General features: G+C 41.7%; 1 protein-coding gene, 1 long non-coding RNA gene and 1 other non-coding gene across 6 annotated transcripts; all 3 read right to left on the reverse strand.

Annotated features, from left to right (window-relative positions):
• Nucleotides 1-15,898: 15,898 nt before the first annotated feature.
• On the reverse strand, nucleotides 15,899-16,036 carry LOC114806925. Its single transcript, XR_003754978.1, has one exon. It is a non-coding gene; the product is annotated as a small nucleolar RNA SNORA7 (small nucleolar RNA).
• Nucleotides 16,037-34,930: 18,894 nt separating this feature from the next.
• KBTBD8 (kelch repeat and BTB domain containing 8) lies at nucleotides 34,931-48,070 on the reverse strand. Of its 4 annotated transcripts, none has more exons than XM_029049814.2 (4): nucleotides 46,566-48,070; nucleotides 45,356-45,566; nucleotides 40,991-42,105; nucleotides 34,931-38,397 (listed from the first exon to the last, which is right to left on the reverse strand). In XM_029049814.2, the coding sequence occupies exons 1-4, from the start codon at nucleotides 46,879-46,881 to the stop codon at nucleotides 37,934-37,936; spliced, it is 2,106 nt and encodes a 701-aa protein (XP_028905647.1). In that variant the 5' UTR covers nucleotides 46,882-48,070; the 3' UTR covers nucleotides 34,931-37,933. The 4 variants fall into 4 exon arrangements, with proteins under 4 accessions (XP_028905647.1, XP_028905648.1, XP_001510783.2 ...); XM_029049815.2 differs by having other exon boundaries at nucleotides 46,591-46,650; XM_001510733.5 differs by lacking the exon at nucleotides 46,566-48,070 and adding an exon at nucleotides 46,369-46,488.
• A 2,247-nt stretch (nucleotides 48,071-50,317) lies between these two features.
• Nucleotides 50,318-51,557, reverse strand: LOC114806327. Its single transcript, XR_003754353.1, has 2 exons — nucleotides 51,519-51,557; nucleotides 50,318-50,891 (listed from the first exon to the last, which is right to left on the reverse strand). It is a non-coding gene; the product is annotated as an uncharacterized LOC114806327 (long non-coding RNA).
• Nucleotides 51,558-72,089: the final 20,532 nt, after the last annotated feature.

A 72,089-nucleotide genomic window follows, 5' to 3' on the forward strand; every position in this document is an offset into this window, starting at 1 on the left:
TGGAATTGTGCCCTTTAATCACCCTTCCTTCAGCCCCACAGCACTTACGTACATCCCGTAATTTATTTTAAAGTCTCTCTGCTCCTCTAGCCTGTATGTTCCTTGTAGTTGGGGAACGTGTCTACCAAGTTCGTTGTGTTATACTCTCCCAAGTTCTTAGTACACTGCTCTGCAAATTGTAAGTTCTCAGGAAATGTGGTTGATTGATTGATTGACTGGTGTTGACAATCTCCCAGACTGCTGCTTGCTCCCAAAACTCGTCTGACTTAGGACAAGGTAGTATCATAGGATATCCTCCATTTTGGTGTAACTCTGCTTCTCAGCCGAAATCCCAATCCAAACCAGTGCTTTCTTTGAGGGCAGTGGCACAAGACAGCCTCCAACTCTAGCCCAGTCATTCAGAAGCCACTTGAGCTGATATTTGGATCTGTGAAGCCATTCCAGACCCTGCAGCAAATCCTGACTGGCCCTGTTTAATTCTCCCCAGTCCCCATCTGACTGCTGCCAAGAATTTGGATCCCCTGTGTGTGAAATGAAAAATATTGATGAAGATAGTCCAAACCTTGATTTCAGTAGCCAGGAAGAAGAAATAGGAAGAAACCAATCAATCAACAATATGTATTGAGCTTCTTATTTGGGAGAGTACAATCGAGTTAGTGTACATGATGGTTGCCCTCATGGAGTTTGCAATTTAGAAACTAATATATTAGAAGCTTCAGCAGCATTTATTGAGCAGCTACTCTGTACTGATCACTGTACTGTGAGCTCAACTCCAGCGCTCAGCTCAGTGCGTGACATATAGTGATTAGCAAATACAACATTATGGTTATTATTATTATATAACAGTCTAATGGGGAAACAAACCAACATGATTTATCAAATATACTATAGGTAAAAGATTAAGATTAAGAGAATCAATAAGAAGGATACAAACCAAAAGTAATCAATTTGCAGTTAGAAGCTACCTTGAGAAATATGTAAGCTAGGGAGAAGAGCACATAGGAAAGTCAGTCCAGTGTATTTATTGAGCAATTAATATGTGCAGAGCACTGTACTAAGTGCTTGAGAAACTACACTATAATGATATAACAGACACTTTCCCTGCCCACAATGAGTTTACAGACTGGAGGACAAGCTTACAGTCTAGAGGAAGAGAGCTGAAGGAGAAGCTTGTCTCCAGTGGTAAATGGGGAATTTGGTTCCTGTTGGTGTCAGAGTACACATTCAGAACCTGGACCTGGGAAGCAGGGAATCTAACCTAGTATTTACAATAATGGATTTACATTTTGCCTTTCTCAACTTTGTGGTTTTTGGAGAGGATCCAAAGTGGCAAGGTTTACTTTATTAACCACAGTAAACAGATTAAAAAAGCTTGTAGTGCTACACAGATGGACACAGATTATTTTTTTAATAGTGTTAAGTGCTTACTATGTGCCAGGCACTGAACTAAATTCTGAGGTAAGTACACAATAATCATATTGGACATAGGGCTTCCACACAGAGTTCACAGTGTTAATCCCCATTTTATAGGTGAGGCAACTGAGGTACAGAGAAGTTAAGTGACTTGTCCAAGATCACACAACAGACAAGTGGCAGAGCTGGGATTAGAGTCCAGGTCATCTGACTCCTAGGCCCATGCTCTTTCCACTAGGGCACTCCGCTTCTCACTACTACATAGATATAGTAGTGTAGCCAATGAGAGTTTGCTAGAATCAATCCAGAGCATAGCTTTAGCAAAAGGAAGTTGTGGGCTCCCTCTCTGGCTCTTACATCTGACTTTCTTCATGCTAAGAATTGGTAATTTTTACTATTTTCCACTTAGATATTTCAGTCAGAGAGTCAAAGTGTATGTACTGAATGTTCAGAGTGCCTTCTCTAGAACTGCAAAGGTCTAGGAGATTGGGAATCACCTTTTGGGTGTACCATTCCTTGCTTGAAATGCTCCATAAATTCCACTGCTCAGTTTCTTTTGGAGGGGAGGTTGCTCTAAAACAACAAAAACAACAACAACAACAACAAAACCCTTGGGGTTAGAGTGTGGGGAAACTTTTTTAAAAATTATTATTATTATTTTAAAATTCAGAAACTATGAAATTTGGACAAAACCCCTTCTTAGAATGCTCAACTGGCTTGCTGAAGGCCTGGACTTGATTCCCCAGTCAGTGGAGCCCTTTTTAAATGGAGAAACTCTTCCAAAAAAAGAAATAATGAAGGGTAGATGAGGAATACTTCAGGAATGGAGAAGAGAAAAATACTCACTAAAAGCAAGCAATCAAACTGGATCTATATTTGAATGGGACATCAAACGGAGAAGAAAGAAAGCTGAGGCAAAGCATGCATTGGATTGTTAGTTTCCTGTGAGGCAGGAAATGTATCTTGCACTTCTGTTTTACTTAGTACAGTGCATTGCACTTAGCGGATATTCAGTAAATTCATTCAATAGTATTTATTGAGCACTTACTATGTGCAGAGCACTGTACTAGCACATACAACTACTACTTCTACTTACTTTGATTAGAATGGTTGCTTGTTAGAATGGGGACTTTCAAGTGTAAAATTCCCAGAGAGCACTTGCAGTTTTAAAGACATAATTGTGGGTGGGTGCTAGTCTCTTTTAGAAGCAGCTTATTCCCTGCAGATCTGGCTCAAAACACTGTAAGTGAAATTGGACAAAATAAAGAAAATGAAAGCACTCAAGATGTGATAAAGATTATGTAATAAAGAGAGGGGAAAATGCCCAAGAAGATGGGAGAAGTTAAGGGTTAAAGTTGCTTACTTGAACTAAATCCATTTATTAGGAGCAGCATTGCCTAATGGAAAGAGCACAGTACTGGGAGTCAGAAGACCTGGGTCTTAATTTCAACTTCATCACTCACCTGCTGTGTGACCTTGGACAAGGCATTTAATTTCTTTGTGCCTCAGTTTCCTCATAGGTAAAATGGGGTTAAAATTATCTGCTCGCCCTCCTATTTAAACTGTTAGTCTCATGTGAGACAAGGACTGTGTCCAACCTGATTATCTTGTATCTACCTTAGTGCTTAGTACAGTGCTTGGCATATACTAGACACTTAAGAAATACCATGAGTATTATCATTATTATTATTGTTTTATTATTGTTGCCACTATTATTATTATTAACAGAAATGGAACTGGGAAGGATTGAATGGAAAAGGGAAGACTTGGCATTAGTACATATGAGTTGGTTCAATGGAAATTTTGAAAGCCAAGTGAAATTTTTGTAGATACTGAATAATGGTTTTTGAAATGGTCTAATATTGATATGTGGGTAGGTTGGGAAAGTTTTTCCATCTGGTGTTTTCTTTACTTGCCTTTCGGCAGGCAAGAAGCAAGGTGGGAGGGTAGAAATAAATGACAGAGAAAATAAGAAGCTGCTGACAACTTTTAAAGAGGCTAAAGATGCTCTTAAATCCACATTTTGATTTGTATTGCACAAAGCAGCTTCTGAACATAGGGTAAGAGAAACTAAATATCTATTTCATTGTACTAAAAGTTACCTAAAGCTCTATATTATGAGGTAGCATCTATTTGTAGTTATAAAAGTTCAAGATCAACATTTGGAAACAACCTAGATTGAGTCATATGAATATGTGAACTTCAGAATAAAACATAAATATTCTTAGAATATAGATCCAGGAAAATTTCAATTGAAGAATGCCATAATTAATCATAATAATTAGGTTGTTCCTTGTATCAGCAATGTACTAAATTATTTCCTAGGGGCCTGAAAAAGTTAGTAGTCTTATCCAAACCTCTAATTTACTACATGGGTGTTGGGGGGAGGGGGTGTTAATCTTAGGACCTGGGGAAATCAGGTTCACTATATTTTGACTGATCAATCAATCAATACCATTTGATTGATTGAATCTGAGCACCTGTGTTCAGAACACTATACTAAGCACTTGTACAATTAAAGTAGAAGATATGACCCTAAGCTCCCTGAAGGAGCTTACATTCATTCAGTCATATTTATTGAGTGCTTACTGTGTGCAGTGCACTGTGTTAAATGCTTGGGAGAGTACACTATAACAATAAACAGACACATTCCCTGCCCACAAAAAGCTACAGTGAGGGACCTTACAGTTTAGTGGAGGATCATAGTGTAGAGCTAATGAGGTACCTGAAGTCGCTACAATCATGGCTGGGGACTGTGAGGTTAAGAATTCATTGGACCCAAACAGAGCCCATTGTGGGCAGGGATTGTCTCTCTTTATTGCTGTATTGTACTTTCCAAGTGCTTAGTACAGTGCTCTGCGCACAGTAAGCGCTCAATAAATATGATTGAATGAATGAAGTGAACCAAGTACAAAGGAAATAATTGTGTCATAAAACATCAGAGCACTGTGTAACAGTGAGAACAACAGTCATCAAATAAGGAAAGGTGTAGACACCGCAACCCTGAGAGAAACACAATGTATGAAGAGAAACTCACTAAACAATGTGCTGAATATACCTATTGCTTTCGTAAAAGGGCTGACAGGTATGGGCTTTGCAATCAGGTAGTGATTGCTTTGATCCTGTTCATTGTGGGCAGGAAATGTATCTACCAACTCTGTTATATTGTACTCTCCCAGTTGTTTAGTACAGTGCTCTCTGCACACAGTGAGTGCTTCATAAACATGATTGAATGATTGACTGATTGATTGCCAAGCCTGTCCAGAAGCATTTCTGTGCGTCTAATGACCCCAAGACAGATCTGCCACTGCAGGTGTAGGCAGTGATGCTGAAATCTGGAGAAAAGTAATTGGGCAACAGGTGACAGGAAGCTAAATAGTAAAGGATCTATTCCTGTTCACTCCTGCCACCCTGGCCAAAACATGATTTCAGGGGTTATCATGGCCACTTTGGGGGTGATATGAGAGTGACTGAAATTCAGGAGGGCCTCATGAAATGCTGCAGCAGGACATTCTTGATGATACCCACCTGAATTTCCCCAATCTAAGTAGGATTAAGGAGTAAGGACCTCATCTTCTCCCAAGGTGGAGTGCCTAAACATCACTGGCCTCTCTGAAGTAGAGTCTGACCCAGCTAAGAACCAGCAGGAGGTAACTTTCTAACCAACCTTCTGACTCTCACCACAATGATAAATGGTGTAGTTCAAAACTCACCCTTATTCCCCTACTTCTGTGAAACAGAGTGAACCTTGCTGCCAAAAGAGATTGAATGCACCCACTAGTTTTCCAATCTGTCCCCTGCTTTCAGGGGGAAAAGCACCTGTCTCTTTAGTACTGTAAAGGAAAGCAATAAGGTTCTGCTCCCTGATCTCTCTTTTAGGACATAAAGTGAAGAGGTGAGTGCACTTTTGTGAGCCTCCTGAATCTTCTCTGGCAGAGGAAAATGGGGATAGGGAAGGAGAGAAATAAAAAAGGAAAATGAACTTGCAATCTGGGCATGCTCAATGGACATTTCAATGTTTAGATGTGCTAGACACCTTTGGAGATAATCTATTTAAGGTGAATACATTTTATATTAATGACAATCTGAAATTTAGTCCCAAAAGACTTCTTGATTATTTCAATCAGTTCATTTCCTTACCTACAAAGTATTTGTTTGCTTACTTAGATAATGAAAATAACTCTATTACCTAGAAATTCAAAAACTTAAAATATACAAGTTACAGTAAGATGGGAAGGCAAGTATGATTTAGACAATTTGCCTCAAACCATTATAGAGCTATGGGTACAGCTGCAGAGCAAGAGTAAAGATGCTTTGACCACGATGCTGCCTTTCACAGCAATGTTAAAGCCTGTTTTGTGTGTGGCTGGAGAAAAGGAGGAAGTCATTTATTTTTCAATCTTTATAACGTTTCTAGAATGGATTGCGCCTTGAACCTTCCAAGTCGTGAAACTACAAAAAGGTCAAAAAGAAATATTTGCTTTTACAAAAAGTTCACATTAATCTTTGTTTTTGTCTATCAAAATGCCATTATTCTAGTTTAATGACTTTGCAGGCTGCAGTGAAGGACAAAATGATAAAGCTTTGTGACTAAGTCCTAGTACATGAGAATATTTCACTTGAATCTGTGGAGCTATTATTTCTGTTAATTGAGAGACACTATGAAAAATAAAAAGCCCACCTGTGGTGACCTTGAATAGCATGTAACTACTTAAAGTAATACTAAAGCAATTTGAAATTCCTCAAACTCCAGACAAATTTTAGCTTTCGTCTATGTACACTCAAAGGCTGTCCCTTGCTCTGCTCTCATGTTTGTGGTTTGTGGTTCCTGGCACTTTTCTCATCTTTTGCCTCCTTGTTTCATGAGGCTGTGCTCCTTTACGGATGGTAGTGCACGAAGCTGGTGCAGCTGCAGTAAATGACACCCAGCTTTCAGCAGAGATTTTTTTTTACTATATCCTAACTTTCTTTCCTCCGGCCACCTTGCTTCTGGTTTCCCAATTTCAATTCACCTCACAGGAGCCGTGTGAGTATTCCATTGCTGTCCATTCTCCTCATGTAGTTCCTCTTAGCAATACTGTGTTGTAGTGTGCATAGCTTTAATGCTAGGAAACTGACCTTATTCTAGGGACTTTGTTGCTTATTATCTTGTCTTTCAATAGTATTTATTGAGCGCTTACTATGTGCAGAGCACTGTACTAAGCACTTGGAATGAACAAGTCGGCAACAGATAGAGACAGTCCCTGCCGTTTGACGGGCTTACAGTCTAATCAGGGGAGACAGACAGACAAGAACAATGGCAATAAATAGAGTCAAGGGGAAGAACATCTCATAAAAACAATGGCAACTAAATAGAATCAAGGCGATGTACATTTCATTAACAAAATAAATAGGGTAATGAAAATATATACAGTTGCCTTCCCATATAATTTTGAGTACAGCCTATAAGTGGTGCTGATGAAACTAATTATTTATTTATTTTGTGATTTCTGTTAAGCACTTATTATATGCCAGAAATAATAATAATAATAATGTTGGTATTTGTTAAGTGCTTACTATGTGCAGAGCACTGTTCTAAGCACTGGGGGAGATACAGGGTAATCAGGTTATCCCACGTGAGGCTCACAGTTAATCCCCATTTTACAGATGAGGGAACTGAGGCACAGAGAAGTGAAGTGACTTGTCCACAGTCACACAGCTGACAAGTGGCAGAGCCGGGATTCAAACCCATGACCTCTGGCTCCCAACCCCAGGCTCTTTCCACTGAGCCACACTGCTTCTCTAGTACTAAGCTCTCGGGTAGATACAAGCTTATCAGGTCGGACACAGTCCATGACCCATATGGGGCTCACAGTGTTAATCCCCATTTTACAGATGAGGTAACTGAGGAACAGAGAAGTGAAGTGACTCACCCAAGGTCACACAGCAGACAAATGATGGAGCCTGGATCAGAACCCATGTCCTTCTAACTCCCAGGCTCATGCTCTTTCCACTAGGCCAAACTGCTGAAGATGTGGCATCTGTGGGGGTCCTGGTCTCACAGCCGTGAAGAAGGTAGGACTGCTCCATAGCTGCTCTGGAGACCAAACTAAATAGTTTGGTCTGGAGCCTCATACCACATTGCTGTGACACTCCTACAGTCTCCCAAAGCTACCATCGTCACCGTCACCACCACCATCATCAGTTGTCTTTATCAAGAGCCTACTGTGTGCACAGCACTGTACTAGGCATTTGGGACAGTACCATTGGTTGATTGATCATAATAGAGTTAGTAGGCATAATCCCTGCCTTCAAGGAATTTGCAATCCAGCGGAGACAGACATTAAAATAATTTACAAGTAAGAGGGAAAGGGAATAAAGGATGTGTATATAAATTGTTTAGGTAATAGGTATTTAAGATATGTGCTAAAGCAAGTGTTGAGAACACAAGTGCTTAGATGATGCTGCAGTGGTGACTGGGGAAATAGAACCTGGAGAGATTCAAAATTAATCAGGAATGGCCTCCTAGAGGAGATATGATTTCAGAAGGTCTGTGAAGATGGGAAGAGCTGTAATCTGTCAAGTCTGAAGGGGAAGGGAGTTTGAAGGCAAGAGAAGAGCCACTGAAGCCAGCCATCAAGCATGACCCCTTCTGCATCACCTTTGCACTTGTCTGTACCATCTAAAGTCTTAGGTTTTTGCTCCTCTCCCCTTCCCCCTGCCCTCCCCCCACGGCCCCAGCCCCCCAAAAGCAGTTGGCTACCTATCCTTATACTCAGGAGGGAGAAAGGTGAGGAGGCTGATGCAGAATATGGCAATAGACCAGCATGGTGTCTGTTTGGATGGAGAGGAAGGGGCACATCTTTAAATGCTATGGTGAAAAACATGACAGGATTTGGCAACAGAGGGAATATGGGAGTTGAAAGAGAAGGAATTCATTCAATCGTATTTTTTGAGCACTTACTGTGTGCAGAGCACTGTACTAAGTGCTTAAGGAATTGAGGATAATGCCACCACTGTGGGTGCCAGAGATGGGGAGGATGTTGGTTTTGTCATCTGTGATGGAAAAGTTGGTAGAGGAGAAAATTTTGGAGGGAAGATCAATCAATCAGTGGAATCTATTGAGTGGCATGTACAAAGCACTGTACTAAGCACTTGAGATGAGTACAGTTTTGGACATAGTGAGCTTGAGATGCCAGCAAGGCATCCAGGTAGAGAGGTGCTGAAAGCTGGAAGAAATGAGAGATTTCAGAGGAGGTGAGAGTGGAGCTGTGGGAGTGGATGAGTTCCCTCAGAAAATGAATAAGCATAAATTGAGAATGGAAGGAGATGAAGAACAGAGTCTTGTGGGACACCCACAGTTATGGCGTGGGAGGCAGAAGAAGAACCAGCACCACATTTTCGTGGAAGTTATGACACTTGGATGATAGAATTTACTTGGCTTCTATCACAACTCAAGTGCAGTTGTTTTCTATATTCCAAATGCATAGTCCCCTTTTGTCTTGATGAGGCCACATTACTCAAACATTCCCTAAGGATATTTGTAATAACGTTGTGTCATTTGAAAGAATTTTAAAAGGTTATTCACTTATACTTCTATTCCCCAACCTTCAGATAGGGTGATACCAATCCCTTCTCAGACTCATAATCGAGATTGTACACCTCAAAATAACTGGCAAGGAACATCCCAGCAGCTTTGTGTTTAGCAGTCCTTATTATTGTTCTTTATATGTAGCATTTATTACTCTTTCTGCCATTCAAGCCTTAACAGTCCAAGGACCTGGGTTTTAATTCTGACTGCGACTTACCTGCTGTTTGACCTTGGGCAAGCCACCTAAATTCTCTGTGCCTCAGTTACCTCATCTGTAAACTGGGTATTAAGACTATGAGCCCCATATGGGGCATGAACTGTACCCAACCTGATTATGTTGTATTTACCCCAGCCTTTAGTACACTGCCTGGCACACAGTAAGCACTTAAAAAATACCACAATTATTATTACTGCTTGGCACATAAGCTCTTAACAAATACTGCAATTGGGAAGGACATTATAAAGAAATGAACAGTGCTCTGTTCACAGTAACACTGGAATCCTTCACTGTTTCCAGTTTGGGGATCAGCCATATTTCTAGCCTCGGTGCTGTTAAAGTAAATTTTTATGCTTTTTAAACTGGATAGGAAGTTCCTTGCAACTTGGGCATGTGAAGGAATGTTATACTAAAAGAGGCTCTTTATAAGAGCCTCTGCACAAGTGCTGTAGTGTTCTCCAAAATATTTAGGATGTGACTGAAAAGTTAGATTCATTATTTATATTAAAATTCCAAATCTCTTTATTTCACATCGATTAAATTATTGGATACATTTAGCAAATGCAAAAAATGATTATTTTTTCTGAGGTAAATTTACATTAAAACTAAACATATATGTACTAGAGTATCTATACTAGAGTTAATAACTAAATATCGATAAACTTATTCTAAGTGCAAGGCAGTAACAGAGTTGGACCTTTTTCATTGTAGACCCAGAGAAATAATCCTGAATATACCTGTAGGAAAAAAAAAAGAATCTTTTAAAACTGTTCAGTCAGTAATGAATAATTTTGAATTATCAATTGAGGAATGCTACAGCTGGTGTCTTGCAGTATATGATTGAAGCACATCAAAATAATCATTCCATTTTGGTAATAATTATAGATTTCATTTCCTCATAATACTCTCATGTAGAATTTTTAGACATTTGATGCCATAATTAGAAACTAAAAACTGCTTTCCACTGTAGCTAGGCTGACTCTGTCAACTAATGTACTGTACTCACGCTTAGTTTCCTTTCACATGTTAAAATCTGCATCTTACATGTTCAGTTTTTGAGACTGACCTTGCTATCATCTCTCAAGAGGTTACCAGTCCCTTTGCATTAAAATCTTTTTTTCTACGTTAGTGTTTCAGAAGAAAGTTGGGTATATTCTATTTTGAAAATTCCAACATTTAAAAATGATAATACAATTAGCCATCTCAAAGAAAGCAACTTATAAATGTACAAACTCACATTATTAGAGAATTTTGAATCTGGTTTCCATCATAGCCCAGGTTATTTCCTGAATCATCAGTGAGTAATAATAGCAATAATAATACCATTTATAACAATAATAATACCATTTATTAAGAACTTGCAATGTTCAGAACACTGTACTAAATTCTGGGAAGAAAAACTTGACATTGATTAGGACATATTCCCTGATGCATTAAGGGGTTTACAATCTTAGATGGTGAAGGGCAGTCATAGAGTGGGGATGCACAGGGAAACAGGAGGGCCTTTAGGTGATGTTCTAATATAAATCTTATCTCAATTCTGCTGAGTTCTACCCCTATTTAATCTCCATATATTACCAAGGACAAAGGAATGGAATATATTGTCGGAAAACAGTGGGAGGCCTTGTTTCAAAAATTTTAAATTGATAAAAAATGAAATATTTTTTCTGGTATTTGTTTAGCACTAACTATGTGCCAAGCATCATGCTAAGCACTGGGGTAGATACAAGCTAATCAGATTGGGCACAGTCCATGTCCCACATGGGGCTCACAGTCTTAATCCCCATTTTACAAATGAGGTAACTGAGGCATAGAGAAGTAAAGTGATTTGCCCAAGGTCACAGAACACACAAGTGGCAGAGCTGGGATTAGAACCCAGGTCTTTCTGACTCCCAGACCCGTGGTCTAGCCACTAGAGAAGCAGCATGGCTTAGTGGAAAGAGCACGGGTTTGGGGGTGAGGGGACATGGGTTCTAATCCCGGTCTACCACTTGTTTGCTGTGTTACCTTGGGCAAGCCACTTCATCTGTTACTTCATCTGTAAAATGGGGATTAAGACTGTGAGCCCCACGTAAGACAATCTGATTACCTTGTATCTACCCCAGCACTTAGAACAGTGCTTGGCACATTGTAAGTGCTTAACACATACTATAATTATTAATTATTATTATTAAGCCACACTTCTGTAACTACATAGATTGCAACAAACCTTCATTCTAGGTATTAAAAAGATACAGTTTGATGTTACATATGGAAAATATGCCCAGGCTCATCCTGACAAAAAAAAACAAAAACCACTGTGAGTAGCTCTGCTCATTGTTCCAAGGGTGACTGTAAAGAAACACTGTAAATGGATGGTAATGTATATTATATTGTTCATGAATGAAATGATGTTTAAGTAATTAATTATATATGCCAGTAGTTACTCTATGAATTTCTAAGACTTTAGAAGGGATAAAGTGGACTCTTTCACCATCAGACCTAAAATTTGTATTAACTTAATTGTGTAAAGCTCCCATGAATAAAATGCTTAAGCTAGTTCAACCAAGAAAAAAAAAGAATTAAAAAAATACCCCTATGCCTTTTGCACCATTTCCAAAAGGGCAAACCAAAATCTTTCCATAATCATAGTGGATTTGTCATTGGTAACCAATTAATTCATCAAAAATATGATACAAAAAATGACCATCAATTTTCAATAAGCCATTAATGGAGCTCGATGTTGTTTTCACTTGCAGATTATGTACTGAGTGAGGGTTCCTTTAGGAGACAGGCTTTTTGTTCTCAGTAATTCCTTGGAAGAATTCTAATCTTTGAAGCATTTCCTTCAGAGTTGCCGCTTTACTTTCATACCCTCTCAAGATGTGGGGTAGCAAGTTCTGAGCTGGTTGAAGTGCAGCAGCTGATGTAAATTACCACATTCAATTTTAATACTTCAACCTTTCCATGGACATTTAAAACTATAAAAATGAAAAAAAATTTTTAAAATTAAAATTAAGATCAGATATCAAAGGAAGAGTGTCCTTTCAAAATTGTGTCTAAATTGCAGCTTAATAAAATATAGAAGAGGTAGTAGAAAATTTATCTCATTATTTAAATGAGTAAAGAATGACTGCCATCTAATTTAAGTAATGAGGTCTTGAAACATGTCTCTGTAATGAAGTTCACAGAGGAAATGAGAAACAGCATGCTGATGATGACTAAAAATAAATGCTATTTTCAATGAGAATATCAATGTTCACATATTTTATTGAATGTTTCCCTAATGTTGCCTACCATCATAGCAATCTAGCTTTACCATACTTTTTTCTACAGAAAAAAGCTTCAAAAAGAGAATGTTTAATATTCTCACTTTGAAAATATACCCTTAGGCACATTCTCATTGTCAAATACCCTCTGTCCTCTTTGTTTCAAATATAAGAACAACAAAGAAGACCATTTTGCTTGAAATCACCTTGGCTGAAAGGACTACTTTGTGAAGAATCATTTGTCAAGGCCTTCTTCACCAGAGGCACTCTCTACCTTTCCAGCACTGGGGAAATTTTCCTCTTCTCAGAGTTTCCGGTCTCAGACCACGGGAGAGCCCTCAGCTCAGATGAAAAAGCAAGGAGAGGACAGAAGAGTCATTTGGAGAGAGGTAAAAGAAAGTTCACTCCCTTAGCTAACCATCTGTTTTCCCCAAAGAGAGGATTTTTTGCCCAGAGTCAACTCTTAAAGATCATTGGTGCTGTTCCAGGCTCTTTTTATAAATTGATGACTGGTCTGGTAAGATTGAAAAAAAAATTACTGATTGTAGTAATTTGTGTGCAAATGATATTTTTGATATTAATTGATTTCTTACTATAGATATAATTTATGATATGCAGTTGGCCATTAGATGAATCTGTTCAAGGTTTGGTAAACTTCTGCAGATCCCTTGCCACTAGGGAATATGAAACCAAATCAGTTTCATCATTCAAAATCAGGACAGAAACCAAATGAATAAATCCCCAAGTAATGTGAAGAAAAGAAAATAATGGTCCCAGTTTAGAATGATGAAATTTCAAGGCTGTGTTACACGTTAGGCTGCTTTACACGTTATTTAAAGGAGGAAGTGGATGCATCAAAGTTATAATTATTCACTACACTATTCCTTCTGTAGTCTATTCCATATTGTCATGTCTATAGTTTAGATAAAAAACACAGAAGGGTATAAGAGGTCGTTAAATGGGAATGTACATTTCCCTCAGCTACATTTGCTATACTTTAATGTTTAGAGTCATTCTTAGTTATCTTTCAATTAATTTAGAAAATCAGTAAGAACAAATCAAGGAAGTCATGGTAAACAATAAACTATGTGAATTAAAGATCAACTACAAGTATAACTACTGGATCTGTTGTCTGTTGCTTACAATTCCATCATTTTTAACCCACTGAAATACACCTTTGACAGGCTACATAGCTACTGATAATGACAACAATATCCACTACCATAGAAAAATGAAGCTGCTTATGCTTCTAACTCAGTGGGATCCTACTGTTGTGCCCCCTAAAATTTTCAAAATTCATTATTTCTGAACACAACCCCAAATTTGATCTAGTACTCTCCCAAACAGAACATCAAGGCATGTCATACAGAATTAAGAAAATTAAAACATGTTACTGCCAAATATATCTTCCAAATGTCATTTGCTCCCCTTTTCTTGTTTTCACATCATGCTCCCATGACAGGAATAGCTCCAGTACACCATGCCCTTTCATTTCCCTAGGAATCTTGTTTGTCTCCATTTTAATAGCATTTTGGCTTTGGGAGCTCTTTACTCATTAGTGCCACTTTGAACTAACACAGATCATCAACTAACTAGTCACGACATGTTACTGGCTAGATCTTTCCTAAAGCAGGCAGCTGAACATTTAAACCTGTCATTTTGGGTGTTCTTATGCCAACCCTCTATGCTTCCCATGAATGCTGGAAAGTAAATGGAGGCAGATCACAAAGGAGGTACCAATCTCTGACAATGGCTGAGAATGGGAGAGATTCATAGGGAAGGAGGAGAAACAGTATGGCCCAGTGGAAAGAGCATGGGCCCAAGAGACAGATAAACCTGTGTTTTAATTCCAGATCTGCCACTTCTCTGTTGAGTGATCTTGGGCAAGTCACTTCACTTTGCTTCTCTGTTTTTCAGATACCTCATACAGTGAGCCCTACGTGGGTCATGGACTGTGTCCAACCTGATTATCTGGTATCTACCCCCAGCGCTTAGTACAGTGCTTGGCACATAGTAAGTGCTTAACAAATACCATAAATAAAGGAGGAGGCCTTGTGGCTAAATTTCATGCTCTCTATTTAATCCTCCTTTAGCTCTAAGCTGGTTTTGATGCATTTAGGTACCTTCTCTCGAAACTCTGTCTGACTTTGGTTGTATGGTCCCTGTATATCTTGCTTCTGATCCACCTGGACCTCTCTGACTACTTCTCAGTTTCCTTTTTGTCTTTTTCTGTTTTTTTCAATGGCATTTAAGTGCTATGTGCCAGGTACTGTACTAAGTGCTGGGTTGGACACAGTCCCTGTCCCACATGGGGCTCACAGTCTTAATTCTCATTTTGCAGATGAGGTAACTGAGGCACAGGGAAGTTCAGTGACCTGCCCAAGGAGACACAACAGGCAAGTGTAAGAGCCAGTAGTAGAACCCAAGTTGTTCTGACTCCCATCCTGTGTTCTAGCCACTAGGCCATGCTGCCTCTTGTAATGCTGAATTGGATTATTAAGATTCCCTAAGGTCCTTGATGAATAATTGTTTCTCTGAACTAGAATCAATGTATTGCTCCTCACCTGCATCATTTGTTTCTAAATTTAAGGGTCCTTCCCAATTCAACTTTGCTTTTCTTCTAAGAGATCAGTCAGTCAATCATATTTATTGAGCACTTACTGTGTGCACAGCACTGTACTAAGTGCTTGGGAGAGTAAAATATAACAACATACAGGCACATTCCTTGCCCACAGTCTAGAGCTTACAGTCTAGAAGGGGAGAAAGACATTAATATAAATAAATGAATAAATTGCAGATGTGTACATAAGTGCTATGGAGCTAAGAATGGGGGTGAGTAAAGGGAGCAAGTCAGGGTGATGCAGAAGGGAGTGAGAAAAGAGGAAAGGAGGGCTTAGTCAGGGAAGGTCTCTTGGAGGAGATGTGCCTTCAATAATAAGGTTTTGAAGTAGGGTAGAGTAGTCTCTTCAGTACTCTGAAAATTTAATATGATCTGTGGGCAGACCTTCCTACAAAATCCATTCAATTTTGATCACTTCACCTCAGCTCAGAGATTACACTAGCAGAGAGAATACTCCTTATCCAGTTGAATCTTCTCAAGCCATAACAAGAAGTACATCTTTCACTTCTGCCACTTCATTTCAGTTCTGCCTATTGTTTCCATAATAAAGTTACCAACAACCCAAAGAAGTTAATATTTGAATGCAATGAGACAAATACTCTCATTATCTCTTGTCTTACGCTGTCGAGTCATCTCCAACTCATAGCGACGCCATGGACACATCTCTCCCAGAATGCCCCACCTCCACCTGCAATTGTCTGGGAGTGTATCTGTAGAGTTTTTTTGGTAAAAATGCAGAAGTGGTTTACCATTGTCTCCTGTGTAGTAAACTTGAGTCTCCACCCTCGACTCTTTCCCATGTTGCTGCTGCACAGCACAGGTGAGTTTTGACTTGTAGCAGATTGCCTTCCACTCGCTAGCCACTGCCCAAGCTAGGAATGGAATGGATATGCCTCTGCTTGACTCTCTCTCCCATAGTTGAGACTGGTAGAGTACTGGAAACTCTCCAGGTGTGACCCTGAGAGGGGCATTTTCTCTTACCCTTATCCTTTACCTTTAGCCTTAAAGAAGATAAGACTATTGATTTAACTAACAGGGCTGGATTTATCACAAACAAGAGCAAACCAAGAAAAAAACAAGTTCATCATGAGGAAATACACAAAATATTTTATATCTGGCCTTATCACATGGCTGAAAAGTTTGCACCAAATTCATTTCTGAATTAGGCTTTCCCGAATGAAAGGGTTCAATAGTACAATTTCTTCCCCCTCTCCTTAACCTTTAATAAGGAGTTCCTCAGAGATGAGTTTTGGGGCTTCTGCTCTCCATATTTTAAAGTCATTCTTTTGAGGAACTCATCAGCCCATAAGGTTTAATTACCATATTATTATTATTATTATCATATTTGTTACATGCCTGTTATGGATCAAGCATGTTTTAAGCCCTGGAGTAGATACAGGTTCATCAGGTCAGATACAGTGCCTGATAACTCATAGCCTAAATAGGAGATGGGAAGGGGTGGGGGAAAGAGGGTTTGTCTACAGTGATGGGAAATTTGGTGGGCGGAGATGACTTGGGTGGAAAGATGAGGAGCTCTGTTTTGGACATGTTAAGTTTGAAAGCAAGACATCCAAGTAGAGATGTCCTGAAGGCAGGACTCCTCCCACTCATTCAGGGCTTTAGATAAAATCAAGGAAAAGAAGCTTCTGCTGCCTGAGTCTGCTTTACCCACTTATCAATCAATGACACTGAGCACTTACTGTGTGCAGAGCACTGTACTAAGTGCTAAGAACAATACTATAAAGTAGATGCAATCTCTGCTGATCTCAAGGAGCTTACAATTTAGTGGGGGAGACAGACTTTATATGCAGGGGACTCCCAAATCTATATCTCCAATCTTGGCATCCTCTGATTTTCAATCTCATATTTACTCTTGCCATTAGGATATCACCTTCCCAATTAGGGGATGAAGAAAGCAAGTGACCAAGCAGGATCACTATTTCATTCTGGTGCTTGAATCATTTTTCTACAAAACCATTCAGTTCACATTTCCCCACTCCTCTGGTCTGTCCACCTTCATATCAAACAGACACTCATTACCATTGGCTTTGAAGCAATCACCTCACCCCCTCTTATCTTGTCTTATCTCACTTTTTTCTCTAATGCCAAACTACTCACTGTACCTCAATCTCGTCTATCTCGCCACTGATCCCTCACCCATGTCTAGCCTCTGGCCTGGGACTCCCTCCCCCTTCATATGATATAATAATAATGGTATTTGTTAAGCACCTACTATATGCTAAGCACTGTGTTAGATACAAGGTAAGCAGGTAAGCAAGTCCCTGTCCCACATGGAGCTCACACCCTTAATCCCCATTTTACAGATGAGTTAACTGAGGCCCAGAGAAATTAAGTGACTTTCCAAAGGTCACACAGTAGAAAGTGGCAGATCTGGGATTAGAACTCAGGTCCTTCTGCCTCTCAGGCCTGTGCTCTACCCACTAATCTATGCTGCTTCTTACCATGCTGCTTCATATCCAACAATGACTCTTCCCATCTTCAAAGCCTTATTGAAAGCACATGTACTCCAAGAGGCCTTCCTGACTAAGCCCTCATTTCCTCTTCTCCCACTCCCTTCTGTGTCACCCTGGCACTTGGATTTGCACCCTTTATTCACCCCAGCCTCAGCCCCACAGCACCTATGTTCCCTGTAGATTGTAAGCTCGTCATGGGCAGAGAACCTATCTTCTAATTCTGTTGTACTCTCCCAAGTGCTTAGTACAGTGCTCTGCACATAGTATGTGCTCAATAAATATCACTGATTGGCCACTGATTATGTACATATCCACAATGTGTGTATTTATATTAATATCTGTCTTCCCCTCTAGACTGTAAACTCCTAGTGGGCTGGTAATATGCTATCTATTATATTGTACTCTCTGTAGAGTGTTAGTACAGTGCTCTGTACCCAGTAAGTGCTCAATAAATATTGATTGAATTTTCTGTATTAGTAACAATTATGTTTACCACATATAGTATGAAAGACCTGTTCTTTTTCTCATTTTGGCCCAAAATTGCAACCTAGAATATTAAAGCATGTTTTCCTAACAATAAGCAGAATATAAGAAAAGGAGACTGGAACAATCTGATGGGGATTAAAAATGTGTTTGCTGTAGATTTCTGGTTTAAGGGTATTTTCCTTGATATGAGACAATAACTCTCTTACCTCCTGGATGCAATAATAACTTTCTAAACATACATCTTATAATTCACCCTAAATGGGGCTGGGAAGAGTATTAAATATGTTCTAGAAGGAAACAATTATTTTAAATCTATTCTTTCAATGTCTTTATCCATTTGTTATCAGAGAAGCACAATAACTAGTCACACCTTTTGTACATTTAAAAAAATAAGATGAGGGCAGAATGTATTTTTCTTAGTGAATGACACACAAAACTACCATATTATTCAAAGAAATTGTTCATAAACTGTTATTGAAGGAAATTTTTCACATTATTTTTCTAACTGGTGTTGGAAGGTAATTAATAATTTTACTGTTTCAAACTCATTCCTTGGCTCTTAACTGTAATGTAATTGAATGGAGCCTAAAATCAATGAATAGCCTGATGACTATTTTGCAAGTCAGGAAAATGTTGTTTTTGAAGATAAGCGCTGGGCACAGTAAGTTATACTAAGTCTTACAGACACCCAAATCAACGTATGCATATATGTGTGTGTATATGTGCATACCTAGGTATGTGTAGATGTACTATATATATATATATTTATATATGATTATTTATGGCTTTTTGTTGGTTTCCCCTTAGGAATTTGATCCTACTTAACATTGTTGTTTAAAAAGATGAAATTTGGCCTTTTCCTTTCACTATTTAGAGCAAATGCTTTATCACAATTTTAGTGATTTTTGTTACATCTTTATATAGCCCTTGTGAGCATAATCTGCTTTTGTTTCAGTAGAACAGAGTCAACTAAAAGAATACATAGGTAATTTCACTAAAACAAGAGCAAAATATTATTACGGCACTTAAAAACCTTTAAGTGTCCTTTAAATATGCTTTCAGTGTTTGAGGATTTTTCTCCCATCTATGATTCCAGTATATCATTCATTTTAAGTTCAAGCCATTAACCCCATTCTGCAATTGTTATGTTATCTTTATAGAGTGGTAAACTTACAAGACAGGTTTTCTATTTCATTTAAACTTTCCATGCATTATTAGTAACACTGACATTTTCCAAAACATGCAAACCTAAGTGCACTCTCTCTTTCCACCACAAACTAATAATTATCTCCTTTCTATGGTTAGTAGTTCAAACTGCCACCCCATGTTTACAGATGACATGAGAAAACCTGTAACCTTGGCATTATCCTCAACTTATCTCCCTCATTCAATCCACATAGTCAATCTGTCACCAAATCCTGTCAGTTCAACTTTCACAACATCACTAAAATCTGCCCTTTTCTCTCCATCCAAACTAATACCATGTTAATCCATGCACTTATCCTATCTAGCCATGATTATTACATCAGCCTCCTTGCTGATTTCCCTAACTCCTATCTCTCCCCACTCCAGTCCATAATTCACTCTGCTGCCTGGATCATTTTTCTACAAAACTGTTAGGTTCATGTCCCCCCACCCCATCCTAAAGAATCTACAGTGGTTGCCATACTCCTCCACATCAAACAGAAACTCCTTACCTTGAGTGCTTAATGTATATATCCCTAATTAATTTATTTATATTACTGTCTGTATTCCCTTTAGACTGTAAACTCATTGTAGGTAGACAGCATCTACCAACTCTGTTATACTGTACTCTCCCAAGTGTTTAGTACGGTGCTCTGCACACAATAGGTGCTCAGTAAATATGATTGGTTAATAATAATAATAATGTTGGTATTTGTTAAGCGCTTATTATGTGCCGAGCACTGTTCTAAGCGCTGGGGTAGACATAGGGGAATCAGGTTGTCCCACGTGGGGCTCACAGTCTTAATCCCCATTTTACAGATGAGGGAACTGAGGCACAGAGAAGTTAAGTGACTTGCCCACAGTCACACAGCCGATTGACTGGTTGATTGATTGAAAACAAAATCCAGAATAAAGACGAAACATACTACAGACGAAAATTAGTAGTCTATCCCAAATTCATTGAGCATTGGCTTAAAGATTTAGGGTTCCATTTAACTTTGTAACTTTCACATTATTTTAATACATGTCTTAAAGCAAAGTTCAGCAAAATGTAATCTATTTAAACATTTTCCCCAAAGAACCAAGCCATTAAGCATAAGAATGGAGAATACTGTGAGCTCTTCAGGCTTCACAAGATAATTTTTAAATGCACATTTTTTAAGGTGAAATGTGTGCTTGATAATAGCAACAATATTATCTGATTGGATGAAAATGTCTTTTGAGAAATAACAATAACCATTTCTATCTCTTTTAGAAACCTAGAGTTGGAAGGGGACTCAAGGGATGACCTGGTCCGAGCCCCTGTTTCCAGGCCAGTGAATGCCTAAACAACCTGTGACCTTAGGCCAATCATTTAACTTCCCTGTGCTTCAGTTTCCTCATCTGTAAAAGGGGGATTAAATACCTACTCACCCCACTACTTAGACTGTGATCCCATTTGGGATGAGGACTGTGTCTGACCTGATTATCTCACATCTACCCCAGCACTCTGGACAGTGCTTAATAATGATGGTATTTGTTAAGCACTTACTATGTGTCAGGAACTGTTCTAAGTGTTGGGGTAGATACAAGATTGATGACACAGTCCCTAACCCACATGGGGTTCACGGTCTTAATTCCCATTTTACAGATGAAGTAACTGAGGCAGAGAGAAGTTTAAGTGACTCTCCCAAGGTCACACAGCAAACAAGTTGCTGGGATTAGGACCCATATCTTTCTGCCTCCCAGGCCCCTGCTCTTAAACACTAGGCCATGCTGCTTGGTGCATAATAAGTGCTTAACAAATACCACACTGATTATTATTATTACAACCACCTAGGACTGATGGTTGTCTAGTCTTTCTGAGGATATTTTAAAGGTTTCAGTCAATATAAATATACATATTCTGCCTGGTTAATTTAATCACTGGCAATTGAAGATGACCATTTTAAAAGCACATGACATACCATGTTGAAAATAAGTGGTTAGATCGGTAGATAGCTATGCAGAAGTTGTTCACAAAGAAAACGATTAAAAATTGATAGAATCAGTTTCTCTCTCTTGGTTAGCTTAAGTAAAATCAGTGGAATTTTGCAGTTTCAGTGGGACTAGAAGAGAAAAACAACTTTAATATTTCCATATTTTAGTCCAAAATATTTTGTTCCTGCTGTGGGAAATGTGATGCTTCTTTAAAACAAGGCTGGATGTAACTATTGTCAGTATAGGACTCATCCACGTGTTTTTAGTGTTTAGGAGGCACTGTTCGGGTCCCTGTTGAGCTGTATCCCATTTTTATGAATAATTTTTATTGAATCAACAATTTATAATCTGGAAGGAAATTACAGGCTCCTCTCTCACATAGATAGGATCTCTACCTTCAGATATGAAGGGCAGCTGAAAAACCCAACAATCATTCCCACACTATGTCCTAGTCATTATTCACCTTTCACACACTAATGTATTTGCCCCATACAGGTCCTGTTCATTTTTGAGATTGCCCCTTAGATTCTTAATCATCCTGAGGCCCCTGCCCAGGGAAAACAAACCTGATTCCAATTGCTGCTGACCACAGAAGTCTATCTACTGGCGTGCCCCTGCCCCAGCCCCCACCAGCAGCATGCCTCTATCTTACATTTTTCAAGACTCTAGATCACCATTTCTTTAAATCATTTATTCTGACCTCCCAGCTTCCTAGTGCGACCCATAAGTATATCATTAAACAGCTGCTTGCGAATCCTGCTACCATCCTTGAGCTTTAGCAGAAATGAGAGAAAGGCTCATATTGAAATAACCATTGTTTTAATGCTATGAGCCAACTCCATGGGCATTAGGCCTATCTTGTAGCATTTGGTCTCTATATTTGTTCTTTTTATTTTGATCTCTGTGTCCTAACACTGGCATAGTCGAGGGAAGGGAAGTGATTCTCTAGCTTTATGACTCCTGGCAAACATGAAGAAAAATGTCAACTTATTTTCTATATTCATATTAGCTTTATCAGTTGTTTCTCCTCATGGAGGTAAATGGGAGAATGATGAGTAGGTCTGGCTAAAAAAGGCAAAAAAGCTCCTCTCTTAGACAGCATGGCCTAGGGAAGCAGGCCTGACTCTGCCAGTTGTCGGCTATGTGACCTTGGGCAAGTCACTTAACTTCTCTGTGCCTCAGTTTCCTCATATGTAAAATGGAGATTCAATACCTGTTCCCCCTCCTCCTTAGACTGAGTGTCATGCAGCACAGGGACTATCCAGCCTGATTAGATGGTATGTAGCCCAGTGCTTAGAACAGTGCTCTGCACACAGTAAGCGCTAAATAAATATAATTGAATGAATGAATGAGCAGTGCTTGACATTTAGTAAGCACTTAATATAATAATAATGATTAGGCAGCAAAAGGGCAGAAACAGGATAAACACTCTCTATTTTTTTCTTTTCTTTTGACTTCTGTGATCCTATTTTGGTTTAGTCCAGGAAAAGTGGACGGAGGGGTGGGGGGGACGGTCCCTCCTCCTGGCTATTATGGAGAAGAGCATGAAGTTTCACATGGCAGCAGTTCTTGTGGACTCCACATGTTAAATTCAAATTTTGCTTTCCCACCTTTTCATCCTTGGCAAACAGTAATCGCAATACTGAGTCCCTTTGGAATGCCAATATTCTGGTATTGGATATGAGAGTCTCCCCCGTATTATTCATACTGGATCTGGCAACAGGAGGTCAGTAAACTGGGTAAAACATCTCTCTCTTTTGATGTGTCCTTCCACTGGCCTGATCAATCAGTCAATCAGTGGTATTTATTGAGTGCTTACTGTGTGCAGAGCACTGTACTAAACACTTGGAGGGTACAATACAACAGAGTTGGTAGATGCAGTGCTAAGTTCTTTATACAGTGCTCTGCACACAGTAAGGGCTCAATAAATACAATTGAATGAAGGCATTCCCTGCCCACGCCATAAAAGGAGCTCTGGAGAATCATGGTTCTGTAATGCAGTCCAGAGTATGGGCTTTTAATCTTTTCCACTGGACTCCTTCACTGTCTACAATTGTTACTTCCCTCTGAGCAGTTCATGACAGTGAGGATTCACCATCCAGAAACTACAGCGTCACTTGTAGCACATGGAGTCAATAGTATAGCACTGGGAGAGGCTGAATAGCCAGATGAGGATGGCTCCTAGAAATGGGGTTTGGATGTTCCTTATTTACAAGAGGTCTTTCCTTATTGACTGAATGAATGAATGAGTCAATCAATGGTATTTATTGTGCAGAGCACTATACGAAGCACTTGGGAGAGGACAGTACAAAGAGAGTTGGTAGAGACGTTCCCTGCCTACAGTGAGCTTATAGTAGCAGCGTGGATCAGTGGAAAGAGCACGGCCTTGGGAGTGAGAGGACATGGGCTCTAATCCTGGCTCCACCACTTGTCTGCTGTATGACCTTGGGCAAGCCATTTCACTTCTCTGTGCCTCAGTTACCTCATCTGTAAAATGGAGATAAAAAAAAATGTGAGCCCCACTGGGGCAATCTGATTACCCTGTATCTACCCAGCACTTAGAACAGTGCTTGGCACATAGTAAGCACTTAACAGATACCATAATTATTATCATTACTATAGGACTATTGAAACTATAGCTGCTGGAGGGGTCGAGGAAGCAGCGGAGCTTGAAAATCAGACAATTACTGGGATTAATCTGCCCCAAGTTAGAAGAAACCGGTGAGTTCATTCAATCTTATTGATTGAGCACTTACTGTGTGTAGAGCATTGTACTCAAGCACTTGGGAGAGTACAATAAAATAATAAACAGGCATATTCCCTGCCCACAACGAGCTTACAGTCTAGAGTCTAGAGCTTGCAGTTTACAGACTGTAATTTACAGTCTACAGTCTAATGAGTCTGCGCTGCCCCCTTAAAACCACTGCCTGGGTCTGGATCAGCTCTGCCCTGATGCTCCTGAAGCAGCATGTCTCAGTGGAAAGAGCCTGGGCTTCAGAGTCAGAGGTCATGGGTTCGACTCCCGGATCTGCCACTCGTCAGCTGTATGACTGTGGGAAAGTCACTTAACTTCTCTGTGCCTCAGTTACCTCATCTGTAAAATGGGGATTAACTGTGAGCCTCACGTGGGATGACCTGATTACCCTATATTTCCCCCAGCGCTTAGAACAGTACTCTGCACATAGTAAGCACTTAACAAATACCAATATTATTATTATTATTACTCCTTTTCAGCTCCGGCGTGACTAGCTAGGCAGAGGATAACTGTATGTTTTTTGTCACTATTGTTCTTTATGCGCGAAAGTAGAAAAGACCTCTCCAACCCCTATCAAGTCACTCTGAGTATCAGACTCAACAATGGTTTACAAAATGGGTGAGAGCACAGAGTGTCAGTTTGCTGTTGCAGTCTCAGAGAGATTCTGTTCTGCCACCCAAAATGGCACCCGTCCTCCTTCCAACACGTGCCACTGGGCGCAGAGGAGCTGGGCAAAATAATGCGGGTGGCTCAGGGCAAACTATCACCATTATTGAAAAAACAACTCAAACACACATACTGCTAGTGATTTGACATACCTTTCCCTCTTAACCTTTAGAATGGAGAGGGGCCAGAAAAGGTGCACATTGTATTTTCATGGACAAAGTGGACAAGTGAGCAATAGATTCTCTCTCAAAAGCACTTCAACTCATGGATGCAGTCTCCCCCTCATCAAAAACTGCAGGACAATGCTGGAATTTGATGTTGAGTGTGGCTCCTAGATGATACTCTTGAAACTGCTCAAGAAGCCTTACATGATTGCAATGTTAGCTCCAGGTCTGAATATTACTATAACTTTCTAGACCTTTCATTTGGAATGACTCTTGATGTTTTCTCCATTCTCTGTCAAGTTCCCAAAAGATATGCTGGGCTACATTTCTTATCTATTCCCTCATCACTGGACAGCATTCTGATTAGGTAAGATAATTAAACAGCAGTACATTCGGTTCTTCCATAATGAGTTTCTGTGACACATTTTGGATTGAACGCTGTTAGGGATTTAGGGAATGTAAGATGCGATGAGAAGAAACAATTGTGGGTAAATAATGCACAGCACCAGTTCAAGCCTCACATAGTTTTCCTTAAGGGGGGGTTCATCAGGAATTTGATGATGGAGTCTACCGTCTGATGCATGTCTCCATTTTGAGACCAAGACCCAGTATGAAGGAATCGGTTGATACAGTTATAGTGGTTTGAATAGTGCCACTTGCACTCACTTGTCCCTGCCAGTCATATTTCTGCTGGGGCCCCGAGCAACATGAGAAAGTAGGCAGGCAGGGGTGCAGCACCCTGAGACACATATGCAAAGATTTTCTTTTACATGCCAGACCCCTTGAGGGCTCAAGTGACAACAGCATAGTGCCGTTGCTGGGCCATAGCATAAAAACCAGCTGGTGTATGCCCCAGTATCCACTGTGGCCTCACCACCCACATTAGCTAGCTAAGTGGTTCCTTGGTCAGAAATCCTCACCACCGATGGCATAGCCCCAGGGAGCATTTCTGTGCTTTCAGAGCCTGGACTAAAACTCAATTCCCTCGCCCTGCAAACCCTGTGAGATTTTTCAGGCACTCTCAAAATATATTTTTTAAAAGTGTATTCTTCACCTCTACTTGGTAGTTGCAATGATATTTTCTGTTTGAATTAAAAATGTCTTTTGAGTAATAACAATAACCTTTTCTCTCCTATTCTAGAATCCTAGAGCTGGAAGGGGTCTAGAGGGATGAACTGGCCTAAGCCCCTGCCTCCTAGCAGATGAATTATTAAACCACCTAGGACTGGAGGCTGTTTGGGTGTTTCCTTAATGATCTCAGGTATAGACTATTAAAACGTATGAATTCACAGGAAAAAAGTAGCACTAGAATTTTCCCCTTACTGGCCAAAATACTGATTGAATTCTGAAATCAAAGTGACAGGCTGATAAGTACGGAATGGAAATTCTATGTTCTATATTCTGCCTCGAATTGTTGTGAATGTCTAGCCTAGTTTCTGACCCTCTGGTACTAGATGTTTTTGTTATTTTTTGAGGTAAATCTGTTCATTTAGAAATGATGCATCATGAGTGACTTTTATGTTGCTCCAAAGTCCATTTAATCATTGAAAGTGTAAAAGAATAATGCATAAAATTAGAGGAAAGCAGGATGTGATGGTTAAAATGTATTTGGCAGGTTCATATCTAATGTCGAAATTATCTTGTAATAACCTCTAATGGTGAGGCGCTACTGTAGGCAAAAGAGAGTGCCTAGTCTGCTTTTCATCTAATCTCTATTCTTCAATAGACAGAAAAATATTTCCAATTTAGTTCTTCATTCTTAGAATATAATGTTTTCAAGACCCAATCCTCATTGCCTGGGTTCTATCCTTTCATTTTGAATGTGGGGGTGAACTTGAGGCGGGGCTGTAAAGAAGTATGGCTTTGAGGAAGTGTGCCATCGTGGGCAGGGAACATGTCTGCCAACTCTGTTGTACTCTCCCAAGTGCTTATTACAGTGCTCTGCACACAGCACTCAATAAATATGACTTATTGGTTGATTGATTGATTGGATGAGGTCCAGAAGGGATACAGCTTCCAGTACTGGGAGCTCCTTTCAGGCATCAGTGAGGATTCAGAAAAGCTCCCAGTTGACTCTTTGGATTTTCTGACCAGGCTGAAGGCAGGAATACCCAATTTTCCTTTCACTTGTGAAAGCAAATTTGAAGGTGACATCTTCACTGATTAATTGCTCTTCTCCCCAGGTTTGATCTCTCCCCACCCCTGCTAACTACCACGTCAAGTGTTCTACACACAAACTATGCACTTGGCCACCTGTAGCACTTCTGTACATGCTGATTTACATAGCTTTCTATGTAAGCACTAATTCTCATACATATTCACTTCTCTTTCCTATCTGAAAGGTCTATCAGTGCCTGTTCCTTAAGAGATTGCAAGCTTCTGGAGGACAGATATCATGCCTATTAATTCTATTGCACTCCCAAGCACTCAATAAATACTTTTGATTTATGGACTGGGGCTTTGAGGGAACAGGGGATGAGGTGGGGGGAAGTGACAGAGAAAAAAACAGGAAGAGGAGGGAAAAGGGAAGGGAAGGAGTAAGGAAAGAGGAGGGAAAGTGGTGGAAGTAAAAGGTACTCACTGGCCCTCCTCCTCATCACCAACTTTCCCCTTCTCCCTACAACTGCCACTTCTCTGATCCTCAGTGGATATAGGGGCTAGGTACAAGAGGTTTCATTTGCCCCTGCCCCAAAGTCCATGAGGCGCTATCTGCTCTCCTCTCCACCTGATCTATGCAGGAAGCCTTGGGGAGCCTTTGGAGATCAGAGAGGGGTTAGGCTTACAAAATCACTGCAGAAGCCATGAAGCCACCTAGCTGCTACACTGCTTTCAAGCTGGGGTCTGTTGGCCATGGTTTTTCCTGTTGCTACAGTGGAAGTAACCCAACTTACAGCAATAGAGCTGGACTGTTCGTATGGCTACAGTAGCTGGATGGCATGCCATCCACGTCGATGGATGGATGGCATCCACTTTATGTATTCTTCTTCTTACACTTTCAGTGATTAAATGGACTTTGGATGGCACATGGATGGCACATGGATGGCACATGGATGGCAGGTCCTAAAGTGGCATGATACTTGGGCAGCCCTTGGAGGAGGGTGCCACAACCACAGCAGCCTCAGAGCTGTAATCTCCATTCCATTCCCGGATCCATTCGATTGCCTGGGCAGATGGAGTTGGGGTGTGGCTGCTCCTCACAAGGTTTAAGAAGCCAGTGAGGAGGAGCCTCTTGTGTCCATCCCTGATATCTGGCACAGACCAGAATGACCATAGTGGCATCCTATTCCTCCTCCTCCTCCTCCCCTTCCTCTTGTTGACAGGGACTAGAGGTGGAGCCGGAGGGTGCCACCTTGATTCCATTCCTGGTCTCTGTCCATCTCAAAGTGGTAAAGAGGGCTAGTTCCAGCTGCCCACACCCTGCCCTAAAAGCTGTGGGGGGAATAGCTTCTCCCACTCAGTACCAAATCTCTGGGGATAATCCCTCTATTTGCCTCCATGGAGTTGGCACCTATGGCTGAGGGGACAGGGATCACTTTAACTCTGGACTTCGGTCTGTCTTACAGAAAGTTGCATGCATCATCTAATTAAAAAGATGATCAGATCACAAGTCACTTCCTCAGAAATCTCCACTGGGTACCCGGGGCTTCTCAAATAGAACAAAAACAAGACTATTGACTACACAGCTTTCCCCAAGCTGGCTCCTTCTTTCCTATCTGCCCTCTTCTCCCACTATAAGGCCTCTTTGCTCCTTCCAAGTTTACCGCCTAAATATTCCTTGCTTTGGACTTTCCTGCCTGCAACCTACTACTCATATTTGAGTTGCTGGCTGAAACAGCTTCTCTCTTTTCCTTCATCAGAACACATCCCTCCCTTACCTCAAAGCCACACCTAAAAGTCACCTAATATATATTCTCTGATTAATTCATGCATTCAGTTGTATTTATTGAGTGCTTACTGTGTGCAGAGCACTGTATTAAGCACTTGGGAGAGTACGATGCAACAATAAACAGACCCATTCCCTGCCCACCACGAGCTTACAGTCTAGAGGGTCTGGGAAGACCTCTTGGAGAAGATGTGCCTTCAATAAGGTTTTGAAGGTGGGGAGAGTAATTGTCTGTCAAATTTGGGGGGGGGGCGTTCCAGGCCAAAGGATGGATGTGGGCTAGGGGTCGGCAGTGAGTTAGGCGAGATAGAGGCACATCGAGATGGTTATTCATTCATTCATTCATTCATTCATTCATTCAATAGTATTTATTGAGCGCTTACTATGTGCAGAGCACTGTACGAAGTGCTTGGAATGAACAAGTCGGCAACAGATAGAGACAGTCCCTGCCGTTTGACGGGCTTACAGTCTAATCAGGGGAGACGGACACACAAGAACAATGGCAATAAATAGAGTCAAGGGGAAGAACATCTCGTAAAAACAATGGCAACTAAATAGAATCAAGGCGATGTACATTTCATTAACAAAATAAATAGAGTAATGAAAATATATACAGTTGAGCAGACGAGTACAGTGCTGAGGGGATGGGAAGGGAGGGGGGAGGAGCAGAGGGAAATGGGGGGAAAAGAGGGTTAAGCTGCGGAGAGGTGAAGGGGGGATGGTAGAGGGAGTAGAGGGAGAAGAGGAGCTCAGTCTGGGAAGGCCTCTTGGAGGAGTGAGTTTTAAGTAGGGTTTTGAAGAGGGGAAGAGAATCAGTTTGGCAGAGATGAGGAGGGAGGGCGTTCCAGGACCGCGGGAGGACGTGGCCCAGGGGTCAACGGCGGGATAGGCGAGACCGAGGGATGGTGAGGAGGTGGGCGGCAGAGGAGCGGAGCGTGTGGGGTGGGTGGTAGAAAGAGAGAAGGGAGGAGAGATAGGAAGGGGCAAGGTGATGTAGAGCCTTGAAGCCTAGAGTGAGGAGTTTTTGTTTGGAGTGGAGGTTGATAGGCAACCACTGAAGTTGTTTAAGAAGGGGAGTGACATGCCCAGATCGTTTCTGCAGGAAGATGAGCCGGGCAGCGGAGTGAAGAATAGACTGGAGCGGGGTGAGATAGGAGGAAGGGAGATTGGAGAGAAGGCTGACACAGTAGTCTAGCCGGGATATAACGAGAGCCCGTAGCAGTAAGGTAGCCGTTTGGGTGCAGAGGAAAGGGCGGATCTTGGCGATATTGTAAAGGTGAAACCGGCAGGTCTTGGTAACGGATAGGATGTGTGGGGTGAACGAGAGAGACGAGTCAAGGATGACACCGAGATTGCGGGCCCGAGAGACGGGAAGGATGGTCGTGCCATCCACGGTGATAGGGAAGTCTGGGAGAGGACCGGGTTTGGGAGGGAAGATGAGGAGCTCAGTCTTGCTCATGTTGAGTTTTAGGTGGCGGGCCGACATCCAGGTGGAGACAGCCTGGAGGCAGGAGGAGATGCAAGCCTGAAGGGAGGGGGAGAGGACAGGGGCGGAGATGTAGATCTGCGTGTCATCTGCGTAGAGATGGTAGTCAAAGCCGTGAGAGCAAATGAGTTCACCAAGGGAGTGAGTGTAAATGGAGAACAGAAGAGGGCCAAGAACTAACCCTTGAGGAACTCCAACAGTTAAAGGATGGGAGGGGGAGGAGGCGCCTGCGAAGGAGACTGAGAATGACCGGCCAGAGAGGTAAGAGGAGAACCAGGAGAGGACGGAGTCCGTGAAGCCAAGGTGAGATAAGGTATGGAGGAGGAGGGGATGATCGACAGTGTCAAAGGCAGCAGAGAGGTCAAGGAGGATTAGAATGGAGTAGGAGCCATTGGATTTGGCAAGAAGGAGGTCATGGGTGACCTTAGAGAGAGCAGTCTCAGTAGAGTGGAGGGGACGGAAGCCAGATTGGAGGGGGTCCAGGAGAGAATGGGAGTTAAGGAATTCTAAGCAGCGATTGTAGACGACTCGTTCTAGGATTTTGGAAAGGAAGGGTAGTAGGGAGATAGGGCGATAACTGGAGGGGGAAGTGGGGTCAAGAGCGGGTTTTTTTAGGATGGGGGAGACGTGGGCATGTTTGAAGGCAGAGGGGAAGGAGCCATTGGAGATTGAGTGGTTAAAAATAGAAGTTAAGGAAGGGAGGAGGGCAGGGGCGATGGTTTTAATAAGGTGAGAGGGAATGGGGTCCGAGGCGCAGGTGGAGGGGGTGGCACTTGCGAGGAGGGAGGAGATCTCCTCTGAGGATACTGCAGGGAAGGATGGGAAAGTAGGGGAGAGAGTTGGTGGGGGGGAGGGGAGAGGTGGAGGGGTGACTTTGGGGAGCTCAGACCTGATTGTGTTGATTTTCGTGAGGAAATAGATGGCCAGATCATTGGGGGTGAGAGATGGGGGAGGGGGAGGAACAGGGGGCCTAAGGAGAGAGTTAAAGGTCCGGAACAATTGGCGGGGGTGACGGGCATGGGTGTTGATGAGGGAGGAGAAGAAGTTTTGCCTGGCGGAGGAGAGGGCAGAGTTAAGGCAGGAAAGGATAAATTTGAAGTGTGTGAGGTCGGCTTGGTGCTTGGACTTTCGCCAGCAGCGCTCAGCAGCTCGAGCATAGGAGCGTAGGAGGCGGACAGAGGAGGCGATCCAGGGCTGTGGGTTAGTGGAGCGAGAGCGGCGGAGGGAAAGGGGGGCGAGAGTTGAGATGAGTAGAGAGGGTGAAGTTGAGAGCAGAGACCTGATCATCGAGAGTGGGAAGTGAGGACAGGGCGGCAAGGTGAGGAGAGATGCTTTTGGAAAGACGGGTGGGATCAAGAGAGCGGAGGTCTCTGTGGGGCAGTAGCGAAGATTTGCAGGGGGAGGGAGTGTGAGAGATGAGGCAGGTGAGAAGGTTATGGTCAGAGAGAGGGATTTCAGAGTCGGTGAGGGAGGAGATAGTGCAGCGGTAGGAGATGACGAGATCCAAGGTGTGACCGAGTCAGTGAGTGGGCGCGGTATGGTGGACGAGGAGGTCGGCAGAGTCGAGGAGGGATAGCAGGCGGGTGGCAGAGGAGTCATCAGGTACATCCATATGGATGTTGAAGTCTAAGAGGATCAGAGTGGGCAGAGAGGAGAGAAGGAAGGTGAGAAAGGGGTCAAGGTGGTTGAAGAAGTCGGAGGTGGGACCAGGAGGGTGGTAGATGACAGCGACAAGTATCTGGAGGGGGTGGTAGAGGCAAATGATATGGGCTTCGAAGAAGGGGAAGGAGAGGGAGGGGGGAGGAGGGATAGTGCAGAAGCGGCAATGGGGTGAGAGGAGGAAGCCAACGCCTCCTCCCTTACCGGTGAGTCTGGGGGAGTGGGAGAAGGAGAGGCCTCCGCTGGAGAGAGCAGCGGCGGAGACCGTGTCTTCGGGAGTGAACCACGTTTCTGAAAGGGTGAGGAGGAGAGAGCGGGAGAGGAAAAGGTCATGGACGAAAGGTAGCTTACCTGTAATAGAGCGGGGGTTCCAGAGGCCACACTTGAAAGTAGCTGTGGGTGCAAGGGGGGAAGGGGGGAAAGGGCGGGGGGAGGGGAGGGTTTGGATGGGAAGGAGGTGGCGGGGCCCTGGACGGGGAGAGGGGGATGAGGGGTAGCGGTGGGACAGGAGGACTGGGATGGGGCATGGGTGGGGAAGAGAGAAGGGGAGAGGGGGTGAGGAGGGTGTTTGGTGGGGGGGAGAGTAGGGGGAGGGGGAAGAGGGGTAGCGCTGGTAAAGTGGGGTTCTAGGGCAGGGGAGGGGAGGGGGGGAGGAGGCAGAGGAGAGAGCGGGAAAGAGCTGAGCGAGAGAGGTGAAGGGGAAGGGGAGGATAGGAAGGGGCGGGAGGGAGGAGGGGGGGAGGAGGAACATGGTGAGGCCAGAGAGGTGAGTGGCAGCACTGACAACGATAAACAGTAACAAACGAAATCGGTAATATAGCAACATGATACAGTATGATACAATACAGTAGAGGAGCGAGGAGTGCGGGCTGGGTTGAAGAAGGAGAGTAGTGAGGTGAAGCAGGAGGGGGCAAGGTGGAGGAGTGCTTTAAAGCCAATGGTAAGGACTTTTTGTTTGATGCAGAGGTGGATGGGCAACCACTAGGGTTTTTTTTTGAGGCGTGGGGTGACATGTCCTTAACGTTTTTGTAGAAAAATGATCCGGGCAGCAGAGTAAAGTATGGACTGGAGTGGGGAGAGACAGGAAGCTGGGAGAACATCAAGGAAGCTAATGCAGTAATCCAGGCAGGAAATAATAATGTTAATAATGTTGGTATTTGTTAAGTGCTTACTATGTGCAGAGCACTGTTCTAAGTGCTGGGATAGATACAGGGTAATCAGGTTGTCCCAGGTGAGGCTCACAGTTAATCCCCATTTTACAGATGAGGTAACTGAGGCCAGAAAAGTTAAGTGACTTGCCCACAGTCACACAGCTAAGTGGCAGAGCCGGGAGTCAAACCCATGACCTCTGACTCCGAAGCCCAGGTTCTTCCCACTGAACCATGCTGCTTCTCAGGAAAGGATGAGTGATTGTATTAATGTGGTAGCAGTTTGGATGGAGAGGAAAGGGTGGATTTTAGCAATGTTGTGAAGGTGGGACCGACAGGATTTAGTGATCTCCAACCTTCCTGGTCATCCCACCCCATCAACAACCTTAGAATTCATCTGTTCATTTTTTTTGTTTATGTATTTACTTGGGTATGTTATTCAAATCTAATTTTCACTCTTAAGGGATATTTGTCAGTGTATAGCTACTGTCTTGCCACTAGATTGTAAACCCTCAGAGGTTAAGGATTGTCTTTTATTTCTTCTATTACGTTCCATAAGAGCCTAGTACTGTGCTCTACTCCCAGTAGATGCCCGATAAATATTAACAATGATGTTCTAAGAATTTAAAATAAAAAAGTCTAAGACAATCTAGTTATAATTTGGGAAGAGGGTTTGCTAAACATCATTACAGTTATGAGCTTAATCACAGTGCTTCTTTGTGTTGAATATCCCTTATAATACAGCAAAGAGTTGCAGAAGAAAGGAGATGTTTTTAAAAGCAGCAATTTGAAGATGTATGTTTTGAGTCATTCAACTGACCATAAGTAGTAGGGTAAATTAATGAGATCACTTATGGTAGCTGGTTCTGTGATAGGTCATAAACTGCCTGTAAGCTCCCTCTACACTGTAATGATAATAATATTTGTTAAGCGCTTACTATATGCCAAGCACTGTTCTAAACCCTGGGGTAGATACAAGGTAATCAGGTTGTCCCATGTGGGACTCACAGTGGCAGAGCTGGGATTAGACCCCCCCATAGTCTCTGATTCCCAAGCCTGTGTTCCTGCCACTAAGCCACGCTGCTTCTCTAAGCTTGTTGGGGGCAGGGAATCTGTTTATAGTGTTTTGTTGTACTATCCCCAGCACTTACTACAGTGCTCTGCCTGCGCTAAGCACTCAAATGGAATTGATTTAAATTTTTCATACTAGATGGTTAAAGGCTTTGAGGAAAGAATATGAAAACCCAAAGGAGATTGATTGAATGGCCAAATACCACTGCTCTTCCTCAGCCTTAATGCAGATGGAAATAGATCAGGGCTTCTGCAGCTGGAGGGATCATTATTATTATTGAAAACCAGAAATCACTCTTCTAGAAACACTGCCTAATGAAGGCTATGCCTACGGCCACATATTCTCCACTAACTTTCTGTCTCAAGGCACAGGTAACTCTTGGAACTTGGTTGTCAAAAATGTGAAGTTGAGAAATCCAATGCAGAGACTTTATTTTTCAGGTCTTTAGATTGCATTTTTATGTGCAGCATGTTGCAATACATAATTACAGTATTTACCATTATGTTGTTCTGTTAAAGCAGGTAGGGAAATAGTTTTGGATTTCCCACTTGACTGCCTACCATTTCCTTCTGCCCTCCCTCTCTTTGTCTCTCATTTTCCATTAACTCTTTCCCCCTTCCTTGGTGCTGAAAGGAGTGTTTCAGGAGTGAGGTGCAATTATAGACATGACAGGATCCCTTTTCTACTGTAAGCTCCTTGTGTGGAGGGAACATGTCTACCCACTCTGTTACATTGTACTTTCCAAGCACACACTTAGCATGGTGCTCTGCACTCAGTAAATACCACTGAATGATCGATGACATGGATTTTAATTCTGATTGAATAGTTTTACGTGTATTAGTCACATTTCGGCACTAAACACTATTGGCAAAGTATTTGCTGATGAAAACTTTTAGTTGTAAACAATACCAAAATAGAGGCCACATTTCAACAAGAATAGGTTTTATTATAAGAAATGTATGACATCACATGGTAATGCAAAATTGTGCAAGTATGGCAAATGCTTTTAAAATCCACACGTTTGCCCCCATAGGACTACAGTACTTCTTACTACATACCTGAGCACTGAACATTGTATGCCATTTTTAATCTGCTTGAGGCTAAAATTTTAAGTCTCAGCCTTGTTGGTCTGATATACCACTGAAATAAGTTTGAGTGACTCAATGGCAACTTTAGAGAACAGATACAGTAAGGATGGAAAAATAAAAGTTACAATTTCAGTTTCTTATAAGGTAATTTTCAGTAAGTCTAATTCTCCTCATGGGAAGAACAAACAAGGAAAGGTCATACAAACTCTTGAGGGGGAGTGTTAATTAAAATGAACAGGCTAAGTTAAGTTGAGAAGAGAAAATACCACACTTGTGGTTGTTAGTCCTGTTTTTTCATCCTATAGTACCTTGGAGCATTTCATCAATTTTCTCTTCTACTAAACAAATATGCTTCAAGAATAAAAAAAAGCAAACTACAAAGCAAAACTTTTACCAACAATCTTTTTCTAGGGCTCCTTTTTGAAGCATTTAAAAGTGTCAAAATATCCCAGCTATATTATTCCTTAGATTATTATTTGTATATGATTCAACATATTTCATATCCATGGCAAGTTTCAGGCTTTAGCTTTTTGAACACACTACTGTCTTGGATCATACCCTCTGTTTGAATGGTCAAAGATACAAAAATTTGTACTTTAGTGCAGATTGACAAAACAATTCTACTGTAGAATTAAATCATAATCTTCTATACTTCTAAAACATCTGGCAAGTCAATTGCTAACAACATTTTATACCATGTTTTCAAGTAAAATGCTGAAATTTTATTCTAAATAAATACAGAAGATTGTCAAAAAGCAGCAAGAAATCGTGTAAATATCCAACCAAGCATTTGAAACAAATTACAATAACACTTTTGCAAAATAGACTTTACACACAAACGCAACACTGTAAGGAAGGGTGCTTCAGAAAGCTTGCAGCTAGTCCTACATCCATATGAATATATGGCCAAGGAAAACTTGGAAAAGAAAAATACATGAAAAATTATATTGGCTAACATGTACTTTCAGAAAAAGGTTTGATTAGCAAAAGCATTTTGACCAATGCAAAGATACCCCACACCCAGTTTTCTGAAACCACATTTTAAAATGAAACTCCAAATGCTATCCACTTTAAAATTCTGCTTCAGATAGTTTCCAAACGACCACATCTCCAAAAAGCAGTATGGAAAGTTTCTGTAAAATGAGGTATGTGATGCAAAGAGGCAGTGTATTTTTTTTCCTTTTTTTTCACAGTATCATGTTACAATTTGTGCAAAATTTAATATACAACCCAGAGCATTTTGCTTTCAATAAAGAGGGAAGAGAATCAGTTGTTTTGTAAGACTGGATTTTGTAACACACTTAAATGCTCTTTACAGGCAATAGAAACATTACTGATAAAAATATTTTGATTGATAGATGATCATCTATGTGATCATGATATTCACTTTTCTTACTTTAATGTGCTTAGAAGAGTGTTAAAAAATCCATCGGCCAAATGACTCCTGATTGATTCTTTATGTCTAAACCTAAAAAGTATTTCTGTGAATAGACTCGTTATAGCTAATGGCCCTAAGGTTTTCCTCTAACATATTTCCCCTTTTCAATCAGCTTGATGAACAGATTAACCTTAGAATCAAATGAATTAACAAATTAAGATGATAAATGCACAGAAATAATTAAAAGTAAAAATTTACTAGGATCCATCTAAAAATCATTACATCAGAGAATCGGGTGAATTCTCATGATTTGCAAAGTGGATCAAAAAGAAGTTTAGTTGGGCAGAAATTCACATTTTTCTTCTGTGCAGAATAGTGATAAGCCCATTAAGGGGTTTTGAGTCGAAGGGATGAGAAGAGTCTAGGAAAAAAGATGACAATCTACTGAGGAAAGGCCAAAGTGCTAGTCCACACTAAATGGTTAGAAGACCAACCACATGCGTAAGAGTAGAAAGCTCTCAATAGTCAATATATTTATTTAAAATGGCCATTTTTGCTATTATTTTAAATGCAGAACTCACTGGAATCCCAGAGATTTCCCGTGAGTGGATCCTGAAAAAAGTACTTCAAACTAGCAGGCTACCTTTAAATGTGAACGTGGAGTTAGCCGATTTAAGGCTATTCTGGACCCCCAAGTATTACAGTGTACTTTTGGAAAAAAATAAAGTGTACTAGCACCAATCAAGCTTTGGATTTAAGCCCTTCATGGGCTTTTTTTTTTAAAAAAAAAGAGAGACAAGAAAGATAGCAAGTTTCTATCATTAGGTCAACTTAAAGTCCACAGATAGGCAAATGTAAAAGGTAATCAACAAAGCTCTTCTTTAGTTTGATGTTTATCCCCAACCTTCTGGAATGGATGAAAATACATGACAAACATCTTAGTACACTTCAAAACAGCATACACAAAAAGGTATAAATATTAAGAATCAGAACCTACTGTAGTGTTCTTCTATATTGGTTAGGTCACAGCTAAAGTAAAAACCTAGTGATATTGCCTCAAATTTTACCCGTAATAAAAAGAAAAAAGTCACTTCGAACTAGTTTGGATGTTCATACCCAGTAATGCTAGATTTTCTTTTGTTGTAGTGCATAGTTGTCTTGGTTCTTCTAAAGTCTTAGTTGTTTTAATCACAGAAATCTTCTAGAATGACATGAATTTAATATCAGAAAAATGCTGATAATTGCACTTTGTAACCTTCCCCTCTCAGAACGGAAAGCATCACAAATACAAAATTAAATCAGTAATCCCTCCCCCCACACTGCAACCTTTAAGAGCACCCATCCCCATGTACAAGACTGTCTTTCAACTTATATTATATACTGACAGATTTTCTTTGTTTTATCCTAAGACATGTCTCCTCAAATATCAGATAGCACAGAAATACCTAAGGCGTGTCACCAATTAGAGAACTTTCTGGAGACACTGTGGATACAATTTAGCAACAGCACATTCAAAATGCCGGCCAAGATCCCAGAGCCGATCTGGAGTTTCATATACTTTGTTCCACTCATCTGCAATCTCATCATACTGGTAAAGCGAATTCTTTCTGCTGGTTCTGAAGATATGTTCTTCAACGGTCACTTGAGTAGCTCTAACAAATAAATGGAGTTTATTATCGAGGAGTACAAGTTTAATGTATGGGCTTATGGACTGATCACATGGAAAATCTTTCTTGCGGGTCCATTTATTTAGCTCAATATCATAGGCCTCTACGGTAAACACACGCTGATGATTTCCACAGGTTCCAGCTATGTAGTAGATGGAATTATTGTACACAGCTGCTAAGCCCTGGATTCTAGGCACCGTCATAGGGGTTAAAAACCCCCAGTAGTTCTTTTGAGGATCAAAGAAGAGGAAAAATTCTCCTAAAACATAAAAAGACATAAAACAGAATAAATACCTTTCCAAGTGTGAACAGCAATACCTATCATTTTTGACAGTTGGTGTGGAATGTCTGTGGCAGAGAGTCAATTTGGTGGCAGCCTAACAAAATCCACATTGATTATATTAGTCTAAGAGGTTATGTTCCAGAAAGTGTCTTTGAGCGTGCAAGTACACGGACAGCAGCACTGTTTGGGTCTGGAAAGTACAAGGAAAGTGAGCCAAAGTTTAACTCACCATTGAGTACAATCCCATAATTTATGATCAGGATGGTCAGAACACATTGTTCTGACTGTGAAATTACAATCCAGGGGAGCACCACCATTCATTTAACTCTGCTCACGCAGACAGACACGGCCATTGCCAGCAAATGTGGCTATCTCTTACTTTAGCCTTCCGTAATCATTATGCAACGTGTGATTCTTCTGCACACAATACAGTACCTCTTCAAATATCAAAGATAATTATGAAACTTACCAAGTTTTTCCTAAAGGATAGAAAGACTATATATGGCAACCTCATCTGGGTGACTAAAAATAAAATCTTCTGCAAGGAGACATTTGCATCCTCAAAATGACTCCACGCTGTCCTCCATCTTCCCTAATTACAGGTGCATTACCCACTTACCTAATGACTCTTTAGTTATTTAATTTGGGAAGTAATTTGTTATACCCAACATAAAAGCATTCAACAATTTGCTAAAATACTCTGAACAACAAAAAAACACCCCACATTATCTCACATTCGCATACATCAGACTTCCTTTAAATCTGAAAGAACACAAATTTCATCTAAAATGTTAGAATTGATTTCTAAGCTATAACTCATCGGTTGAGAAATATGTACCTAATTACACGATCCAGTTTAATTGCTTATCATAATATCTTTTCTTTAATACTTGCCATTAAACTAGGTTGTGGTTGTTTGTTTTTTAATCAGTTTAGTTGGGCATAACTCTATTCTTTTATGCTCCAGAGGGAGTGCCAAGTTAAAAGGTTGGCACACCAAAGTCCCTTAAAGTTACACACACCAAATGAATGAAAGTTATTCTAATGACATAAATAAGGGACTGAGAAACAGAGTTATTGCCACGGTAAAGAAAGATCATATGCTCCTTTTAAAACTGGTTTGAAGAGAATCTTGACCTCAAACTATTCTATGGAGGAAAAAACAAGTGTGTGGAGTCAAAAGGCAACTTTAACCTCTTTAGGGGACCTGTTGCTTTATATTCAAATTTACAAAAGAGTTGGGCAAGGGAGGATGCCCCATTTTCAAGAAAAAAAACCTAAAGATATCAAAAGGCAGATTCCCCAGATTATTTCCTTCTTTAAATTAACCCTCAACCTTTTAACTTGGCACAAAGTCCCTACACTTGCCAAATCTGCTCCTACACTTAACAGGATATCTATCTTTACAATCGAATTGATGACAATAATGGTGTTATTTGTTAAGCGCTTATTGTGTGTCAGCCACTGTACTAAGCGCTGGGGTAGACAGACTAATCAGGCTGGACAGAATCTCCGTCCTACATGGGGCTCACAATCTTAATGCTCATTTTACAGATGAGGTAACTGAGGCCCAGAGAAGTGAAGTGACTTGCTCAAGGTCACATGGCAGCCAAGTGGCGGAGCCAAGAGCAGAACCCAGGTCTTTCTGACTACCCAGGCCTGTGCTCTATCCACCACGCCACGCTGCTCCTCTAATTTAAAAACAGACAGCATAATTCCAAGTGCATTTTATATTCATATGTATAGTCATTCCATTTTTCCTACTCTCCCACTGCAGGAATATCTCTAAATGGATGGCAACAAATAAAAAATATTCCCAGATAGTTTCCAAAATAGATGAAGAAAACCAGTATGATAAAATGTGATTAACTCTCCAGAGAATGACTAAAGCTACAGTTCTCGCTGCAACAAATAGTTATTAAGTTTCCTTAACCTTTGGAAATCATGCTTGAAGACCAAAGAATTCAATTTCTTATCATCAGGTAACTGCAACTAAAGTTAATTTTTTTCCTGCATTTCTTCTCAGTCCTAGGCCAGTAAAATATGTAAGCACAAAGAAATCCAAAGAAGTCAGTGTTCTCAAAAGGTTAAAGAAAAAAAAAGGAATTTAAGCTGTCAAAATCTTAGCTTTTCACAGCCATCTTTGAGAGGTCATATATTGTGGGACGGAGGAAAAGCTCTGCTTGTTTACTTAATGTCTTTAAAAGTGTACCACTAAATTTAAGAAGCTGTTCGGTGAAACTTTCTTGCTCAAAGCTATCATCTTTTGAGTGTACATGTCCTAAAAAGTATCCAAAATTAAAGCCAAATAAGAATACAAAGGACTGAAAGGCATATAATTTCTGGTAACTGTTGCTGAAGGTGCCTGTCCCCCTTTCACTACTCAAGTTAAAAAAAAAAAACACCAAAAAAAAACCCCAACTTTCCCTCATGGAACCCTTGATCTATAAGAAAAGTGACACTCCATAGTTCATCCATGCAACTCAAGCATTTGGCTCGCCAGAGACCCATCCACAATCTACATTTGCAAACCGGCACAATCAAAACACACTCACTCAAAAGCACCTACCCTGTAAAACATAGATGTTCTCTTTATACTCCACAGCATTATGAAACTCCATTGCTACAGGCATCGGGCTGACGGCGGTCCAACAGTTATCTCTGCTATCATAACACTCCACAGATTTTAGTGGGTTCCTCCCATCTCCTTCATAAACCCGGCCACCTATTGCATAGAGTTTACCACAGCAATGCACCAGTTTGCAGCCTATTCTGGCTCGCAACAGGGGGGCCTTGGGTAGCCATCTATTGCCAGAATGATCATACATCCAGAAGTCACTCTCTGCCCTGTGGTCTATGGAGACTTCACTGCTGCTTGGCCTGTAACCCCCTGCAATGTAAATGTCATTATCGGGTGACACGAGAATTCCAACTTCCCTCAAGTCATTTGGTGGTTTGCATAGTTTAAAAACTCTCCCTCTGACTGCATCTAGACAAGGCACTGTTTGCTTCTTTCCTGAGTGTTTGTGGGCAGCATCAAAGCATATGATCATTTCAGAAGCAGTCATTCCAAGCCTTTGTGTATAGCCATTGGCACTACACTGTCCTTTTGGTTCCCAGCTTTTGGCCAGAACCTGTGCAAACATGGGAGGGATTTTCTCTATAAAGGTCTCTTCCAACAGAGGCATGCGGATGCATTTGGCAAATATTTCTGCAAGGTGCACTTCTCTTCTATTTTGCTCATGTTCAAACCACCTGATAATGCTGTCATAAACATGCTCTTCTTTGTCAACATTTAAGTCATCACTGTCTAGTATACTGATAAGTTGGTCTTTTCTCAAGTGAAGAAACTCCTGTTCTTTGGTGACACACACAAACTTTTTACGAATGTAGTCTTGTGATCTCTCTTTGAGTTCCTGATGGCCATAATGATCAGCAAAAATGAAAACTCCAATAGAGTTTTGTGGGTCCAAGTGACTGATCATATATTTAGCACACTGATCCTGAATAGAGGGGATCTGGAAAATATTAGCTGCGGTGAAAAGAGCTTGGACATTGGCCTCTGTCAGCATAACTCTGGAGGTATACGCGTAGTTCAACACTAAATTCATTGACTCTGCTTCAACACCAACTATTCGTACTTGTTTCTGTGTGCTCTCCGTAAGGCCGCTAGTGAACATAGATCTGGAAAAAAAAACAGTTAATTTCCACCTCCCTACTTATCAACAGTTTCATTCATATTTAACAACATTAACGTGCAGTGTTAATAACAGTATGCTTGTGAAATTGTTTCATGCTTTTGTGAAATTCAAACTATAGAATTCCTAAACTTTGAGAGTAGTGCTTGATAAATTGAAAATACCTGCCCAACTTCTAAGTACTCTGCCTTTCATTTCTCTCCAATCTGCCAAACATACCAAAACTCATTTCCTTTTGAGAAAGTTCTGAGACACTAGAAAGAATTAGTGGCATTTACATTTAATTTTAGGAAGTAAGTGCAGTCTAACAGATTATTTTACATGGTTAATCCATCAGGTTATGAGTTGTAACTCCCTGCCTTAATATCAAATTGCAAAGGAAAAAAAAAAGTTTACCACAGAGGAACATGACCTTTGGCAAAGAAATTAAAAAGTCTAGCTATAATGCAGTAGGTGCCCGTCAACAAATATTCTAATTTTGCCTCACTTCTACCAATGTAGATTTCTTTATTCAACAAGAATAGATATTAATAAATGTCATCTCAGTCATATTTAAATTCTGAAATCTTATTTTTCATACCTTCCTTGTGGTATTGAGACAATCATATTTTCTTACTTTTCTGCAGGTGAAAACTATAATCACCACTTAACCTTATAATGGAGTTCACTCAACCCTGCATCTTTCCTAGTAATGTAAATATTATGTGATTATCTGAGTCTTTGGAATGATGTTAGTTTTCTAACTCCCAAAGTCTGATACACTTTTCAAAAAGATTAGAAGACTGACATAATGTTCATGGTCATAATTTTGGCAGTTAAGGGTTTGCTATTCTAACTACGAATTGCCTACAGAGAGAATTCATTCTGAGTTTTTTTTCTATGTATACTCTTGAAATTGAGAAAAAAAAATTAAACATTTCATTTAGTGCCAGCATCATAAGCTCTATCTATATATTCCAGCTCCTACACAAAGTACTTGCGTATTCTGTGAAATATTTAATTTTATATTGTAATAAGTTCTTTTCATCAAGTAAATATCAACTGTACAAATTAATTCTTTCAACTTGTTCTTGCAGATTCTAATACATTTTGAGCCTAAATTTAAAAGGATTTCCCTAATTCCGTAATACACACACAGGCTTAGTCATTACTAGAAACTGTGTGCTCATGTGAATTCAAACAGCTTTTGAGCAAATTCTCAATTCTAGTGCATATTAAGTCCTAAACTCTAGAATGCTACCAGTAAAGAAGAAAAACACTTAAACAGGAGAAATCATTAAGTTCCAGAGGACCGCAAAAATTGCATACTCTGCATCCCTTAATAGTATTTTAAGGGAAGGGTCACATAAGAGATTAAGGAGCCTGACCATTTGGCATTTCTCACCTGCTTTAATGATAATGCCGTTTATCAAATCCATATTAACCTATTGATACAAACTACTATACCCACTCTAACATGTTAGAGACCAAGCATATAACTTCTAGTTCTGAAGAGCCAATGCAGCTATAAAAGAGCAGAGTGAGTTATAATCTGCTTCATCGGTCATCTTTCTCATTCTTGTTGCAAGATGGGGGAAAAAATGCAGTTTAAATGGTCAGCCCCATTGGGAACAAAGTGCTGGCAATAAGAATTTTCACTTGTATACCAAATTTAACACCTCCAATGAAGAATATATATGGCTTCTCCTACATTCTCTCTCTTCAATATTTATTTTCTCATCTATAATTGCATTCTCATGTCTTTCTTTGCTAGTTATATCCCACACTTAGATATGTTTCAGCTTTCTACCTTCTTGGGAATGCTGAGAAAAAATAGAATTCCTTTGTTTTTCAAAGTTTTTTTTTTTTGCCCCCTTACTTAGATATGTGGCCAGTTGATTTCTAATCATTTCACTAAAACACTTAAAATTTTCACCTACTTGGGTGACTATATTTTTGTGCTTAAGGCTGACATATGGTAAGAATCTTGAAAAACAAACATGTGGAACAACTATTAATTTAGACACTAGAAACAAATGGCAGTGGCACACAGGGACAACCTGAATAAATGAAATCCACTGATGAGCTAGCTTCTCATTTTAACCAATTGTTTCAAACTTTTGCCACACCCCAAAATAGCTGTTTTACAAGAACTGATTCAGATAAGATAATTGACAAGTTTTTCCCCCTCTTTACTCTTTCCTGCCCACCCTCTGGTGGAAGGGCTCACTGAACAAAATGGCCAAAAGGCAATCAGTAAAAAGGAAACATCAGCCCCTCGGAGAACCGACTGCATAGCCTTTCAACTTTGTACATTTGGTTTCTACTGTGATTTTTCAACTGAATTCAGCCTAATTCCTTGTGGACAAGTCGCTACATCTTCCTTCAACTTGACATTATTCTAGCGGCCAGAATGGGAAACAGTCAATCGTATTTATTGAACGTATACTGTGCTCAGAGCACTGTAATAAGCACTTGGGAGAGTACAATGTAACAGGGTTGGTAGACAGGTTCCCTGTCCACAACACTAAGAGGAACTATGTAAAATCTGCCCCCAGAATACTGGACTCTACAAACCAACGAGACACCTGCAATGTGTGGTGAGTAAATTCATACTGCTGGCATTCAGCCATTACCTTTTCAAATTTCAGCACTTTAAGAGCTAAATGACATTAATTTAGAGTTGTGCAGGACCACATCAATGCTAACTAGAAAGGAGAGGGACCGAAAACTAAACCACTAAGCCAGCCTTGGAGATAACTCCTTGACCACTGGTTTGTGGTAGGTAGAAAAGAATGCAGATTTCATTCATTTTTTTTTAAATCAATGCACAAAGATATTCACTGCCATTTTGATGGAGGAGCCCATCTTCCCTGACATGAGGCAACAGAAGCTTTAAAAAACAGTTTAACTGCTAAGTCTCTGAACTTGAACACGGAATATCGCAACCTGCTTTAAAGTCCATAATCATTACAAATACCAAAGGAATGCGCAAAGAAGATCGAATTTTTTCAAGAAATCATCTTTGCCTTTTTTCATGCAGCCATTCCTAAGAAAAAGCCACGGGCTGTTATTTCAAAGAGGCCGGAGGCATTTTGGAAGGCTGGTTGCCAGATTGGTAAAACAGTGAGTCAAACTCTATTAAATCGAGTTTTGAGATTCATAATTATCTTCACAATTCACAGTATCGAATCACCCGCTGGCAGATACTAAGAATGGAGATGTGTGAAGAGTCATAGCTAGTTCTACCCTCATACCTGAAATAAGGACTGATTGCAGCAAGCACATTTCTATGACAAGAAAATGTTTTCCCATGATCCACTTCTACTACGATATCTGTCAATTGTCCTTCATCATACTGTACTTTAAGTTGTTGAAGAATACTGCAAGCATGGAAGGGATCCATTGTACCGCAGATCACGTTTGAGGAAGGAATCCCATTCAGTGTTTGTGAAAATTGAGATAAGTCTAAAAGAGAAAAATCGCATTGTACAACACTACCATTTGACAATAGCCTCCCCTGAGAAACCCCGGCAACTGACGCACGTTGGTGCCAAATGGAAGTTTCGAGGAGAGATTACAGTTTACTGGGAGTGAGAGTTCCTTTTGAATGTCTCCAAACCGTTCGGTGAAAAGACGATTCGGATACTAAAAAACAGCAGGCGCTTTTCAGTAGGAGACTACCCCTGCTACTACGAAATTCCAGTTTTCATTGCAGCATAAGCAGCCCAGACACATCCCCCACCTTAGCACCACCAGCAGCAGCAGCAGCGGCCGAGCTGATTTTACGAACGTGAACTACACGTCCATGATTGTACGGACGGAAACTCTCTTCGCTGCGACGAGGACCACCATCGCAACTGACGGGGGGCGGGGAGGGAGAAACCCCTAAGGACGCCCCCAGGGAGCCCCCCTCCAACCGGCCCGGCCGGGAGACGCGACCCCTCGCGCAATCAGCTCCCGAGACTCAGCCTCTTCCCTCCTCCATTCTGATTTCCTTCCCCCTCAACCCCCACTCCCCCCAACTTAGGGGTCGCGGCCGCGCCCTCCCGCCCCTCTGTCACCCCCAGACCCTTCGCGGGGATCCCGATCGTCTCCCCCCACCTCCGAGCCGCACCCCCACCGTCCACCTCACTCAGCCCGGTCTCCACGCGGCCCTTCCTCGTACCACCCCGTCGCCCACAGCCACCTCCACGTCGTCTCTCCTCGAATCCACCCCACCGCCGCCCCTCACCGCCACCTTCCGTTACTGCGGTCCCCCAGTACCCACCACCCGACGCAGCCATTTCTCGACGACTCCCCGGCTCCGAGTTGTTTAAAGAGGAAATGTCATTTCGCTTCCCCTTTCCCCAGGTTCCGGCTCGTCCAGCTTTGCAGCCAATCGGCTCCCTCCCGGGCGTTGCCGTCGCCCCCACCCCTGCCTCCGAATTCCGCGGCCCCGATTGGCCCGTCCGGCGCTGCGCCTACCGGGAAATGTAGTTCGGCGACCTACCGCCCCCAGGGTGTGGGCCGCGTCGAGGGCTCGACTCAATCCCGAGGCGCGGAAGATGATTGGCTGATGGGATGATTGGCTGGTGAGGGAGGGCAAGCCGGGGCGGGCGGGCGTGGCAGCTAGGCGTTGCAGTTCCCTGCTTGTGGCAGGGCTGGCGCTGTGCAGCTCAAGGAGCCTCACCCAGCTGTGCTGGCTTGGGAGGAAAGCGGCTCTGTTGCTTGAGCACGTCCTCCCTTGCTGCGGGGCGAGGAGAGGGACTGGGTTTCGACTCAACCGGGTTACTCTATCCATCAGATCTGGACCGAGGTCTGAGCTTTAAAGAGGAGGCTTGGGAGAGAGGGAGGATGAACGGCGTCCCAAAGTGAAGATATTGAGGGTCCTTTCAGGTGGCAGAATCGATCAGTTGTATTTGTCGAGGGTTTTACTGGTTGCAGAGCACTGTACTAAGCGCTTGGGATATAGCTGCCCGCGCGTTCCCAAGGAGTTTAGAACCTGGAGGAGAGATCATTCCTGTGTGCAGGACACCGTGCTAAGCGCTTGGGAGAGTACAATACAACATAAGCAGGCACATTCCCTAGAAAGTCCCTTGACAGAGGAAGATATCTGAGCATTTGAATAGAAACTCTCAAAACAAGCCATCTTAATTGGATCACTGCACTGAAATAGCTCCATGTTTGTTGTGTATGGTTTTTTCCCCCCAACAATAGCTGGCTCTAGTTAACTCAAAACTATTTTTTTTCCAGAAACTTTCTCACCCTTGCCTCAATCCCTAATTATCTTCATTAGTAAAAGAATACTTTCCACAACGTAAGCATAAATGGAAGGCAATTAAGGGGTTGAGCTGCTTTGGTGATGGGGGGCGAGAGCGTGCTCTTACTGCACTCAAACCCAAATCATCCCAAGATCCAAACCTATGCTGTTTTCTCCAAATGCAAGCTGTGTAAATAGCATAAACATCACAAATGTTCATAAATACCAACAAGCAGTACTAGGGAAGGAGCAGCCTGTGTGCAGGTTTTGTGTCTGAATTCAGAGAGACGTGACTGAACATTTCTCCACGAATATGCATGTGTTGTCATCTACCACTGACTCATTTGGGCTGCATTTGGTTCCTTTTCCAGGTTCAGCTGTTCCACACTGAAGCCAATTGTTTAGAAATGTTTTGAAAATGGGCAGGGTAGGAGAGCCTGGTGTGGAGAAGGTAAATTAGAGGCTTATCTCTTCAGCTCTGTTGTGGGGGGCTAGAGGCTGGTCCTCACCCTGGAACTGAAATGAGGAGGTGTAGACTAGACAGGCAGTGCCACACATTGGGGGAAGGATTTGCCACTATCATTCAGCCCAAGCTGGTCTTCAGGTTCTTGTAGAACAGAAAGCTACATTTGTATCTGACTTATTACAGCGATAAGCGCTTATCACCTGTCAAGCACTGGGATAGATATAATCAGGTCAGGCATAGTTCTTGTCCCACATGGGGCTCACCCTCTAAGGAAGAGGGAGCACAGATATTGAATCTCCATTTTCCAAATAAGGAAACTGAGGCCTCTGACTCCCTAGCCCATGTTCTTTCCATTAGGCCATGCTGCTGCTGTTATATTATTCCAAAACAAGGTTCATGATCATTTTGAGAGACTGTTGCCTCCCCTCTCACTGCTTTCACTCCACTCCATCTGTATATACACAAACACACCCCGAGGAATGTTTATCACAGCAAGCTAGCAGAACAGGTGAGAGAAACTGTTTTTCTTTTCCTCCTGTTTGCTGCAAACTCTCCAGAGTTTCAGTTTCTAGGTGATGAGGTCACTTCTTACTATGTCCCCCAAAGAGGAACAAATCCTGGAAAAATCCTGGATGGTGGCAGAAGCAGTGGAAATAGGTTCTCTACTCATGGCTCTGGCTCCTATTGTTCCATTGCCTGCTGCGCTTTTATAGCATCTCATCTTATTTGTCTGCTGTGTGACCTTGGGTAAATCACTTAACTTCTCTGTGCCTCGGCTTCCTCATTTGTACAATGATGATGAAGTACCTGTTTTTCCTCTCCTTTATACAGTGAGTCCCATGTGGGAGAGGGCCTGATTCTACTTGATTATCTTGTATCTACTCCAGTGCTTAGCAAACGGTAAATGCAAATACCACAATTTTTATTATTCTTGGGGGATCTCAGTAGCAGGAGGAACTGCTGTTATTATAAGGGCCGTACCTTGGTTTGATACTTTGAAGGGGCATAGTGGATAGAGCCCGGGCCTGGGAGTTGGAAGGACCTGGGTTCTACTCCTGGTTCTTCCACCTGTCTTCTGTATGACCTTGAGCAAGTCACTTAACTTCTCTGAGCCTTAGTTCCCTCATCTGTCAAATGGGGATTAAGACTTTGAGCCCCATGCAGGACAGGAACTGTCAAACCCAATTTGCTTGTTTTCACCCCAGTGCTTAGTACAGTGCCTGGCACATAGTAAATGCTTAGTAAATACCACAATTATTATTATTATTATTATTATTATTATTATTATTATTAAGCCCCTTGAGAACAGGGACTGTGTCTGCTAACTCTATTGTACTTTCCCAAGCACTCAATAAATACTACTGATTGATAGGAGGACTTGAGTCTCTGGTTGAAAACCTGTCTTAAATGATCTGAAATAAATTCTGATTCAAATTAAAAACAAAAAAGATCTGATAATATTTAGCCATTCTATTAATCTTTCCCAGCTCTGCCACTTGTCTGCTGTGTGACCTTGGGCAAGTCACTTAACTTATCTGTGCCTCAGTTCCTCATCTGTAAAATGGGGATTAAGATTGTGAGCCCCATGTAGGATATCGACTGTGTCCAACCTGCTTAGCCTAGATCTATCCCAGTGCTTAGAATGGTGCCCACCACATAGTAAATGCTTAACAAATACCATAAAAAAATCTTGTTTCTCAAAATGTTGGAAGAGGAACTATGATCCAAGAATAGAATTGGTGGTCCAATGATGCCATCAATCAATCAGTGGTATTTATTGAACACTTACTGTGTGCAGTGTACACAGAATTAGTAGACAGTTCCCCTGCCCAGAGTGAGTTTACAGTCTAGAGAAAGACATGGTTTGTTGTTAATCAGGTGAGAGGTACCACGAGGAATACTGCACTTTTAATGTGTGCTTGTTGCTTTACTTCACTGATGAGATTTTTTCATTAACAATTAACCCTAAATGACATCAATCTAAGCACATGAAGCTGTCACTTTGTTCCTGGTCAAATCATCAGATATATACAATGCTAAGAGTTTGTTTTTTGGTTTTTTAAGGGGATACTTACACTGCAATTATTCTTATCACAGCTAAGGAAAGTTTAAGGAAAACATTTGATTCTATATGTCACTTTTCTTTTAATGTAGCAAACAATTTGAGACAGAGAGCTACTTGACATATCCATTTAACTTCTCTTCTAATTACCAAAGAGACTTGGAGTATTATTAGATTAATTTAAAGAAAGCTTTCATGGTTTCTGACTTAGCAAAAATCCTCAACTCAGTGGAAAGTAATTCAGAGAAATTAGACAAACCTAAAATGGAGATAGGAAAAAAAAGAGGGTATTTATAATACTAATATAGAATTTTACTGTGCTACAAAGGCTACAATACTAATTGGCTGATGTGTTAGGGATTTCATCACCAGGACTGGATTTTCATTAAAGACTACCAGCTTCGTCTTGAGACAATTATGAAAATTATCCAGTGGCTTGGAAGACAGAATCCAAAAATAAAGCAGGTTTAATTAAATTATACCATAACAAAATAACTTTTTTTAAAAACATGTTACATTGGGAAGCCAATTCATCAAGTTTTAGAACAACAGTACAATCTATAAGATTTTTTTTAACCATTCCTCCTTATATTCAAATTCAGAATTAAAAGCTTTATGGCCTTGAATTTTATCACTTTTGCACAAAAAAACAGAGGAACACAATAGTCGAGGCAAGTAAATCTAGGATAGAGTGAGAAAATGGGGGATGAGAGCTTTACATTTAAATCGGAGCAGAGATGAAACACGGGTTGTCCGAAGGAAACACATATGGAAGATAAGAATATTGTCCAAAGTCTCCTTATGTGATTTCTGCTTCCACTTTAAAGGAATGGCTTTAGCCTCTTTCAACAATTATCAGCAATGCCCAGGAATCTGTCAATAATAATACCACACAACACAAGAATGATACCAGCTCTGATGAAAGAGGTGTAAAAGAAAATAGAACTTCACTTCTGCAAATCGATTCTGCAGTTTTTCAATTTCCCCATTCAGTACTGGTATTGGCTGCGAAATTGACCAGGGCTGCATAAAATGAAAGTAAAGAGAAAATGTCTGAGACCGTTACCTCTTAGAAAATGACATTCTTATATATTTGTCCTTCTTTGAGTATAGATACACCCTCCCTGTTATCCCCTTTGCAAGAGGGGAACACTTTGCTGGAGACTTTGGTGTGAATCATTTTCAAAATGAAGCAATAAAAATTATAATTTTGCATATAAATTTACTGTTTATATACATAGATACTAACTTTTTATCCCTAAAGCCAGACACTCTTAACATCAGGTTTCCTGTTTGGAGGAAGGGCTTTCTTGGCTTTTGCTTAGAAAATGACAGTTACAGCTTGTCAATCTCAATGCAGATGTTGTTTGCAAGTCTTACTGTTATTTGGAAGATAAATTTCTTGGGCCTAGTTAGTCTGGATAAGTTTCCCCATGAGCATTTATCTCTCCGTTTAGTTTGAATTTAGTAGGTGTGGAAGACACTGCAGTTATAGAGATCAGCAGCAACCACAGTAGTGGTTTGGTTTCCCTCCAGAGGTACAAGATTTAATTGCAAATTAGAAGGTTTCAAGTCAGTAAGAGTAAAGCCACCTGAAAGATAAAACAACCATAAAAAGAGTTGTGGTATTTAAGTACTTACTAGTCTTACCTCCTACCACTAGTAGCAGTGTGGCCTGGTAGATAGAGCACCAGTGAGGAGTTGGAAGGACCTGGATTCTGCTCCTGGCTCTGCCACTTGTCTGCTCTGTGACCTTGAGCAAATCCCTTCACTTCTCTGGGCCTCGGTTACCTCATCTGTAAAATAGGGATTAAGACTGTGGCCCCCATATGGGACAGGGACTGTGTCCAAACCAATTTGCTTCTATCCACGCCAGTGCTTAGTACAGTGCCTGGTACATAATAAAGACTTAACAAATACCATAATAATAATTATGATAACTATCAAATGGCTGTATTATTATTATTGTTATTATTATGTGCCCAGCACTGTACCAAATGCTGGGGTATATACAAGATATACAAAAACCAGAAAGAGCAAGTCCCTCATGGGGCTCACAGTGTAAGTAGTCAATCTATCAGTCAGTCTCTATTTATTGAGCACTTATTGTGGGCAGAGCACTGCACTAAACTCTTGGGAAAGTATAATGGAACAGAGTCTGTAGACACATTCTCTTCCCACAAGGAGCTTAATCTGGAGGGGAAGACAGACATTAATATAAATAAATTACAGACATGTTTATAAATTCTGTGGGGTGAATAAAGGGTACAAATTCAAGTGCAAATAGGAGGAAGAACAGGCATTTAATCCCTATTTTACAGATGAAGAAACTGAGGAACAGGGAAGTTAAGGTCACTTGCCCAAGGTTACACAGCAGGCAAGTGGCAGAGCCAGGATTAGAACCTAGACCCTTTGACTTCCAGGCCTATGCTTTTCCCCCTAGGCCACACTGCTATTCATATTTTGCAGAGTCCAAAGTAGGACAGGGGGCCGGACATCAAAGGAGTGTTGCTGAAAATTGAGGGCTAGGGGGCAAGGGGGAGGAGGGAGGGAAATGGACAGGGTAATGGCAACATACATGATGCATATACACATCCATACAGGTGGTTATATAAATTCAGACATCACCACCCAACTGCCATCATCTGTCATATCCCCTTCCGCCCCCCGGCCACAAATGAGACTTCAAGCATTGGCCTGGGAATCAGGGAATCTGGGTTCTAATCCTGACTCTGCCAGTTGCCTACTGTGTGATCTTGAGCATGTCACTTAACTTCTCTGTGCCTTAATTTCCTCATCTGGAAAATGGGAATTCAATGCCTGTTCTCCCTCTTAGACTCTGAGCCCCATGTGGGACAGAGACTGTGGGCACCCTGATTAACTTGTGCTTCACAAATAGTAAGTGCTTAACAAATGCAAGAACAATAAGCCCTTCTAAAGTCTTTTGGGTGGTGATATCAGACTCCCAAATTATGAAATTTGGGCTTGAGAGTCAGAAGACCTGGGTACCAATCCTGACTCCGCAGCTTACCTACTGTGTGACCATGGGGAAGTCACCCAATGTCTGTGCCTCAGTTCTGTTTGCAAAATTATTATTATTGAATGATGATAAAGTTAATTTCCACAACTGGTTGCTTCTGTCTTGCTAATGCAGAGAACTGACTATAAGGTCACCTGTTTCATATAATTATTGATTAAAATGATGTGGAAGGAATCATGCAGCGAGTCCCACTCACAGAACCTGAAAGACAGCTACTATGCATTGAGGGGGTAAAAATATAATATGCATTAATGTCTAAAAGAAGAAAAAAGACAATGGCTTTACTGCTTTTATAATATTCTTGGATTGGTTCAGAATCCATTTTGTTTTAAAGGAAAGGAATCCCACTGTCTAAGCATAGTTCTGGATGTAGAAATTGCTTAAGTTGTCACAGAACTACTCTTGTCTTTGAAATGAATGTAAAATATTTAATTTAGAGTTTAAGGTCTAATTTATGGTGCTAGTATGTTTTGATTATTGTAAACCAGATTAATATTTTTGGAGGTACATAGATTCAAGAAGTGGCATGGCCTAGTGGAAAGAGCATGGGCCTGGGACTCAGAGGACCTGGGCTCTAATCCCAGCTTTGCCATGTGTATGCTGTGTGACTTAAGCCAAGTCACTTTCTGTGCATCAGATAACTTATCTGTAAAATGGGGATTCAGTCCTACTCCCTCCTATTTAGATTACGAGCCTCATGTGGGACAGGGACTGTGTTCAACCTGATTAACTTGTATCTACCCCAGTGCTTAGAACAGTGCTTGGCACATAGTAAGCACTTAGAAAGTACCATAATTATTTTCATTATTATCTCTTTATTTTCCCATTGGAATGATATAAATTGGAATGAATAGAAAAAAGTCAAAATGCATGACTAACTTTTCAACATTTTAAATGAATTTCATATTGTTGAAGTTCCATACTCAATTGAAATCTGAGTACTATCTCTCTGAGAAATACATTCTTTCCATTTTATAATGGTCATATTTAAATCAGTGGCCTAACCTCAGAAAAGCTCTTTTGTTCATGCACGGGACTTCAGCACAAGTCAAGGTTTGACGATAAGCTTAGCAGCCCACTCAGAGCTGAGGACTCTGCTCTACCACTTCCAAACTTGACTTTGTCCTATTCCCAAGTTTCGAAGAGAGGACTAAAGCTAGCTATGAGGGAAGTCCCTGGGGGTAATCCCAGGGGCAGTTTCAAGAACGTAAATCTAGAGAGGGAGTGATAAGAAAGGGTACAGAGCAGATACCTTCTCTCCTCAATTGCCAAAATACTCTATCTCATCGCCTGTGTCCTGCTTCTGGCCTGGAATGCCCTCCCTCCTCATATCCCACAATCACTCTTCCCACCTTCAAAACCTTAGAGAAGGCACATCTCCTCTAAGAGGTCTTCCTTGACTAAGCCTGCATTTCCTCTCCTCCTTATTCCCTTCCACATTGCCCTTGTACTTGAATTTGCTCCTTTTATTTATCCCTCCCTCGGCCCTACAGGACATACGTATGTGTCTGTAACTTATATTAATGTCTGCCTTCCCCACTAGACCATAAGCTCATTATGGGCGGGGAATAGTCTACCAACTCTGTTATATTGTATCAATCAATCAATGGTATTTATTGAGTGCTTACTGTGAGCAGAGCACTGTACTTAGTGCTTGGGAGAGCACAATATAATAGATTTAGCAGACACATTCCCTGCCCATTATGAGCTTACAGTCATGTAAGTATGAGTATGGAGTATGAGACAAACATTAACATGAATAAGTAATTTATCATATATAATTTAAAGATATGTACACAAGTGCTGTGGGGTTGTGGGTGGGGTGAATATCAAATGTTCAAAGGTCACAGATCCAAGTGCATAGATGATACAGAAGGGAGGGCGAGCCAGAGGGAAAAAGGGCTTAATCAGGGAAGGCCTCTTGGAGAAGATGTGACCTTAATAATGCTTTGAAGGTAGAGAGAGTGGTTGTCTGGAACATATGGATGGGGGGAGGGAGGTCCAAGCTAGGGTGATGATGTGGGAAAGCGGTTGATGGCAAAATAGATAAGATTGGGGCACAGCGAGTAAGTAAGCTGGTGCTAGAGGAGCAGAGCATGAGGGCTGGGCTGTAGTAGGAGATTAGTGGTGACGTAGGATGGGGCAAGTTGATTGAGTGCTTTAAAGTCAATGGTAAGGAGTTTCTGTTTGAAAAGGAGGTGGATGGGCAACTATTAGAGGTTCTTGAGGAGTGAGGAGACATGGACTGAACGTTTTTGATGATAAATGATCTGTGCAGCAGAGTGAAGTATGGATTGGACTGGGGAGAGACAGGAGGCCAGGAGATCAACGAGGAGTAGATGCAGTAGTCCAGGCAGGTTAAGATAAATGCTTGGATCATCATGGTAGCTGTTTGGATGGAGGGGAAAAGGCAGATTTTAGCAATATTGTGAAGGTAGAACCAAGAGGATTTGATGACAGATTGAATATGTGGATGGAATGAGATAGATGAGTCAAGGACAACGCCAAGGCTATGGGCTTGTGAGATAGGGAGGATAGTGGTATTGTCTACAGTGATGAGAAGGACAGAGTTTGGGTAGAAAGATAAAGGAGTTCAGTTTGGAGTATGTTTGAGATGTCAGCAGGACATCCAGGTAGATATGTCTTGAAGGCAGGAGGAAATGTGAGATTACAGGGAAGGAAAGAGGTCAGGGCTGGAGATGTAGATTTGGGACTCAAATACGTTTGATTGTGTTAAGAGCCACGGAAATTCTCAGGATAATCAATGGTATTTATTAAGTGCTTACTGTGTGCAGAGCACTGTACTAAGCATTTTGGAGAGTACAATGCAACAGAGTTGGTAGGGCTGTTCCCTGTCCACAAGGAGTTTATAGTCTAGAGGAAGAGACAGACAATATAAATAAATCAATAAGGGCTAAGTACATAAGTGCTGTGGGACTGAGGGTGGGGTGAATAAAGGGTGCACATGGAAGTACAAATTTTCAAGATGCTAATAAGAGGGGCGGGTAGTGATACTCATGCACATATCTGTAATTTATATTAATGTCTGTCTCCCCCTCTAGACTGTAAGCTCATTGTGGTCAGGGAAATTTGTCTGTTTATTGTTATAGTCTACTCTCCCAAGCACTTAGTACAGTGCTCTGCACACAGTAGGCATCCAATAAATACTACTGAGTGAATCAATGAAATGAATGAATGCTGACACGCAGTGGTGGGATGGGCAGGGAAGGAGTGGAAGCTGGTGATGGTCCGCAATTGCACTGGTAGGCTTTGCATTTATCCTGTAACGGAAACATAAGCAAAATGTTGAACAGATAAATTGTACGATTATTTTAGAAGAATCGGTTGCATTTCTCACTAAAGCATAAGTTTTTCTCCATGACTATATGCTATCATTAGCAGTACAAAGTGTTCAAAGTATGCATCTAGGCAAAAGCATTTATTTCTGAGATTAATGTCAATTTCTCGAGGGAGCTAGGCAAAAAGTAAAAGCATGTGGCTATCATCAAACAGGAAATTTGGGAATTTGGTTAAAAAACCCAAAATATCTGAACCAAATACTTCATTTTGGTTTTTAGGTTTTCAGTTTAAAGAGGCACTATTGATTCAAACACTTTAACTATTTAACTAATACATTTAAAGTGTCCAAATCACAGCAGGTATTAGGAGACTGGGTCTGTAATAATTTCACACCTAATTTATCATTCATGGAAACGGACGCACCCAGTGAAAGTCTTTGGTGGGAACAGTGTTATTTCTCATTTAACATTACCAGCTTTCCAAAATGCATTAAAAGCTGGAGGTATATTTATGGTTGAAAAGGCATTCTAATTCCAAGGCTCCAAGTGCTCACTACTTCCCCCACCCCAGTAATTATTTAGATTTAAATTTCTCATACTCATCTAAGGGAAGGTTGTAGGGGTTCCACACCAGATTGTATGAAGGTGAACTCCTTGAAGATGATCCAGAAATGAACAGTTGATAGCACCGCCTGCTCTGCTATCTGCATACCCTAAACCAGAGTCGCCCAACTTTCTGACCAATAGGAGGCTCCAGGGAAGAGAGAGGAGGGACTTTCCTCAGGAGCTGAGTCCCCTGGCAAGGGTAGGAGCTGAGGGGGGACCCTAGGATGGGCACAGAGGGATGCTACCACCACCCAACCACTGCCATGGTCGGGACTGCTGGAGAGGGTGGGAGCCAGGCTGGTGATAGATCTCATCATATGACTGGCAGGGGGAGGCAATGTCATGTTTAGCCATAATTCAACCCTTTTGTCTCTGGATTGCTAGAACTAACAGGATGCTCAGAGAAATTTGTAAGATGACCAAATGCCTCTTTATACAAATTGCACCCCTCATCACAGACACATCTCAAAAGCATGAATTGCTTTTGGTATGTTTGAAGAGATTTGGGGTCCTTCGTGCCCAAAGTTTGTTGATTCCAGGAAGATAATTCTATCATCTATACTTATTTGTTAAGGAGTACACAGGAATGGCTTTTAGTTCTCTTTCAATGTAAGTGATGCTTGTACATGCTAAATAAGCAATCAAAAACAAAGTGAAGAGAGCAAGGAAAACCAGTGCTTAGGCTGGGGTAAGATAAGTGGAGTGAAATGGTCGAGTGACAAGGTCTTTTTAAGAGACCCTGTCACCAACAAAAAGCTATCAGATCTCCCTAGCTTCAGTCTCTGGGGCCAATTTAATCATCTCCTCTCTTCATCTAAATACCAGGCTCAAATCCAGAAGTTTCCAGTTTCAAGGGATCTCTTTTGGAGAATTTAAAAGTATTCATGAATAATGATGATCAAGATAATGAAAATATTTGCTCAGTATGCTTAAGTAAGTAGAGATCTCAGATACCCTTTTTATGTCCAGAATCCCACAGAACAAATTCAATCTTAAGTGCAGTGTCTAAACAGGGGAAGCTGAGACGACAATCCAAATGAGGCAGGTTATAATGCCAGTGAGAAAATGTATTGGGTATTTGGCATAAATTTATTCTAGATTGTATATCTGCAGAGTCCCTTGACTAGTGAGTAGAGCACGCGTCCGGAAGTCAGAAGGACCTGAGTTCTAATCCTGACTACACCACTTATCTGCTGTATCACCTTGGGCAAGTAACTTCATTTCTCTGTGCTTGTTACCTCATCCATTTAATGGGGTTTGACTTATAAGTCCCACGTGGAACATTTATTCATTCATTCAATTGTACTTATTAAACACTTACTGTATGCAGACCATTGTACTACGTGCTTCGGAAAGTACAATACAACAATAAACAATGACATTCCCAGCCCACAACAAGCTCCCAGTCTAGAGGTGGGGAGACAGAAATCAATACAAACAAATAAAATTACAGATATATACATAAGTGCTATGGGGTTGGGAAAGGAAGGGAAGAGCAAATCAGGGTGACACAGAAGGGAATGGGAGATGAGGAAAAGTGGGGCTTAGTGTGGGAAGGCTTCTTGGAGGAGGTGTGCCTTCAATAAGGCTTTGAAAGGGGGAAGAGTAATTGTCTGACAGATTTGACGAGCGAGGGCATTCCAGGCCAAAGGCAGGACATGGGTTAGGGGTCGGCGGTGAGACAGGCGAGATCGAGGCAGTGTTCGAAGGTTAGTGCTATTAATTCATTCAGTCATATTTATTGAGCACTTACTGGGTATAGAGCACTGTACTAAGTGCTTGGAAAGCACAATACAACAAAGAAGAGAGAAAATCCCTGCCCACAATGGGCTTGCAGTCTAGAGCAGCAAAGTATGCGGGCTGTGGTGTAGAATGAGAGAAGGGAGGTGAAGTAGGAGGGGGCAAGATGATAGAGTGCTTTAAAGCCAATGGTGAAGAGTTTTTGTTTGATATGGAGGTGGATAGGCAGCCACTGGAGATTTTTGAGGAGGAGGGTGACGTGTCCTGCATGTTTTTGTAGAAAGATGATCTGGGCAGCTGAGTGAAGTATGGACTGGAGTGGGGAGAGACAGGAGGTTGGGAGGTCAGCAAGGAGGCTGAAGCAGTAATCTAAGTGAAATAGGATGAGTGATTATATTAATGTGATAGTTTGGATGGAGAGGGAAGGGTGGACTTTAGCCATAATGTGACAGTGGAACCATAGGACTTGGTGACGGATTGAATATGTGAGTTGAATGAGAGAGAGGAGTCAAGGATAATGCCAAGGTTATGGGTTGTGAGATGGGAAGGATGGTGGTGCTGTCTACAGTGATGGGAAAGTCAGGGAGAGGAAAGGGTTTGGGTGGAAAGATAAGGAACTCTGTTTTGGACATGGACTATGTTCAACTTGATTAACTTGTATTTACCCCAGTGCTTAGTACGTTACCTGGCACATAGTAAGTGCTTCTAGACTAAGCTCCTTATGAGCCGGGAACATGTTTGCTAATTCTGTTGTACTCTCCCAAGTGCTTAGTTCAGTGTTCTACACATCTGCTCAATAAATATGATTGATTAACAAATACCATTAAAAAATGCCCTATAAACTCCTCAATTCTCCATTTCACTTTGTCCATGCAACCAGAGACACTCAAAAAGAAAAAAAAATACTCTCTCCAGTTCCATGGTATTATCCTACCATCAGATTTGATAACTGGGTGTTTTAGGAACTCAACCAAGAAACAAAACTTTCATCTCATACTGCAGTTGGTTTTAGGGGTGAAAGAAGCAGGCCATTTGCCTAGAAATACAAATTTGAAGGGAGACCATCATTTCTGGGCCCCACCTCTTCCATGCTATTGGCAGAGTTCCTTGAGGCAGAGATCTGTAGGGGATAGCCCTGCCCCAATGGTGCCAACAGTTTGGCTCAGCTCTAGGTGGAGTTGGAGAGAGGGGGAGGATTTCCAGAGAAGCAGTATGGCCTACTGGAAAGAGTCTGGGCCTGGGAGTCAGAAGAGCTGAGTTCTAATCCTTGCTCTGCCACCTGTCTGCTGTGTGACATTGGGGCAAGTCACTTAGTTTCCCTATGCCTCAGTTCCCTCTTCTGCAAAATGGGGATTCAATACCTGTTCTCCCTCCTGCTTAGACTGAGCACCTCATATGGGACCTGATTCTCTTGTATTAGTACAATGCTTGGCACATAATAAGTGTTTACTATAATTATAATCAAAATAAGTAATTACTATAATTAGAACTACCTGCCACTCCAGTAGTTCACCCGTCTCCACCACTTCCCTGCTCTGAAACCTCGGGCAGTTCACATAACTGCTCAGTGCCTGAGTTTCTCGTTTGTAAAATAGAGATTGAATTACCTGTTTAGACTGTAAGCCCCAAATGGGTCAGGAACTGTGTCCAATCAGATGATCTTGTATCTGCCTCAGTGCTTAATACAGTGCTTGACACGTAAGTGTTTAACATATACTGCAACGGTTACTATTATTATTATTCATTCATTCATTCAATAGTATTTATTGAGCGCTTACTATGTGCAGAGCACTGTACTAAGCGCTTGGGATGAACAAGTCGGCAACAGATAGAGACAGTCCCTGCCGTTTGACGGGCTTACAGTCTAATCGGGGGAGACGGACAGACAAGAACAATGGCACTAAACAGCGTCAAGGGGAAGAACATCTCGTAAAAACAATGGCAACTAAATAGAATCAAGGCGATGTACAATTCATTAACAAAATAAATAGGGTAACGAAAATATATACAGTTGAGCGGACGAGTACAGTGCTGTGGGGATGGGAAGGGAGAGGTGGAGGAGCAGAGGGAAAAGGGGAAAATGAGGCTTTAGCTGCGGAGAGGTAAAGGGGGGATGGCAGAGGGAGAAGAGGGGGAAGAGGAGCTCAGTCTGGGAAGGCCTCTTGGAGGAGGTGATTTTTAAGTAAGGTTTTGAAGAGGGAAAGAGAATCAGTTTGGCGGAGGTGAGGAGGGAGGGCGTTCCAGGACCGCGGGAGGACGTGACCCAGGGGTCGACGGCGGGATAGGCGAGACCGAGGGACGGCGAGGAGGTGGGCGGCAGAGGAGCGGAGCGTGCGGGGTGGGCGGTAGAAAGAGAGAAGGGAGGAGAGGTAGGAAGGGGCAAGGTGATGGAGAGCCTTGAAGCCTAGAGTGAGGAGTTTTTGTTTGGAGCGGAGGTCGATAGGCAACCACTGGAGTTGTTTAAGAAGGGGAGTGACATGCCCAGATCGTTTCTGCAGGAAGATGAGCCGGGCAGCGGAGTGAAGAATAGACCGGAGCGGGGCGAGAGAGGAGGAAGGGAGGTCAGAGAGAAGGCTGACACAGTAGTCTAGCCGGGATATAACGAGAGCCCGTAATAGTAAGGTAGTCGTTTGGGTGGAGAGGAAAGGGCGGATCTTGGCGATATTGTAGAGGTGAAACCGGCAGGTCTTGGTAACGGATAGGATGTGTGGGGTGAACGAGAGGGACGAGTCAAGGATGACACCGAGATTGCGGGCCTGCGGGACGGGAAGGATGGTCGTGCCATCCACGGTGATGGAGAAGTCTGGGAGCGGACCGGGCTTGGGAGGGAAGATGAGGAGCTCAGTCTTGCTCATGTTGAGTTTTAGGTGGCGGGCCGACATCCAGGTGGAGACGTCCCGGAGGCAGGAGGAGATGCAAGCCTGAAGGGAGGGGGAGAGGACAGGGGCGGAGATGTAGATCTGCGTGTCATCTGTGTAGAGATGGTAGTCAAAGCCGTGAGAGCGGATGAGTTCACCGAGGGAGTGAGTGTAAATGGAGAACAGAGGAGCAGAATGGAGAGAGGCAGTGCTGACCTCTGCCCAAAGTCTATCCCAGATCTAGCAAAATGTGTAGAGTACTATACTAAGAGTTTTGTAAGATACAACAGAAAATAGACATACCCCTTGCACTCAAGAAATTTACAATCTATCTTCCCTCTACAACCACCAATCTGGAAAGGGCAGTGGTGGCTGCTGTGGTTCCTTCTTCCTTATATTTTTCTTGTTTCCCATTGACTATCTGGAGAGTGAAAGTAGTAGGGGTATTAAATGCAGCTGTTGTCATCATCAGCCATCCCACAGACTAGACTAAATCTGCCCTATCATAGATTCACCACCTTTCCCTCTACCATCACTGCTTATTGTGGGTAGTTTAGGAATCTTTTAGAGGACTAGGGTAAGAAACTATCTAAGAAAACTCTTTGCTCAACTTCCTCCTCAAAATAAATCTCACAACTACTGCATATTTGGCTGGGCAGTGGGAGTAATAGAGCCAGAGAAGCAGCATGGCCTAGTGGATAGAGCACAGGCCTGGGAGTCAGAAGGTCCTGGGTACTAATCCTGATTCTGCCACTTGTCTATGTGACTTTGGACAAGTCATTTCACTTCTCTGTGCCTCAGTTTCCTCATCTGTAAAATGGGGATTAAGACTGTGAGCCTCATGTGGGGTAAGGACTGTGTCCAAGATTTGTTTGTATTCACTTCAGTGCACAGTACAGTGCCTGGCACATAGTAAGTGCTTAACAAATAGCACAGTTATTCTCATTACTATTGTTATTACCTGGAAATAATGAAATAGAAAACATGGCACTAGGCCCTAGGGAGATTCCCACAGAATGAGGAACCCTGGCTATACATATCACATGTGAAAATTGTTGGAATGGTTGACCTCAAAGTTCTACATCTTTCTTTTTTTTACATCTACATCTAGTCTAAATGGACTAGGTTGCTAGTGCATGATTCTTCGTCCATCTGTTTCAGTAAAGCCTTATAGCTGCCACTGGAATAAATGTGAATGAAAGCATTTCAACTAAATGATTGGAAACACTAACTGTTAACATACCACAATCTCATATTGCATATTTGGGCCTGTTTGATATAGGAACGTGACATGGTAGATTCATTTTTAATTGCATGGAAAATAATGGATTCTTCTTCTTCCCACTGAATTCATTCAATATAATTTGAACTGCAAAATTAAACTGGTCACTTAACAGTCTGCATAATTTCTCCAATGGAAAAATGGTACACGTTTGGATATTGACCTTTCAGAAGAAGCCTCATGTTAAAAATGGTGTCATAGCTTCTGAATTTTAATTGTAGAACTAAGAAGGAATATTTTAGCCCTGATCAACCTGTAGATCTAGAGCTATACATGGATCCAGTAGCATTTTAAGTAATATGGGGGTGACTAAAATATTGAGAAGCAGTGTGGCCTAGTGGAAAGAGCATAGGCCTGGGAGTCAGAAGGACCTGGGTTCTAATCCTCTAGACGGTGAGCTCACTGTGGGCAGAAATGTGTCCGTTGTTATATTGTACTGTCCCAGGTGCTTAGTACAGTGCTTTGCACATAGTAGCTCAATAAAAACGATTGAATGAATAATCCTTGCTCCACCACTTGTCTCATGTGTAAACTTGAGCAAGTCACTTCACTTCCCTACCCCTCAGTTTCCTCATCTCTAAAATGGGGATTAAGACCACGAAAACCATGTGGGGCAAGGACTGGGTCCAACTCGATTTGCTTGTATTCTCCTCAGCATATAGTACAGTGCCTGGCACATATTAGGCACCTAACAAATACCATTTTTTAAAAATAGCTGTAGAAGGAGAGTGTTTAGTCAAGGACAATCTACTATTACAGTGATATCCAGAAAGTTAAGGTATACCTGGTAAATAAATTGCGGTTAAAACACTTAGCTGCATTAATTTAGCTAATGAGACTGATAGGGTTACCTGGATAAATAGCAAATCCAGAGGGATTTGGTATGTAAAAGTTTTCTAATTAAATTAGCTTTACAAGAGCTGCACTTAGGAAATTTCCTGGATCATCCTACATCAGCTAGTTTAGAATTTGGGTTTAATATTATTTCTCAAGAGTGTTTTATTTCTTAGTTACAGCCTTAAAGCCAGGGGATAATTAGACTTGCTGAATGACTGGATTCTGAATTTTAAGATGAAGAACCAAGAAATAATATTTTGGCACTGAGCAACCTGTAAATCTAGAGCAATACATGGGCCCACTAACAGTGTTAACTAATTTTGGGGTGATTAAAATAATTCACCTTCTGACCTTACTTAAAAAAACAAACACAACAAAACAAAACAAAAACCTCTTGAGTTTAAAGTTTTGCCTAAGCATATTGATATTCATTTGTCTTCATTGTTAGGCTGTAGGTCTTTTAGATGACCTCAATTACAGAGTTCATAGGCAGGAGTTTTGGGTTACCCTAGACACTAATTGCACAAGATCAAAAGAACATTTTTAAGCCCAATCCAAATCCTCACACACATAAGAAAATTAATTGCTTTTCCAATACTTGACAAAAATAATGTTTTATTTCAAATCTGTTGGTAGTTGTGACTCAGCTTTTTATGCATCCTGGATTCCACATTTTCTCAAAGGAGAGAAGAGAAAGCTGTGATGTGTGGTGGGACAAATGGGCTCACACATAAACATAATTTTGGGGGTTTTATGTAGGAAGGTTGCAAATAGGGGTACATTTTTCATTTTTGTCACCTCTGCCACCTTGAAATGTTTTCTAAACTAGTAACTTGAGTTGTCACCAAAATATTTGATCTAAAAGTGACTCTGTGCTTACTCTCTAAAGAAAGTATGATAAGCAGTCAGGAGAATGTATATTCTTGGGCCTCGGTTGTTAGATTAATCTGCAGTAGAGCCTGATTCTCCAAATGCCAAAATGTATTTATGGTAGTAAGTTAAGCACTCTTAGGGGACCATTACCTTTTTTATTTTCTGGACTAAAGGTAGAACAGGGGGTGTGGTCTTTGGGGGCAGAGCCATAATGCCGGAAAAGACAGAAAAGTAGAGACAGAAAGGGTGGAGAGAAACTACGCAAGGAAGGAGACAAATATGGGGCAAGAAGTAGACAAAAGTAGAGGCACAAAGTCCCACACATACACAGAGACAAGTGTCCAAGGAGAGAAACTCAAAAACTGAGTGAAAGATACATAGAGAGAGCTAGAAGAGACAGAGAAAGGAATCAAGACAGACCTGCAAAGAGAGAAGATGCAGGGATTTCTCTCTCTCTCTCTCTCTCTCTCTCTCTCTCTCTCTCTCTCTCTCTCTCACACACACACACACACACACACACACACACACACACACACAATCAACCATTCTCTGTGTGGGGTAGCTGCAGGAACAAATAAGCAGAGACAGTGAGAGCTGACCTGATTCTGCAACACCATAAAGCCACTACCATCCTGCCACAATCACCACCATCAATCAATCGTATTTATTGAGCGCTTACTTTGTGCAGAGCATTTAACTAAGCATTCGGGAGGGTGCATTATGACAGAGTTGGTAGAAATTCCCTTCCCACAAGGAGCTTATCACAGTCTAGAGAGGGAGACAGACAATATAAATAAATTATGGATATGTATATAAGTGCTGTGGGGCTGAGGGCAGGGTGAATAAAGGGTGGAAATCCAAGTGCATGGACAATGCAGAAGGGAGTGGGAGTAGAGGAAATGAGGACTTAGAGAAGGTCTCTTGGAGGAGATGTGCCTTCATTGAGGCTTTGAAGGTGGGGAGAGTGATAGTCTGTTGGATATGAAGAGGGAGGACATGAGTGAGAGGTCAGCGGTGAGATAGAGATCAAGATATAATGAATAAATTGGCATTAGAGGAGTTAATTGGGTGGGCTGTGTTGTATTAGGAAAGCAGAGAAGTAAGGTAGGAGGAGGCAAGATCAATGAGTGTTTTAAAGCCAATGGTAAGGAGTTTCTGTTTAATGTGGAGGTGAATGGGCAACCACTGGAAGTTCTTTAGGAGCAGGGAAATATGGATTGAATGTTTTTTGTAGAAAAACGATCGGGGCAACAGAGTGAAGTATGGACTGGAGTGGGGAGAGACAGGAGGCAGGGAAGTCAGCAAGGAGGCTAATGCAGTAATCAAGATGGCATAGGATAAGTGCTTGGATTAATGTGGTAGTAGTTTGGAGAGGAAAGGGTGGATTTTAGCAATGTTGCAGAGGTTGGACTGACAGAATTTGGTGACAGAACACCACAAGCTATTCCATGAGATTTGAGCTTGGCTTCTCTGCCTACAGTGTCAGCTGCACCAGGAAAGCAGATTGTGAAAGTGGCAGTCCCAGCCTTGGGGGAAGCTCCATCTGCAACCATGGGGTGAAGCCCAGGGGTCCTGATACCTCACCACGTGGCTCCCAGCTGCATGAGCTGCGTACCACCCTCAAGTGTAGCTGAATGGAGTATGCTTTCTCCCGGTGACTTCCTGTCCCATGGCATTATTCTCTCCCCGCCCTGCACCCCTGAAGCAGCATGGCCTATTGGATAGAGCACAGGCCTGGGAGTCAGAGGACCTGGCTTCTAATCTGGGTTCTGCCACTTGCCTGCTGTGTGACTTTGGGCAAGTCACTTCACTTCTCTGGACTTCAGTTACCTCATCTGTAAAATGGGCATTAAATATCAGTTCTCTCTCCTCCTTAGACTAAGGGCCCCATGTAGGACAGGGACTGTGTCCAACTTGATGACCTTGTATCTTCCCTGGTGCTTAGAACAGTGCTTGACACATAGTAAGCACTTAACAAATACTAGTGTTAATATTATCATTAATATTGCTGGTCTGCTGCTGGGAGCAGAATGCAGAAGGCAGGCAAGCACTGTAGTCTCCAGGCATAGGGGAACCATAACCCCCAACATGCAGAAACAGCAGCTCCCAGCTTGTAGGAGCTGAGAGGGAACAGTGGCCCTGACAACTTGGCTTAGACAGTAAACTCATTATGGAGGAGTGCATCTGCTAATTCTGTTGTATTTTACTCTCCCAAGTGTTAGTACAGTGCTTTGCACAGAGTAAATGCTCAATAAATAGCAATGATTGACTGATTGATTAGACCCCGGCCCAGTTTTAGTAGGTCAGAAAAGAGAGAGAACCCTCCAAGACCTGCATGGAGAGAAGTTGGGTCCTGTGGATCACCCAGTCACCTGTCCCCTCCTCCCCTGTCCCCCAAGCCCTTGGTTGTGAGGAAACCACCTCAGAACCAAGCATGATACTAACTCCATTAGCAGTTGTTAATGGGAGCATGCCCAGGACATACATAGAGAAGCAGAGTGGTTTAGTGGAAAGAGCACGGGCTTAGGAGTCAGAGGTCGTGGGTTCTAATCCCAGCTCTGCCACTTGTCAGCTGTGTGACTTTGAAGTCACTTAACTTCTCTGTGCCTCAGTCATGTCATCTATAAAATGGGGATTAAGACTGTGAGCCCCACGTGGGACAACCTGATTACCTTGTATCTAACCCAGTGCTTAGAACAGTGCATAGCACATAGTAAGCACTTAACAAATACCATCATTATTATTATTATTATTATCATCAGTCCTCATTAGGCTGAGAAAGCTGGGTTGGGGATCTAGTTTGGGGATGAGAGAATCTCCTCACCGGACTCTACTTATGTTGGGGAGATGGCTCCACCAACACCATATGTCATGTGGCATCTTTTTTTATGGTATTTTAGCCCTTATGATGTTCCAGACACTGTGCTCATCGCTAGTGTAGATATTGCTCAGATTGGATACATTCTCTGTCCTACATGGTACTCACCTTTTTAATCCCCATTTTACAGATGAGGTAACTGAGGCCTAGAGAAGTGAAGTCGATCCAATCATATCTTATTGAGCGCTTGCTGTGTGCAGGACACTATGCTAAGCTCTTGGGAGAGAACAACAGAACAATATAACACAAATTTCCTACTCACAGCAAGAAGTGACTTGCCCAAGGTCACACAGAAAACAAGTGGCAAAGCTAGGATTAGAACCCAGCTCCTTCTGACTCCCAGGCCCGTGCTCTATCTACTAGACCATGCTGTTTCTCATGATATCACACATGATGGAGGGGGTCCTGCAAAATCCATAAACCCTGAGCCACTAGAAGGAGGAGGCAATAAGGCTCTGCTCTGCACAGATCTGATACTGCTGCTCAGATCTAGGTTTCCTGCTGCCACCACTATAATCTCTCTCATTACCTCAACCAAAAGTGGTGCTCAAAGCAACTAGCCAGCTGTTTATCTGATGGAAGTCTGGAGACAGATATTTGTGCTTATCCTTTGTCATGCATCCCCTAGTGGAAAGAGTCATAGGACGTGAGTTCTAATCCTGGCTCCGCTATGTATCTTCTGTGTAACCTTGGGCAAGTCACTCAACTTCTCTGGGACTCAGTTCCCTCATTGGCAAAGTGGGGATTCAGTTTACCTCCTACTTAGTGAGCCCTATGTGGGACCTGATTATCATGTATCTACCCCAGTGCTTAGTACAGTGCTTGGCAAAAAATAAGTGCTTAACAAATATCACATTAGTATGATTATTATTACTGTTGTTATTCCAGACCATTTAGTGCGGTGCTGCATCAGTTGTGCATATTCTGCATCAGTGCAATAAAGGATACTGAGTTGTCTTAAAAAGTTAATGCTCCTCCCAAGGAGCAGTTGAAGCAGCTCTCTCACCTTATTCAGGGTCCAATGGTTCATTTCAGTATCCACTGAAAGCTCCCTAATCCCTGCTGGCTGTTTTACTACTGGGGACATATGGATGAGAGTATGAATGGTATGAGGTTGACCATCACTACTATAACAAGCTATAGCCCAAATTCTGCTTTAGTTTAAGATTTGCAGCAATATTTGTAAATAATAAAATTCAAGTTAAAAAGCAGGGGCTTTATTTATATCATGGCATGGAAGCAGCTGGCAACTCTTTCTACGTAAACTCCACACAGTGCTGAAAAACACTGCATGACATTGCTTTGTGGTTTTCCATGAAGTAGTGGAAGGAAGTAATGATGATAATAATAATGATATAATGGCTTTTGTTAAGCGCTCACTATGTGCAAAGCACTGTTCTAAACACTGGAGAGGATACAAGGTGATCAGGTTGTCCCATGTGGGTCTGACAGCCTTAATCCCATTTTACAGATGAGGTAACTGAGGCAGAGAGAAGCTAAGTGACTTGCCCAAAGTCACACAGCTGACAAGCAGCAGAACTGGGATTTGAACCCATGACCTCTGACTCCCCAGCCTGTGTTCTTTCCACTGTGCCATCCTAGTTCCAATGGCCACAGGGGACATCGGAAAAGGGCACTTTGGGGGGCAAGACATTTATATTCCTACACCTTCATTCACGTTGATACATGCTAAGTTGCCACATCTGCAAGTCATTAGAAAGCAGAGCACCTGCTTAGCCAAATAGCAATGTCCATTCAGCATTGGATTCTGAATCAGAAATACCAGCAAGGTACTGTCTGCAATAGCTCTGGCCTATTTATCAACTAAAGGTTTCATTTCTTATCGACCCCACTGCTACTGCAGACAATTCAGACCTAAGACCAGCAGGTTTATGTATTACTTCCTTGCACTTGGACTCTACTCCTTTCTCTGTATGGCAAAAAATGAAATCATCATTATGTGGCTCATTCAGTGCTGGGGTATGTAATCATTTATTACTCAGGTTTCTATCTTCTCCCACACCTTGATTTCTCCACAAAAAGAATGGTGCATAAACAGGCTTACATCAAGCACAGAGTATTAGAAAATCTGGGGCTCTTTTGAGTGAGGTTAGACAGACCTGAATGGATAGAAGATATACCTGAAAGACACAAGGTGGAATGAGTGATGCGATATCCATTTTTTTCTCCCACTAAAGCTCAGTATATAATGTACATTACAATAATAATAACTGTGGTATTTGTTAAGCCGTTACTACGTGCCAGGCACTGTAATAAGCGCTGGGGTAGAAAGGAGGTAATTGGGTTGGACACAGTCCCTGTCCCACATAGGGCTCATGGTCTCAATCCCCATTTTACAAATGAGGTAACTGAGGCACAGAGAAGTGAAGTGACTTGTCCAAGGTCACATAGCAGACACATGACAGACCTGGGATTAGAACCCAGCTCCCAGGCCCACGTTCTATTCATTAGGCCATGCTTCTGCGTGATAATCAAATCTCCTTCACAAACAGTGGATGAGCCTCAGTCCAGTCACGAAGACCTCAGGACCCTGACCCTGTGAGAAAGAACTAACTCTAGTAGTAATAGTTTGCATAGAGCACTTAATTACATAAGTGTTGTGGGGCCCAGAGAGGGGATGAAAAAAGGGATCAAGTCAGGGTGAGGAAGAAAGGAGTGAGAGGAGAGGAGGGCTTAGTCAGGGAAGGCCTCTTGAAGGAGGTGTGCTTTCAATAAGGCTTTGAAGAGCAGGGAAGAGTAATTCTTCATCGGTTATGAGGAGGGAGGGCGTTCCAGGCCAGAGGCAGGGCGTGAGTGAGAGGTTGGCGGCAAAATAGACGAGATTGAGGTACAGTGAAAAGGTGAGCATTAGAGGGTGTTTCTGGGTGTTTCAGAGTACCACAGTGGTGAGGTGTGAGTTGGATTTTATGCAAACTATATGACAGATGATAAAGTCAATGCTACAGTCATCCAATGCTGTTTCTAATGAGTTGTAAGGAAATATGTAGCTCCCTCCATCCACCCTGATAAGAATAATAATAGTGATATTTCTTAAGCACTTACTATTAATCAGTGGTATTCACTGAGCACTTACTGTCTGCAGAGTGACATACTAAGTGCTTGGAAGAGTACAAAATAACTGAGTTTGTAGACATAGTCCCTGCCCACAATGAGCTTACAGTGCCAAACGTTGTACTAAGCTCTGGGGTAGATACAAGCTAACCAGATCAGACACATTCCTTGTCCCATATGCGGCTCACAGTCTAAGTAGGAGGGAGAACAGGTATTGACTCCCCATTTTACAGATGAGGAAACTGTGGAACAGAGAAGTGAGTGAATTGTCCAAGGTCACACAGCAGGCAAGTGGCAAACCGGAGATAAGAACCCAGGTCATTAATTAATTCTATTGTATTTATTGAGCACTTCCCATGCACAGAACACTGTACTAGGAGCTTGGGAGAGTACAATATAACAATAAATAGACACATTCCCTGCCCACAACAAGCTTGCAGTCTAGAAGTCCTCTCAATTCCTTCCATAGGCCATGCCGCTTCCTTGATCCTCTGAGAACAAGAAAGATTTCTGCATTGCAATGACTGATTTGTGATTAAATTTAAGTCAAGGTGTTCTTTACAAACCTGTCCCAAAGTGGCTGATAAACCCTGGTTGACAATTGAAAGTGTAGCCTCTTGCTGTCAAGATGAATTGAAAGGGCAATTAGGGCATGATCATGCAGATCTTCTACACAGTGATATCACTGAGTTACATTTGTCGTTTCTACACTTGGTTCTCCTCTGAGTCCATTTATTTTCATCAGCTTCTGGTTGTATAACTAATCTAATACCATGTTTTTATCATTTTTCTGCTTCTGGATTCTACTGTTACTGTGATGTTTAGACACTTTAAGAGTCTTTGACACTTTCAGCAGCCATTTCATAAATACCTCTGTGTAGTTATTTTAGTGGTTCATTTTCTCCATCTGCTGACATTATGTGAGATAAATCTCCAGTGCACTCTTAGGTCAGTGTTCATTGGCAAAATGAAGAGGAAATTATGGGAAATTATCACGATATTTCAGGCTGTGCCCCCGCAAAAAAAAAATGGTATTTCCATGAATGACTCAGAAAGCAGAATGTTTGTCTCAATATCTTGGTGGTTACTTATGTTCTCCACTTTGCTTTGGCACCAAAAACCCAGACTAACTGGCTCAATGCTATTTCACCCAACCCTAAAGGAGGATCAAATGTAAAAGGGCTAGTTTTCTGTGGAAGTGTAGTAAGGAACACTTAACAGCTGCAGTCTGTTACCAGTAAAAGAGCCAGTGAAAAGGCAGCTGAATTTAAGTCTTTTCTAGGTTGTTATGGCTACGAGGGTATAAGAAGTATGATTAAAACCTTTGAAGATTTTTATTAAAGCTTTAGATCTGTGGTCTGAGCCTTGGAAAACATTCCATTTTTTACTATAATAATGTTGGTATTTGTTAAGCGCTTACTATGTGCCAAGCACTGTTCTAAGCGCTGGGGTAGACACTGGGGAATCAGGTTGTCCCACGTGGGGCTCACAGTCTTAATCCCCATTTTACAGATGAGGGAACTGAGGCACCGAGAAGTGAAGTGACTTGCCCAAAGTCACACAGCTGACAAATGGCCAAGCAGGGATTTGAACCCATGACCTCTGACTCCAAAGCCCGTGCTCTTTCCACTGAGCCACGCTGCTTCTCTACTAGAAAGGCTAATGTTCTAATATTTGTACCCAAATTCTCTGTTGAAAATATCTCTTTTTCTTTCACTTCTTCTATATGTTGTACA

Source organism: Ornithorhynchus anatinus, chromosome X1 (genome assembly GCF_004115215.2).
Source record: "Ornithorhynchus anatinus isolate Pmale09 chromosome X1, mOrnAna1.pri.v4, whole genome shotgun sequence".
NCBI lineage: Eukaryota > Metazoa > Chordata > Mammalia > Monotremata > Ornithorhynchidae > Ornithorhynchus > Ornithorhynchus anatinus.

Bases quoted from the DNA above. Each gene is read 5' to 3' on its own strand.
- KBTBD8 (XM_029049814.2), bottom strand. From the start codon at position 46,881: ATGGATAGAGTAACCCGGTTGAGTCGAAACCCAGTCCCTCTCCTCGCC. The intron at 45,567-46,565 runs GTAGGCGCAGCG...TTTCTCTTTTAG, and splicing joins TCGCCGAACTACATTTCCCG to ACTTATCTCAATTTTCACAA. The intron at 38,398-40,990 runs GTAGGTGCTTTT...TTTATGTTTTAG, and splicing joins GAACATCTATGTTTTACAGG to GAGAATTTTTCCTCTTCTTT.